We start from the raw sequence: 59,131 nt of genomic DNA on the forward strand, positions 1-59,131 counted from the left end.
GCTCGGGTGATGCACCGAAACGTGACCCTTTGACTGACGGGTCCCACGTCACCCAGGGGGTCACCGAGGGGGCCTCAGAAGGACAGCGTTCCAGGAGAGCAGAACGTCACTGTTTCTTTGCTGTCAAACCCTTGGTGACTCGCCCAGGGCCAAGCTGCTCCAACCAGAGGAAGTTTCAGGGCTCGGAGTCGGAAGGGCCGGAGCGTGTGGAGTGGAGGGTGGGGGCTCATCGGCGCTCCTGCCTCACCGGGGTCGGAGGTCACCAGGAAACCAGGCGGGAGATGCAGCACAGTCTGACTTCCCTGATCGTGTCCCCGAGAGGTCACGCTGAGGCCGAGGGAATTCGGATCAGGCCCCAGGACGTGCGAGAACAGCGGAAACCTGTTCAGCGTGAAGACTGTACTTTCCATCTGACTGAGGGAAAAGCCCGTGTACCGAAGGATTCCCGGGGGCTGGCGGGAGAGGGCCCCAGCTGCTGAGACAGGCACGGGTGGGCCCTGCGGTCCACGGCACATCCGGCCCGGCTGGGTTTCTGTGGCTAACCGTCACTGTGTGCTTAGCACTTGTCATCAAGTGCTTTCACAGAAACCTTCCTCTGACCCCTCAGTGGGGCCGGTCAGCCTGGCACTGGCACCTGCTGCGAGCTAAGGGAGGCCCTCCTGGCAGGTGTGCGGTGAAGTCTGAAGATAAGGGAAGGCCTTCGGAGGTCCCAGGTCATGGCTCAGACAGGGAAGCCCCTCCAGAGTGATGGCCTCCTTCATACCTGTGCCCCCTCCCCCCGGCAGTGGGTGGATGGCTGCCCCCAGGGCCACAGCGGGGGAGCATCGCCAGACTGCTCTACGGAGCCCAGGGTCAGCGAGGCCCCGCCCTGCCTGCCGCCGCCCTCCCCCCCGGGCCCCAGCACCCGGTGTTGGGTCCTGCCGGGTAGTGGGGACAAAACGCACCACCCGGCAAACCGGAGCCGGACGCTGCGTCTCCTGCTTCCTGTCGGCTGCCTGACACCTCCCATTTGGAGACACATTTTAGATTTCGAGCGATTCAAACATCCCACAAATGCAAAGCACCCCCATGCTCAGCAGCAGGGTCTCACACAGGTCGCCACGCGGCCGAGCGGCCGAGCATCTCAGGCCGTGCACAGGAACAAGCCGGCCAGGACTCCAGCGAAAGCCCCACGCTCCACCCGCAGCCCCGGTCCTGAGGTCCGGACAGGTCCTCCCCTAGGTCTGCGTGCCATGGTCCCAGTGGACGGGCCCAGAGCACCCTGAGGCTCCATTTCCAGTCTGCAACTCCTGTCAGTGGCATCATTTTTGCAGGTTGCTCCTTCACCCAATGTGACGCCGAGGTGTGTGACAGTCACTGGCAGCAACTGGGCACAGGCCCGGGGCCACACATGTTCTGGGGTCTGGCGGTCCCTGCGGCCCGGCCCAAGAAGCTGCCCACCCAGCCGATGACCGGTGTTCAGGCCGCAAGCCCCAGCCCTCCCGTGCGCACGAGCGAGGGTCTGCCCATGCAGGCCACGCCACGTCCCTCCCAAGGGGCTGTGTGAGTTCCCTGCGGCTGCTGAGACACATCTCACAGATTTCGTGGCCAAACCAGACACAACGCGTCACTGAGCAGATCTGCAGGGCAGAGTCCGAAGCCGGCTCCCCGTGAGGGCCCGCTGTCTCGCAGAGGCCTGTTCCTGCCCCCTCCTCAGCTCCAGCCCCTCCCGCCCGACAGGGCAGGCCGAGTGCTTCCCTCGGGGTGTGTCCGGTCTCTCTCCCCTCCCGTTGCACTCACAGACACCCCCATGCTGACAGTGGGCCCCCCGACAACCCGGGACAACCCCTCCTCTCGGGTCAGCCTCCCACAGCTGTAACCCCTGTGCATGGGGGCCCAGGTCCACAGTTCCTGGGGTCAGGGCGTGGGCGGCTGCCGTCTGCAACCCCGAGGGGAGGTCAGGCTCCTCTCCCCTGTCCTCTCCCCAGACTGGGTGTCACCAGACTGCGTGCCTGCCCATCAGATGGCTGCACAGCCTGTTGGATGCTGACTTCAATGCGTTTCTCTGGTTACCGCTGGGCCGCTGCCCGGCCAGCTGGCCCTCTCTTCTGAGTGGCCTGCCCTGTGCGTGGGTGGGCGGGGCCGCACGGAGGAGAGAAAGGAACTTCACCTGATGTCCTGCTGGGGGGGGAAGGTTCGGGGCTGAACCGGAGACCAAGGCCCCCGAGAGAGAAGAGGCTTCTCCTGGACCAGCACCGACCACAGACTCCCGCCGGTTGCGGTGCGTTTCTCTAGGGTCAGGGCTCCGGCTCCGCGTCAGCGGCAACCAGAGAGCCACTGGTTGGGAAGTGGGTTCATGAGCGGTTTTTCTTGTTCCATTTTTTTAATTTTTAAAAGATTTTTTTTTAATTTTTAGAGAGGGGAAGGGAAAGAGAAGGAGAGGGAGGGAAACATCACTGTGTGGTTGCCTCTCACAGTGATGTTCCCACTACTGGGGAACCAGCCCACAACCCAGGCATGTGGCCCGACTGGGAATAGAACCTGTGACCCTTTGGTTTGCAGGCCGGCACTCAGTCCACTGAGCCACACCAGCCAGGGCTCTTGTTCCATTTTAAAGAAAAGTTCTTCCAATATCTCACAATTTCTGTGTCGTTTTTCCTAGATACGCTATATTGGGGTCAAGGGAAAGCCCACTCTTCTTTGCACACATGTCCTGCACGGAGTGTGCAAGCCCCACACCTGCAGCGACGCCCGTTCTCAGCTCGTCTGTCAGCAGGGTTGGTCACACGCGCACAGGCGAGCGACACTGGCTGTGAGGGTTTGCTCACACTTGCTCTGTGTTTTGCTGCCGAGCACTTTACCCACATGTGACCGTGAAGGGACTGAGCCTTCCCGATGGGCTCACGGGCGTGACCCTGTGACCCCCCCCCACGGCCCCGGCCCCGTCCCCGCCAGGCTGGGCTTCACCGAGAGTCTGCCTCGCGGTCCTGGCGCGCCCGGGACCGGCTGAAGCTCGGGAGGGCTGGTGCCCTGTGTCTGCCTGGAACCGTCTTCGTTTCGGCTTCGCTCCCCGGTGGTGGCCTTGCCGGCGTCGCCACCCAGGTGGGTGGGTGGGGCCGGCTCTGCAGTGAGTTCTCGCCACCCGCTCACAGTCCCGGCCTCATCAGTCAAAGTGCCTTCGCCCTCAGGCGGGACTTGGGGCCACATCTTCAATCAAAATCCCCTATAACCTCACGTGACGACAGATGCCTCGTGAATGAGATCCTCGGAGTAAATGGACTATGGCCTGAGTGATGGGCAGTCTGTGGCTGGTCTTTCTTTTTTCATGGGGCCTCTGTCTCTCTCTTTCCCCTCCCCCTCTCTCTTTAAAACCAATAAATAACATGTTCTTTAAAAAAAAGTAACAGAAAAGGCAGGTCCTGCGGCCTCTGCTCGGGGACCGCAGGCTCCCAGACCAAGGAGTGGACGGCGGTTCAGGGCGGCGAGCTCCGCAGCTCGGGGAGTGGAGGGAGGGCACGGAGAGACAGGGAAGAGGAAAACTCCACCTCCACCTGCTCTGACGAGAAGGGGGACAGTGGGGACCCTTCACCAGGGCCGTCCTTGGGGGCGATCGGCCAAGCCCTCCGTTTTGGAGGCCACCTCAGGGAGCTGCCCGACCCCCGGGCACCCCGGCTGTTTCCAGGAGGCTGCGCTAAGGCGGACACAGCAGGAGGGGCCTGCGTGCTCTGCGTGTGGGCAGAGCTGGAGGAGGGTCCGGGGAGGGAGGAACGACCGACGTGTTTACAGTCCCCGAGGACAGACCGGTCCACACCCTGCTGGGCGAGGTCACAGCTGCAGAAGCGGTTTGCAGGTCCCCCTCGGAGGACCCACCCTGGCGCCTGCCCACACCCCCCCCATCCTCGTCATTCCTTGGCACCGTCCAGCCCGGGTGGCCTCGCGGAGGCGCCCTGTGGGAAGGGCGGGGACTCTGGGTGCCATCTGCACTCAGCCGGCTGTGGACACGGGGCCAGAGTTGAACGCGCAGCAGGTCCTCGAGAGCAAACACCCCGCAGCCGGGAGGTCTCGGGGAAGGGAGGCAGGGGACTGGGCGCGGGCCCCTCGGTGGCCGGACCGCAGAGCCCGCCGTGGGACAGCACTGAACCACCCCAGGGACCCCTGGCAGCTACAGAAACACTTCTTGTTCAGCCAAACGACCAAAGTTTTGAGAGAAAAGCCTGTTGGCGGTCGCATCACACAGGCTCCCCCCAAACTCCCGGGCAGCAGCACCTCCAGCCGCAGGCGGCGCTTGGGGCTTCCAGTGGGGTTTCAGCAGCTGGCGCGCGGGGTCGGGGGTGGGGGTGCTGAGGCGTGTGTGGCCGTGGCGACGAGCAGCGGGCGACGGGGAGTCTGCCACTACACAGGGGACACACGCCGCGGGGCTTCCTCCTGGGCCCCGGGACGTCCCGCTCTGCCCCTGTGTGCAGGCCCCGCCCCTCCGGGCCTCGCAGAGATTGAAATTTCTGAAGTTACACGGCCCGTGAAACGGGGCCGGCCATTGACGTGAATGATTGAACCGGAGGAGAGGCAGGTGCACAGTGGAGGCCCCGCCCCTTAGGCCACGCCCCCCCGCCTCTCCCCGCGTTTCCTGCTGCAGGTGCCACTCGCCGCAGGCGGCTGCCCTGTGCCCTCCGGGAAGGGACGTGGACAGAGGCGTCTTACTCGTCCCGGACACCCGGAGGGGCGTGCGCTCTGACGGGAGCCTCCGTCAGAGGGCTCGGAGGGGCAGCCCCGCGGCGCACTGCCCGGGGCGTCACTCAGCAGCCGGAGCCGGGCGGCACGGGGTGGGGTGGCGCGCACGCCCCCAGGGGGCCGGACTCCAGCGCCGTCCCTGTGCCGTGAAGGAGAACGCCCCCAGCCACAGTGTGGGCCGCGCCTGGGGCGCCCGCCCGGGCCCCAGTGTGTGGGGGGGACCACGACACCCATCCCTTCTGCCTCCCAACTCTCGGAGCCGCGGAGTTGGGAGCAAAATACCAGAGAGTGGGGCCCCAGCCCGGGACACCTAGGAAGGGGCGGGGCCCGCAGCAAGGCCAGGCTCCGGGCACAGCTGTCCTCCGTTCCCGGTCGTGACCTCCTCGGCATCCTGACCCCCGACCCAGCCAGGGCTGAGGCCTGGGCAGGCAACCGGAGAGGCGGAGTGACCAAGGGGGGACCAGGGGAGACAACCCTTACTCCTTCCCGGCTGGAGGGAGACAGGGAAGAAGTACAGGCAGGAGCAGCTGCGGGGACCCCCCCCATCCAGGCACGGGGCCCCCACAGCCCTGGGGGTCCCCGAGAGCAGCTCTGCAGGGCAGGCCCCGGCCAGGGTCAGTGGGCAGAGATGAGCAGGACACTGGCGAGGTGGTGTGGGCAGAGAGCGAGAAGGCTCGTGGTTGTCTGCCTGGGCGGGGCTGCAGAACCAGAGGGGACACACGGGAAATGCCCCCTCCCCCTTAAGCCCCTGCTCGGAAGGGGTAATGTGACAGAAAAGCCGTCCTGGAGGCTTCCAGCGGAGTCACAGCTCTCGGGGACAGCCGCCGCCGAGTTTCTCGTCGCCACAGCCCACGGGGCACGGGGGATGCCCCTTACACCGCACAGAACAGTCTGAGCTAGAGTTTGTGCCCCCCAAGCCAGGCGCCCTGCCCACAGGCAAACCCGCCCCCGGGTCTGTGCCAGGCTTGGCTTCTTCTGCTAACGAGGCACCTGCACTTGCCGGGCCCCTGGGGAAGGGTGTAGAGAACAGCCGATACGCTAGGAGCAGTGGACGCCAACGTCTGCATCCGAAGTTCTCCCTACGCGGCAGGAACAAGAAAACCGTGATGCACTTGACTCGGAGCAGTTCCATGCTTGTGGGCCCAGCCTTTCACTCCGATGGGCAGCTGGGGACGTCAGAGAGCCTGCCTCAGGGAGCCCGCACGGTCCCTGCAGAGACCAACTGCCCGCCGTCGCTGTTACGAAAGGTTTGCCGCACAGTCTGGTGCCACTCACCTCCTCTCTGGCCAGGCCTGTCCCTCCCCGAGGCTGGCGTCTAGGCCCAGGCGCTGCCGCTGGTCAGCCGCTGTGTGCCTGGGCTGGCTATGGTGGCTGTTTCTCCCGGGCCAGAGGGTCCCAGCCCAGTCCAAGGAGGGGCTGTGCCGAGCTTTGCTGATGGAACTTAGCCAAAGCCCCTTCCTGATGGCAAAGGAGGGTCACCGTGGGTTCCTGCCTCTCCGCCCCGCGCCCTACCCTGGGCTCGGACACTGCGGAGCCTTTAGCTGTTTTCACACCATCTGGTCTGACCCCTGGGCCTCACTGCCTGGCCAGTTCAGCCAGAGAGCCGGGAGGGTGGGGGCATTGAAGGGGGAGGCTGCACTTCCCGCTTCACTGGGAAGCAGCGGCCTGTGCATTTCTCCTGAGCAGAGCCCTGTGACCTGCAAGGACGAGGTGGGAGACACCCGGAGCCCCACCCTGGGCGCACGGTCAGGGGGACCCAGAGGGCTGCAGAGGCCTGTTGACCCAGGCTCCTCTCCCACGAACGCGCCCATGCCTGAGGGTCACAGGCTCAGGGCCCCGCAGGCTGGCTCCCTCCGTGGGGCCCCAGGCGATCAGCCCGTGTGACCAGGCTCCAGGTCCGTCCTGCCTTCTCCACGTCCCCCATCACTGGGAGAAGGTGGGTGGGCCTTTGGGCCGTGAGGCAGGTGGGGCGCCGCTCTCTCTGTCCTCACACGGAGGCGTCCCTAAACAATGTGTCTGCACGGAGGGAGGACTCTGAGGGGACAAGCGCCCCCACCCGGGCCCACCCCTCTGGACCACGCCCTGGGCCCCCAGCACCCCCACCCCACCACGAAACTCCCTGGGCTTTGTCCTGGGTTTGTCACCAGCAGCTTCCTGGCAGCACAAAATGAGCTCTGTGTACAAAGGGGGACCCGCGGTCCAGGGCTGTGAGGTGTCCGCGAGTGTCAGAGAAAAGGACCCCCACAGCCCTCCCCCAGTCCAGACTCCGGACTGAGTGGCTCTGGCCCGGGACCCCAGCTGCGGAAGCCGGATCGGTGGGCACGCACGGCGGGTCTGGGCCGAGTTAATGTTTAAAACTTCTGTGAACCCCCAGAGTCTCCGGAGGCATGTACCCAGGCCCCTGGAGTCTGAACCACCCCACCCCCGCTGCCCGAGGGAGACAGCGTCCAGCAGGGTCAAGAGGAGTCGGAGAGGCCTTCTGGTGGCCCCGCTGGTGTTTGTTTTAAATACTTGCTTTGAAAGTCAAGGCCTGGGGCAGCCGCAGGCCTCCACGCGGAGGCCCGTCACTCTTGCTCATCGCGGGGTGTTCAGCACACACTGCTCCCCCCAGACTTTCTGCGAGACCACCAAGCAGCGGCTGACACCGCGTCTCAGACCCAGGGTCGGGGACGGACGTGGAGCCTGCGTGGGCCCTTCTGCGAGTGGGCTCCGTGAAGAACATGGGGAAGGACAGGTTTTAAGGTGGAAGTTTGATTTTCGCTTAAGTTGAGATGTTTTCCAGCCCAAGAAAAGACTCACAAAAACAGGAGCGTTTATTTAAACTTAGCCTCGCTTTTTCACGGTGCAATAAATTAATGTCATGTCTCAAATGCTCTGCTCGTTGAGAGCTAGTTTTTGAAAGGCCACAACACCCTTTCATTGCTTGCCTCACTCCATCTCCCCACGGGAGGCTCAGGCCTGGCCTGTCACGTCACTCAAGGGGCCGTGGGGGGGACTGGCTAGGGACCCTCACCTCCGTGAGGTGACCCGTCCACCGCCTCCTCCAGAACAAGGCACAGAGACCAGCAGGGCCACCTCCTGGTGCCCTGCCCTCTTCCACCTTCAGGGGGTCAGGGTGCTCCCGGGGGACAGAGCGCACCCCACGTCCATTTCCTCCATCGTGGAGCGTCCCCTCCTCGTCCTCACGGCAGCACACGCCCACTCCCACTCGAGAGCGCCCTGCCCCGGTGACGAGGCCTGACCCGCAGGGCCTGCTGGCTGCCGAGCGCCCCGTCCGCCCGGGCAACAGAGACTCGAGTCAGCAGCTCTCCCTGCCGCGCTCCCGGAGGTCCGAGCTGTCGTGGGTCCGAACTATCGGGGGTCTGAGCTCTCGGGGGTCCACGCTCTGCTGGTCGTGGGCCCTTCCCCGTGCAGAGCAAACTGATGTACGTAAGTGCCCCTGGGAACGGGGGGCTCCTGGGCTGTTTCCACTGTGAGGATGAGCAATGAAAGGCAGCTGCTAGTGAAGGACTCTCCAGGTCTCGCTTGGCTCTTGTGACTAGAGCCCTTGGACGACGACATGGGCCGTGTGTGCAGGAGCTCCCAGAGGACCAGGTGACGAGGTGCCTGATGACAAGAGGCAGGAAAAGGACGCAGACCCACACGCAGACAAGGAGCCACCACGATGGGCAAAGGCGCTGGCAAGTGGAGACCTGCAGCTATTCGGCAACGCCCGCTTGTCCTGCGGCAAGCAGGGACCCCGGGCACAGAGCTGACCAGGCTCCGGGACCCCCAAAGCACAGGGCCTGCTCCCGCTGCCTCCCTGTGTGTCCTTGGCCCCTGCCTGGGCACGGCCGCCTCGCTGATGGGACAGACCACCCAGGGGGGCGGGGTCCACTCCAGGAGGCCCGACCCGCAGGTGCCGGCATCTGCTCTGCCTGGAGGTCTCTGAGCTGCTCTAGAGGTGAAGGGGCAGGGGTGGCTCTGCGGAGTGAGGCCCAGGCAGGGGGTGGAAACCGTGGGGCAGGACCATTTGCGGGGGCTTCAGCCGGGGTGACAGCCACAGCACCAGGCACCAGAAGCCCGTGACGGGGCCACACGGCGCCATGCACGAGAGAAGGTCTACAGAGGGGAGGCCCCGACGGGCCCGGACTGCCCAGGGGTCCCCACCACTGAGTGCCCAGGTCGGCTCTTGCCGGCCTCGAAGTGAAAGCTGCCCCGGCTGCAACCCCGCACACGGCCCGGGCTGCCCTGCAGGCCACAGCAGGGGTGACGGTGTTGCCGAGGCCTGAGCCCTGTTCCCAGCCTCGTCCACGTTCATGCGGCTCCTGTTGACACTCTGCAGTGTCACCCGGGCGCTGTCCCAGGAATGCAGGGTCTCCCTCCCCGCTCCCAGGCCTCTAACAAGATGCCCCTCGGTTCATGGGCACCGTGAGGTCTGGGCAGCGCCACCTCAGGCCACAGCGAGGAGAAGCTTGGAGCCACTCCCGCTGCTCCGAGGACGGCCCAGGGCGAACACCCCCCATCTATTCCCACCTGCTGGCTCGCCATTTTGTAGACCAAAAACGAGAGGACAAGCCTGAGAACTCAGCTCACGCTGTGTTCCAAAGAGGGCCAAGGAGACCTGGAGTTTGACCGGGGTTTGTAGCTCAGTGGTCGTGTGAGAGCGAAACACTGAACGGTTATAATTGCGCTGCATTAACATGATCAACAGAAATGATGAAAGAAGGTCCATCATGGTGAAGCCGTGTGGCTCAGTGGGCTGAGCGCCGGCCTACAAACCAAAGGGTCGCTGGTTCGATTCCCAGTCAGGGCACATCCCTGGGTTGCAGGCCAGGTCCCCAGTAGGGGGCGCGTGAGAGGCAACCACACACTCATGTTTCTTTCCCTCTCTTTCTCTCTCCCTTCCCCTCTCGCTAAATAAATAAAATATTTTTTAAAAAAGGAAAGAAAGAAAATGCACGGTTAGAAAAAAAGGGAGGGAGCCATCTTTATCTAAAGGCCAGACTGTCCTGTGTGTTTGGATTCTCTTCTCTTCCAAGTCAGAGGGGACGTGATTTTGCTTCCATTGTCCCATCATTTCAAAGGCACGGGTAGCCATGGTGGAAGGTCCAGAAAGTCCCTAAGCAAAGAGCGAGGAGGGGGTGGGGGCGGGCCCCGGAGGACCCTTCTGCGCAGCCGCTGCTCAGACGTGGGGGGCACCTTCCTGACTGCGAACGAGGCTCCTCCGGAAGAGAAGCTGGTTTAGAACAAGTCGTTCGAGCCAGAAGCAGACCCAGGCCGCCCCCCCCCAAACTCTGACTCCTGAGCTGGTGGTGTGGAAGCAGAGCTCTTGGTCCGGTCGCCAGGAGTGAGGCCAGGACACGTTTTAAGGGAGTGAGGGGAGGTGGGGGGTTTTCCTCGGACACTTCCCGAAGGACAGGGCCATTCTGGGAAGCACTTTCAGAAGTGTTTATGGGCGGCCATTAGCTCGTTTACAGCGCGTTGGAGCGATCAGGTGTCCTGCAAACGGGAGAGGGACAGACAGTTCTCCCAACAAAACACCATTCCCAGGGGCAGGCACCCCCCCCAGCTTTGGGGGTGAGGTTAGTGGCGGCTCCGGTCAGGAATTCCCGAAGGGCCGCCCCCCATGGCCGGGCAGGAGCAAGTAGTCTGGGTTGGTCGAAGTCGGAGGTCGGAGGTCAGAGGTCGGAGGCTGCCCAGGCAGCGGGGCTGGGGCATGGAGCTGTGTTTCTCAGCATCCCACAGACTCACGCAGAGGGGGTGGCCCGTTTGTGCCGCATCTGGGCCACCGGTGCTCCGTGACCCGCCCTGCATCTCGTCACTGCCCTGCAAGGAGCCGGTGAGCTGTTGCACGGTCCCTTCCTCTAAGTTCAACTCCCCCCCAGGGCTGCGTGTCCCCGTGTTCTGGCCACGAAACCTGCAGGGCTCCTGTCTGGACTCACGGGTCTTCGCCTCTAACAGGGGCCGTGCTGGCCACCCGCAGGGAGTCGACGGGACCCTCACACCACAGACAGCGGGCCGCTCTGTCCCCGGTCCCCTGCTCCTGTCCCCTGCTCCTGTCCGGGGTCTAGCAGTGCGGGCAGGTTCCGGTCACCGGGGGTTTGCTGCCTGCCTGCCCCCAGCTGGGTGCGGGAGGAGCTCGGGAGCATTTGCTGGGTGAAGCCAAACCGGGGACCGGACTCCAGAGCAGCCGGGTCCTGCTGGTCCCGCCCCGTGGCCTCCGGGAGGGCAGCCAGCCCCAGGCCGTCCTCACTCCGTCCCGCACCTGCCTGGTCCTCGAGCCCTGCGCTTCTGCGGAGAACGTTCCGGAGCCTCACAGAGTGTGTGGCGGTCCTGCCCCGTCAGCTGGGCCGCCCTGGAGTGGAAGGGGCCGGTCCCGCAGCAGAGGGAGGGTGCCGGGGTTCCCGCCCGCCTCCCCCCCACAGACGCCCACGCCCGGTTCCTAGGGGCTCCGGGTGCACGTCCCTGGGGACACAGGGGGCGGGACCGGCCTCCCCTTCCCAGAAGAGCCTGGCCCTTCAAACCTCCACCACCGCAGCCCCTCCCTGCCACGGCCCAGACCGGAGCCCAGTCCCTCACCCGCACCTCGGAGAACATCGGACTTGCTGTTTTCAGAAGGTTCTGTTCACGCACACACACAATCACATCTTACTGCAGAGGCACCTTTGCACGGCGGGTCATTTAATTCTTCATCGAGTCGTGAAGGCCATGTCCCCTCCCCACCCCCTCCAAGCACAGTGGGCCCCACACCGGTCAGGGCAGACCCGTGGTGGGGGCGTGAGGGGGCACAGGTGCACAGAAGCCTGCATCCACCGTGACAGGGGACTCCCCGGCGGAACCTGACCGGACGGGGCCTGGGACCCCACACGGCCTTCGTCCCACCTGGAGGGGGCGAGCTCCTCATGGCCCAACCATGTCCTTGGCCACAGAGCTCCTCCCTCGCAGCTGCCCACCGGTGTCGCCGAGCACGTGAATCACGATGAAATTATGCACGGACGGTGCAGTAAACCCGAGACCAGCAGGTCCGGGCCCTGAATGGCAATGCGCTTCCTTCCAGGAAGGAGGCTCTCTACGTTCTTCTCTGCACACGGAGTCAGCCGGAGCAGGGACTCGGCTGCAAGCCCTCCCCCAGCCCAAGAACGGTCCCTGCACCAAGGCCCGGCTGCCTCTCACCACCCCGCTGGGTGGGCGTCCCTGCAGGTGAGGGAGGGGTGGGCCCCGGGGCCTCGAGTTTGATCCTGAAACAGTGTCAACAAGGTGGCCGCTGGGTGGGCGCCCCCCCTCGCGGCCTAACATCCCCAGTTCCCACACCGGGGGACGCCCCCCGCGAAGCTCCCCTTTCCTGGGTGAGTTTCAGGGCCCTCTTGTCCTTAGACGCCTTGGGCGGCTCCACGGCATGTCTTTTGGGTCACGTCCCGCACAAACTCAGGGTGCTGGCTGGGCCTGGGCTTGCTCACGTTCGTCATCCGCACTCTGTGGGCCACGGCCACGGGGCAGCGGAGAGCCGTGGCTGCCACGGGATGAAGGGTCCAAGTGGCATTTTAAAACTTTACATTTTTAACACAAAAGATGCTCAAAGAACTCTATTTGTGACATTTATTTACCTGTCTATGCACATGCTAGATGCACGCCTGGTATTTCCACAGACGGGCAAATAAGCAAAGGAAGGAAGGAGGCCTATTTTTCACCCAGTCTTTGCAGGGTTTAGGGTTGGGGTCCCTGCACCCGCCAACCGGAAGGCGCCACCCAGGATGGCCCAGGTTGGCTCTGGGTGGCCAGGCCCTGGGCACAGCGGGTGCAGCACCGGCCTCTGAGCAGGAAGCAGGCTCCCAGCCAAGGTGGGCTAGTGGCAGTCACCGGCGTGTGTCTGCCTGCTCACAGGGTGGGGGACAAATCGGCAGCACCCACCTCTCCAGTGTCCAAAACACAGGCCGCTCCTCTCGGCCCCGGCCCTCTCCCCACTTCCCCACGGAGCTCTCCAAACCTGGCTTTGACTAAGCCATTTTCACTGGCTAATCCAGCCCAGGAATGTGACCTCAGCCGAAGCAGAAACACAAAGCAGTGGCGCAGGCCCTGTCTGTGCTGGTGGTAGAAGAAATGGAGAAAAGCCTTTTGCAAAACTGTGTCTGCGGAAGTGGCGGAGCAGGTCTCGGAGGGGCGGGTGGGGGGGCCAGCTTCTCTGTTGGGAACGACCGACCGAAGGCCACAGAGGCTGGCTCAGCTCTCAGCCAGGGGACAGGCGCCCGGCCGCGGGGCTGGGATTTAGGTGAAATATCCAAACGCCCCTTTCAGTGAAAATGCGGGGGCTGGGAAAAGGGGTGGGATATTGTGAAATCTTTTATAATTTGTCATCTTTCCTGAGGGTCGCTGGTTTTCCCCAGTTTGCGTTTTGTAAACTGGGGTGGCCGGTGCGGCAGGGCGGAGGGGGGGACCAGCAGCCCCCCAGGGTGCTGGGCGTGGCCAGGGGAGGTGGAGCCGCCGGATTGGCCGGCCGGGTCCTCCGCCTTGTTCTCAGTTTGCATATTCGTTCCTCTTGAGCTCAGTTTTTCAGTGGCTCTCCTGTGTTTCCTGTGATTTGCATTTGCCAGGGCTGGTGCGAGGGGGCCAACAGGTGCGGGGCAGATGGTGGGCACCTGGGCAGGACAGCCCCCCCACACCTGCTGGCCACCCCCGGGAAGTCGACCTGCAGCAACTCCACACTGTGACCCCAGGAGAGGCGATCATTCACCCAGGTGTTGATTCTGCCGAGCTAAAAGTAAAAGGCTTTCAAAGTGAGGCAACTTGAGATGAATCAGAGCAGCCGTTCGGGAATCGCTGATCCAGGCAGAAGCCCAAACAGGGTCCCCATCAGGAGACAGAGGCAGGGCGTTTGTGAGTCGGGGGGGCGGGGGGGGGGCCCAGGTCCGTCCCAGCAGGGAGGGGTTTCTACCGGTGCGGATGCCAGGACCCAGCGACGCCGACTCTACTCAGAGACTTTAATGTCCAGACCAGAAATCGCTCTCTTGTCATCTCCGAGAACAGCCGTTGGGGACACGAGGTCGCTCCGGCCCCGTGCAGAGGTCACCGTGCCACTTTAACTTCCGGGGGCCGGGGATCTGAGGATCAGAGGAACAGGGACAGCGGCTCCCTTTCGATGCGGCTGCATTTTCATTACCGTTTACGTTTCCCTAATCACTCCTTCCGTGGTTGTCCCCGAGCCGACCACACTCCATGGCTCCTTCCCAGCGGCCAAGCGGCTCCAGGCTGCCAGGGGCGCAAAGACCAGGGGTAAGTCTCAGAAAATAATGACCAGAAAGGAGAGAGGCCGGCCTGCCAGGCAGGGGCTGGCAGGAGGGGAAGCCGCTGCAGCAGTGAGCACCGGCCTCGGAGCAGCACCGGCCGCACCTGGCAGGGGTCGTTTTAACAGGGTCCCCGACCGTCACCACGAGGGCACGGTTCTTGTGAAGAAAACACCTGGGCTCTCCCTGTCCAGTGAGCATGGAATTGGAGGAATCCCCGGCTGGCCTTCGGATCACCTAGTGTGCGGTCACCGTGGGTCTGTGGGGCCCTGCTTCTCATAGAGCCTTGGAGGCCCCCCTGGTCGCCCCAGGAGCAAACGTCCCCCACCGGCCATGCAGCATGAGCTGGGCCCCGAGTCAAGGCCCATTAGCAGAGGCCCATTGCCCATCCTCACTGACAGCTGGAGGGCAGGGGCTCGGTGGCAAGGACTCGGGAACGTCACAGAACCCACCCTCCTCCCAGCACCATGCTCTGGGGTCCCCCTCTGACAGCCCCCTGTGGGCAAGGAGTGGCCACCCAGCCCCATGCAAGGACTGGAAATTCCTGCCCAGATGGCCGGGGATTGGGCCAGCTTCTCCCGAGGGACTGCCAGGTCCCAAGGGGACCACAGGGGAGTGTCCATGGGGGACTTGAAAGTGAGAGCTGGGCCTCAGCATGCGTGCACCAGCCACACACATCAGTGTCAGCCGAAGGGGATGACAGACCGGACGTGCGGACTGGCTGCATTTCTATCACTGTTTACGTTTCCCTAATCACTCCTTCCGTGGTTGCAGGGTCACAGCGGAAACCAGTCCCGAGGAAGCTCACTGGACGAGGGCTTGGCACCAGCTGTCCTCAATGTGCTGGAAGCGCTGAGGGGGTCACAGACAGAGAGCAAAAGGGGACCGGGATGACCCACCAACAGGGAGAGCCGGTCAGTAAACTCATCAGCCAGACCTAACAGACATCCGTGGAACACGCCGCCCAACACGACTGCAGGACCAGCTCCTCCGGGCTGGAGGTGGGACGCCCTCAGGCAGCCCGCCTGTCGGGCCACCGAACAGGTCTCCGTAAACCTGGAAGATTAAAATCACAAAAGACCATCTCTGATCACAAGGGGTGAAGCTAGAAACCAACAGCGGAAGAAAAACCGGAAAATTCACAAATATCTGAGCGCTTAAACTATGCATTCTTAAACAACCAGGGGACCAAAAAGAAATCACACAGGAAAAGTTTAAAATATATAAATAAATGAAAACATGACATCTTAAACCTTGAAGAATGTAGTCAAAGCAGCAGACAGAGGGAAATTCATAGCAATAAAAACCGACATTGGGGAAAAAAAGCTTCCTCTGCTGAAGAAACTATTCTCTTTCCCTTGGACGGTCTTCGCACCCTGGTCAAAAGCTAAGGCCACAGCTGCACAGGCTCATTTCTGGGCTCTCAGTCCCACCCCACAGTCTGCACGGCCACCGCGTGCCGGGACCACACAGCGTTGAGTAGTGAGGCTTTGCCGTGGATTTCGAACCTGGGGAGTGAGACTGTTTGGTTATTCTGGGCCCCTTGCATTTTCATAGAGGCCTGAGGGCCGGCTTCTCCACGTCTGCAGAGGGTTTCTGCAACCCTGACAGAGACCGCGGTGAATCTGCGGTTCACCTGGGGCTCGTACTGACACCCCAACACTAGTGACTGCGCCTTCCACCCCAGGAAGGCAGAAGGCCCTATGCTGCATGCGTTCATTTGCAGGATCATCCGTCACAGACAAACCAGGACAGACAGGACACACAGACATGGTTGCCAGGGTCTCCTCTGAGAGGGTGGGCACATTTGGGGGCTCGCCATCTCGAAGTTCTCGGCAATTTGTGGACAGGACACCTCAAATTTTCACTCCACACGGGGCCCCCAAGTTACATGCTTGGTCCTATTCGTGTTTTAAAAGGGTTTGCAAGTGTCCTCCATGAACCGTATGGGCCTGACCAGGTGTAGGCTGCCCCCCACCTGCGACCTGACCCCACGACCACGTCACTGACGACTGGTTTACAGTCTGTTTCCCTGAAATGGGCCCCAGGAGCGGGAGTGGGGCCACTGTGGGAGGGTGGACAGCCAGCGTCCCCAGGAGAGTGGACAGGGTGCTTCGGGGTGACCGCTGGGGGTCGGACGGGGCCCGGCCTCTGCCCACAGCCAGGGCAGCCTCCTCAGTGTCACATCGCCCTCGCGGTGCATGGACGCAGGAGGTTTCATTTATCTCTGTTAATGTGAAAATCGAGGGATCCGCAGCACAATTTCAAGCGCGTTTTCTGGCCTGTCGTCCTCCCGTCCTTCTGTCCCCGTCCCGGCCCCACCCAGCAGGGTGGGGGGACCTCTGCAGGGACCGAGTCGTAAACAGAGAAAACACTGGCACGGTGGGAGGCCCGGCTCGGCGAACCGCGTTCCGGCTGCGCCGCTCTGAGCCCTCCCTTGGGCTCTGCGCCTGCCCCCACGTGCAGTACGGCAGCCACCCACGTAGGGACTCGAACAGCCCGAACCCCGTCAGCACTCGGTGGCCAGACCGCTCGCTCACGGTCACCCCGCCTGAGCGGGCACCCACGTTCCCCCGGCCTCCCGAGCTCGGGCTTCGCGGAGGCTCCAGGAGACTTCATTCCTTCTCGGTGCCGCACGGGAGGGACGGGGAGGCCCGGGCGGGCGGGGTGGGGGCTGCCCGGAGACTGTCCTCAGCAGACTCTGCTCACCTAATCACTGTTGTGCAGAGAGGTCACAGGGCGTATCTGTCACAGGCAGCCAGCGCCAGAGACAAAACAAACCCGGGCAAAGTGACCAAACTCCAGTGAGGGAGCCTGGTGTGACAGCCACACATGTTGCCTCTTTCGGTCCTCGCTGGCACCAGACGTGCTCAGAGACGTGTTATGAGTCACAAAGGGCCGCATTTCATTCACATGAAAGACCGGAAAAGGCCAGCCCGCTCCCTGACCAAGCAGACACCCCCGAGACTGTGACTGTGTCCCTGTCCCAGCCCACGGGTGCTGAGGCCCAGCCTCTTGGGTCCTCCTTCCTGGAATGCCCCAGGGGGAGGGGCAGTCTGCTGGGGCGGGGCAGAAGTCCAGCGGTGAGGTCAGGGCTCCACCCAGGATGAGGTCACACTCGGGCCCTTGCCCGGGCGTGGCAGGGGAGTGCAGCCCCGCGGTGACAGAGGGAACCTCCTGCATGATGTAAGGGTGAGATAATGCGATGACGGGGTCCCAGTGGCCCGCTCTGAATTCTTAGTCACTCCTGTCTTTCAAAATCCTCCTTTTAATTAAGCCTCCTTGCGCTGAGGCCTTTAGCCCACGTGACGTGGCGGGAAGTGGGAAGGTGGTCAGCAGAAAGCCCGTGCGTCCAGCAGTGAGCAGGTGTTTCTGGGAAAAAGCCACTGACGCGGGCTCTGAAAAAGGAGGGAGCAATGCTTAGCAACAGCCCCAAAAACGGGTGCGAGGTCCAGGCGAGGAAACCAGAACCGGTGAAGAGACCAGCATCTGCAGAAGCGGAGAGGGGTTCTGCCCTCAGAGGGGAGCCAGCCCTTCCGGGGGCCGCGAGGGGACTGTGTCGTGGAGGGCTGGCCCGTGTCCTCTCTCCGTGTGCCCCCCTTCCCACCCCCACAGAAGTCGGGCGGACACGGAGCCAGTACGTGGAGGTCCTGCGCAGGGCCAGGCCCGGTTCAGCCGCCCGCAGACGGGCAGCTGCTCCAGGCTGCTCCGGCAGCTGCTCAGGCCACACGGCCCTGCAGAGAGAACTCGAGAGCGCACAGGGCGAGTGGGGTCACGGCATGAGACGGGGCAGGGGCAGAGACAGAGCGAGAGGGAGCTTCTTCGTGCCCCTGGGGTGGGAACCAGCAGCTTCCCCTCGGGAACCAGTCAACAGCCCACGCTTCCCGGGGCTTTAGCCCGGCCCACCCCTAGTGGGACCAACAGGCCTCTGTGGTCAAGGTCCTCCCCCTGCGGTGTCCCCAGCAGTCCAGGACCAGAGGGCGGATGGGGCCCCCCGGCGGTGTCTGGCACTCTCAGGGTTCCATGCCCTCGGCGCGCCCCCTGCAGTGTGGGCACGAGTCTGTAAACAGGGCAGCTTCCCGGCTAAGCCAGCAGGCCCCTGCCCCCAGTGCACTGAGCTCAGCGGCTGAGTCCCTTTGCTCCTCACCAACAGGAGGAGGCTGTGTTGCCGGACCCACAGCCAAGCCTGCGCTGTGTCATCAGAGAGGGCCACTCGACCTCCAAGAAAGGGGGCCGGTCGGGCCCCCTGAAGCCTCCGAGGGGTCTGCACGCGCCCTCCCCAGCGCAGCCCAGGCCTCCACCGACGCACAGCGGCTGGCGTGACCTGCTCCAACCGGCGGACCTGCATCACGTCGGGCCAGGCACCGTCTCTGCCAGTGGCCACAGGAACCCTCCCCGAGAGGAAGCACATCTCCCCGCCTCCCGCGTGCTCGGCGACGTCTCGTCCCTCCTGTCGAGTCTGTGCGGCAGCACCAGGGGGTGCTGTCGCCTGTCAGAAGCGCCTCCTGCACGGGGGACCACCTGCGCTGCTTCCTGGCCAGGACGGCTTCGTCCTCGCCGGGCGGCGCTGCCAGGCTGCCAGCTTTCGTCTGTGTCCTCGGAGGTGTGGCTCCTCTCCCCCTTCCCCCTTGCAGCGCTGCGTGGGTTCCTCGCTCAGAGTTAGCCTGTGCGCCGGCCACACTTAATTTCGCTGCGAGGCCCGAAGTGTGTGCGCCGAGGCATTTTCAAGCCCGTGTGTGAGCTTCGCTCTCTGCAGCGGTCAGGCTGCCAAGAGGCATTTGAATTTTGAAACAACGAAGCGATGGATCTTCCGCTATTAAGGCCGTTCTCTTCCAAGGAACTTAGTGAACAGTTTCCTTCTGACGCAGGAAGCGCCCCACACAGGGACAGGACCGCCCAGCACCTCACGGGGCACGGCCACGCCCCACACACGGTGGCCACGCCCCGCGCACAGTGGCCACGCCCCACACACGGTGGCCTCGCCATACACACGGAACCCACCCCAAACACAGCGGCCAGAAATCCTCTGAAGCCCAGTTATTCGTGGGCTTAGACCGCCACCTGCTGGACATAGGGGCAAACACCAAAAAACAAACAAAAAACCAGGCTTTGCCCGCAGAACCTTTCGCTATAGACAGAAATAATAATTACCCTTGGTTTGGGGACCCCTACAGGGTCCCTGGCACTATGGTCAAAACTCTCCACCCAGCACAGCCGCTGCGGGGCCAGGTGCGTCACATGAGGGCCCGAGGTGGGGGGGGGGGTTCGGACGCCGCACGACCCTGCGATGCAGCAGGTCTCTGTCACAGGACCTGGGGCTACCCGAATAGTTATGCTCCCCACGATTCCGCATTAAATGGAGGTCTTTTTCTCACTACTGGTAAGACTGAGGTATTTTAAGTACCCTTAGAGGTAGGTCCCCAAACCCATAATTTACAAAATTCCCAGCAACCTGCCCCCAAAAGTTTCCTAAGTCTCCCCACAGTTCTCAGTGGGCGTCAAATGCTGTTTATTTACATCTTGGGTGGGAAGGAGATCAGGTTAACCTCCTCTGATATTTTCACTTAACCTACAAAGCAATCCCACTCTGAGGGAGTTTCCAAGCCCCTGGTTGGCCGCTGCACTTAATCCAAGCAGCCTGGTTAATTGAAGGGTTCAGGAGGGTCCACGGGGCTGCTGGGAGCCCCATGACTCAATCAGCAGATGAACGGTGGCTCACGGCCCCTCGGGGGCCATGCTGTGGGAACACCCCCTCTTCCCATTTCCAGAGCAGGGCCTTTAAATCCGGTTTAGGTGGTAAACCAGACAGGTGTCTGCCATCCAGTGGACTTTTTTTTGTATTTAAAATCAAAACAAAACAAAACAAACCCTTGAGAACCACTGGGCGGCCAGATGGGAAGAGGGGAGAACAGAATCAAGCCACCGAGCCGGCGCAGCGCACTGGGCTACCTGCCCGCGGAGGGCGGGCCACCGGGGGCGGGTCCAGCTGGCTCCCGCAGCTCCAGAGGCCACTGTGTCCCTCCCCCAACGATAGCTCTCCGGTGTCTCTGGGTCCCTTGCAACAGTGACTTATGTCACAGGACATCCCTCACTGACTGCAGGCCAGCGCTGGAGAGTGTGGGGACCCGGAGCTGCTGTGCCAGCTGCCAGTCCTCACACTGTCCACTGTCTCCGGGGGACCCGTGGTCTTGTGCAGCCAACACTTCCTGCGGGCCCACTGCGTGCTCCAACCCCATGGGCGCACCGACGGGCCATGCAGACCATGGTTCGCGCCCACGTGGAGCTCACACGCTAGCCAGGAATATAGAGAATGAGTATAAGCGAACAGGAGCATTCCCGGAATCAGACAGCAGAGGAGCAGGAATGAAGCGATTTCCCCGTCTTCCCTGTGCAGAGCGCACTCTGTGGTGACCAGACAACTACAGCTGATGAGAGGGAACTTTCAAAACTTTCCTTCTGGGAAATTAATTTCAGCACATTATTTTGAAGGAACGTCCAAAACAAGAAAATGCAGCTCCTAATCTTTTTTTAAAAGGGTGGTCAACCGTCCAAGTGGTTGGGTGGTGGGGGATGATGGGTGGACGGCGGCGGCCACGGGAGCCCAGCACCAGCCTCAGCATCGCGGGCGACGGCAGAGGCGCCAGGGTCAGTAGCAGGGTGCAGCCCGGGAGCTGTCCCGCTGAGCTGTGACTGGGGCCAGAGGCAGAGCCAGCTCAGGACGCAGGCCTCCTGATCCCTGGGCCAGCCTCGTTCTGTTCCTCGGTCCTCACCTGTCTCCATGCAGATGAGCAAAATCTGCCAATACGTGAACTCATGTAGCAAATAAAAGTTCGAAATGTGAACAGGCACTCAGCTCTGCCCACGTCACACTGTTTCATAGGGGGTTGCCACACTCGGCACGGCGGCCCACGCACGGCGACACTCGGCACACTTCACAGGCCTGGTGCTGCTTCATCGGCCCAGAGAGCTCCCTGGGGAGGTGCTGTCGCTCCTGCCACCTCAGGGCGAAGAGACCCGGGTAGACGCAGTGTGCGCGCAAGAGCCACTGCCGGACTCAGACTCCGCCCCCCACGCAAGAGCCATCTGGTGAGAGCGGTTGATGTGACAGGGATGACTGATGACAAGCGTGACGGTGGTGACAGTGGTGGTGAAGGTGGTGATGATGGTGATGGTGATGATGATGATGGTGGTGAAGGTGGTGACAGTGTCTAAGTGCAAGCTGGGGGCTCCCTGCTACTAAGCAAACGGACCACAGAGGAAAGAACGTTGCCGAGGCTTTCAAACAAAACTAGACACTTGGAGAGGAAACCGCCTGAACCGAGAAGCCGAGCTCTGACAGCTGGAACGTAAACTTACCTGCGCGGTGGTGGGCACGGCGAACAAAAGACGGAACTCCCGCGGAAGGCGCCCGGGGATCCCGAACTCCTGGCACTGCGGTGAAGACAGGCCGGGCAGACAGGCGCAGCGGTGTGTTCGTCCGCACTCTCGGTCGGAGCCGGCCGGCTGGGGGCACCTGAAGGGCCGCTCTCATTCCGAAGGACAAACACCACATACCCGGCCCTTCTCGGTGGGCTTCCGAGGGTGGGAGGAGCGAAGTCAGAGCCGGGCCGGAAGCCCGAGGCCGCGCAGCGGGACGAAAGGAGCGGCCTCCTGGCCCCGGAGGTCAGGCGACCGGAGAGAAGCCGGGAAAACACCTGCGATGGCTCCCGGTGCTGCCACCAGAGGGCGCCGTGACCTCCCCGAGCGGGTCGCAGGTGATCTGCAAAATTAAAAACAATTCTTCTGTGACAAGCCGGGTGTTCGCAACGCAGCTGGTCTCAGTTCAGAGCAATACGACCTGGCACGACAGTCCCACAGTCCTTAAGGCAGTGCTGGTCCTTAAAACGCACCATTTGTCACCCTAAATCAAAATCTACCCGATCTTGTTGGGTTTAGTCGTTGCGATCAGGGTTTTATTTCTGGTCTCTCTCAGACTCCCAGCCGACCCTGTTCAACATCAGCAACAAGTGTGTCTGTGCTCCCGCTTGGCCCTTGGAAGCGGGCGTCTGTGCCGAGGGCTTGTCCACTCCTCACGGCCCCCGGTGGTGAAAAGCAGGCTTGGGGGCTGGGTCCGGGCACCCTCGGCCCCCGCTCAGAACAAGGACGTCTATCCCGTGGAGGTGGCAGGGGGCCTGGCCTTCCGTGTACAGCACCTCACCTCAGACGGACACAGCCCCTCGGGAAGCGAGGTCCAAGGCTGGCAGGCACAGCCGGGCCAGGCGGGGACCCAGGCCACCGGATGTGCTGCTGGGAGCCAGTGCAGGACATGTGGGGGAGGTTGTCCTCATCGGCTGAAATCAGAGTATTTTCACACGACAGATGTGCAGCCCCCTCCTGCGCGACCTGCTGCAGAGAGCTGGCCTTAGACATGGCCTTGGGGGCGGCGCTGGCTCCCACGGTGCTCCCCCGGCCCGGGGTGGAGGGCCTGTGCACACCAGCAGCGGATGTGGGAATGACGACATCGTCCCCTTTGCAGGGCACAGCCACACTAACTGTGCTTTGTGGGGGATCAGGGGGGTGTGAGCACTCTCAGCCTGTGGGGTGCGGGGGACACTGCCGCCCACAGGGGAACAGGGCGCAGGAGTGCCCCAGGGCCGCCACCCCTCCCCCGTGGAGACCTCGGGGCAGCTGTCCCGGCCCCCCTGTCTCCTCTGGGCCCAGCTCGCTCCAGGGGCTCATCCCTTCTCTCTGGCTTTTGCCCCGTGGCCCCCAAACACTTCGCCAACTTTTCTGAAGGCTCCTTGGGGGCCCCCTAGGGCCTGGCACTGACAAGCTGCTAATTTGGCACCAGTTCTCCCCTCGCCGTCGTTACTTTTCTGTACACGTTTCAGTTCTTCACTTCTCCCTGTGGACTCGGGAAGATTCGCTCCGAGTCCCTACTTCATTAATCCGCCCTCTGCGCATCTGACTGTGGGTCTGTGATGCGTCACAAGAAATGCACCTGTTTGGTCTCCGTCCTGTTTCTGGCACAGAGCTGCTGAGTGACAAGCTGCGGGGGGGGACCCTGCAAAGCACCTGAGCCTGGGGCTCTTTGCCAAGGGAGATGGCAGGTGACCAAAGGCCTGAACCCCATCCCACGCCCCGACCCCTGGGAGGGGACACGGGCCAGAGGGTAAGATCAGTCAGCAGTAGCCAGCGACCCCATCAGTCGTGCCCATAATCGATGTCGCTCTGCCTCTCCCTCCCGTCCTCCACTCTCTAAAACCAACGCACGTGTCCTCGGTGAGGATGAAAAAGACGCAACTGAAAGAGCAGGTCGGGGGAGCTTCGGGGTTGGTGGGCGCTCGGAGGGCGGGGGGCATGGGGGGCAGGTGGCTCTGCCCCTCTTCCCCCAGCTGCTCCTGAGGGCGCCCCTCATAATGGGCCAGCAGTCCCCGGAGTGTCCTGAGTGTAAGTGGCAGAACCGGTCCAGCTGGTTCCCTGGAGGGGTCCTGGGGCCGCCCAGCCCCCGTCTGTGGGTTGGGAGCACAGGGCACAGCCACCTAGACTTGGGCTGGATTCTGAAGGGGGGGGTCAGGTTTCGGGGGGCGTGTCCGACAGGCCCTGCAGCCCCCTTGCTCGCGTCCACCGCGTCCTCCCAGCAGCCGCTGAAGCTTCCCGGGTCTGGAACCTGGGATCTCACCTGCCTCTCCACCGCCGCTTCTTCCTCTGCTCAGCTGTGGTTCCCGCGGTGGCTCCAAATTCTTGGCCAGGCCACTTGCAGAATTCTGACTCGGGTTACAGTGCCGTTCCTCTAGGGCAGTGAGGCGCCCGGGCTTAGCGTGAGTCTGAACAAGGCAAAGGCCTCCCTCGAACAAGCCGTGTGTACATGGTGTTGATACGCGATTTGTTCCACAGGAACCGCTATGACTCGTAGGCCGTCCTGGGTGGAGCGTACGAACTCTGTGACCAGGAAGCAACAGGAAATTTTAATTTCCCTCCCCATAACCAGAGACTCTGAGTCACTGGGGACAGTGTTCTGTTATAAAAGTACGTCTCGTTTCGCCGAGACACAAGTGTTTGAATTGCTTGTGGGCCGGGTATTTCCTGCAGGAAGGACCCAGGGAGGGAGGGGCGGTGCTGAGCTTCTCTGAAGGCGGCGTCCAGGGACTTACCTGTGGGTTTGTGTACAGAGCAGGCGAGATCCAAGAAGGGTCTGCCAGCCACTCTCCCTCCCAGGCCACGCAGGGCTCCGCCCCCACTGTGACCCTTTCTAACACAGGCCGGGCAGTCCCGCCTGTGCCTCCACCCCCATCCCCACTGGGCCGCAGGTGCGGGGGGAGGGCAGGGAGGGCCTGTGCTGGGGGCTCAGCTACTGTGGTGAACGGGATGAAGGAACCCTCCCCCGATGTGGGGTGTGAGTGGGAAGTGCCCCAAACCGCCCCAATCACATTCCCTTTCCCCTCCGTGTTGGTGGTGACATTTTAACGGCTTGTGACATCTGTCCTCAATGAGAGTCTGCTCCGTAGGGGCCTGCAGGACGCAGCAGCCGAGAGGTGACTGGCAGACAGAAAGGGTCTCTGTGAGGAGCCGTTTCCAAAAGCCTCACAGCTCGGCACTGGGCGGGCGGGTGGGTCCCGAGTCGCCAGTTTTCGGTTGGATCCCGGTTGGATCCCGGTTGGGGCACGTGCAGGAAGCCACCGCTGGGTGCAGGGGAAGGGGATCCACAAGTCAGCACTCTGTCTCTCTCTCTCTCTTTCAAAATCAATTTTTCAAACAGCATTGTGTGAATTCAACATTTACAGAAACACAGGGCCTCACGGTTCAAGAACCTGGTCACAGAGCAACAACTCACGGCCACTGACAGCCCGAGTTTGACCCTCTGCAGATCACAAATGGGGAGCTCAGGGGTGGGCGGAGGGGTCCCCACTCAGAGCCGACAGCCGACAGTGACGAGGCGAAGCTACAAGGGCCCGTCTTCAGTCGGGGGGGGGGCGCCCGGCCACCAGTGTGGGACGTCCCCACGAGGCACCTGCCACCCAGCAAGGGCATCGCAGTGGGGTGCAGAAGACCGGGGACCAGCAGCCTGGGTGACAGCGACACTGCTGGCACCTGGTGGCCCCTCTGCAGGTCAGCAGAAGGCTGCGACAGGCGTTCTGTGGAGACTCATCTGTGACAGGTGACACTCTGCAGGCCGGGCTGTGTGCCCGGGTCTCCCCGGGCCTTTGCCCCTGGGAGTTCCTGGTTTCCTGGGATGCGCCACCGCCGCACCCTTCCCCGCCCCGGGTGGGTGGGGAGAGGTGGGTCCCACCTGGTCGGCTGTCTGCCTTCCGTGACACTTCAGCCGTCCACCCAGGTAACGTTATTCCTGGCTCGGTGAGGAGGCAATAAAACCGGCCTCCCGGTCCTTTCTCCAAAGCCGGGCTTCATCGCCGCAAGGCGGTGCTTAAATTTCACTTTGAAGTCTTTCCACTTGAACGCTGGCACTTACCAGGGTCTGATGGCGGTGATAAGGTCACTCTGTTCTGAAGCTGGAAGCGGCACCCTGGGCTCCTGGCGCCGGGGGAGGAGAGGCACCCTCATCGCGATGCAGCCCTGGCAGCTCGTCTCCCGGCTCTGCGGGTCCGAAGCCAGACCCATTCCTAGAAAATATGGCCAAGAAGTCGACTGGCCCAGGAGAAACCGGCCACCCCAATCCTCGTGCTCCTGCCCCCACTCCTCCTTGAAGCCAAAAACTGGAGATGGAAGCCAGTCTCCGGGGAGAGCAGCCCCTTGTTTGTGCCCCTGCGTTCTGCCCTGCCTCACCTTTGACCCTTGTCCTGGTGAGCCCCCCCCCCCATCAGGAGAAACAAGGAGTTAAAGAGGGGATGTGTTAGGTTAATGTTTGGGATTGAATTGTGTTCCTCCCCCAAGGAAGACATGTTGACCTCTGAACCCCCAGGGCCTCAGAATGCGCCCTTCACTGCAGCTGTGAGTGGACAGGATGGGGTCACACTGGAGGGGACGCAAGGGGACTGGTATCCTTATCAGTGGTGGCAGAGAGACAGGCACAAAGGAGACAGCCTGGTGGCGACAGGCGGAGATTGGAGTGGGCGTCAAGCCAAAGGCACCGAGAGCAGCAACGGGTGCAGGCCAGGCGCCAGCTGGGGGAGGGAGCGGCCCTGCCCACCCGAGCACTCCCGGTGGGCAGTCCCGCTCAGAGCGGCTCCGGAAGGCACACACAGGGCGACCCCGGCTGCACTGAGCGTCTTTCCCGGTGAAAAGCCATGCTGTCCACACGCAGGCCGGCTCTCTGGAAGAACCACAGAAGGAGCAGGGCGCAGGTCGGAGGGGGGCGGCCGTCCACCCGGGTCAGGCCACGCCCAACCGTGTCTTTCAGAGTCTCCTTCCTCCATAAAATCCAGACAATGTGATGAGTTCGTTCTCCTGGCGTCGACTGGCAAACGTCCTGAGGCAGCTCTGAGCTGTTGACTCCTGATGCCAGTCACGCATAGAGAGGCTACCAGTCCGTTCAGGCCTGGTCCACCCTCAGCCAGACCAGGCCACATAGCCCAGCGCTGGCCGGAGGGTGTCTGTGTTAGCCACCGGGGCCACCGTACAGAGGACAACAGACCGCACAGCTTCAGACAACCACATCCCTTCCCTCCTCACAGTTGTAGTGACCACAAGGCCAAGGTCAGGGCCGGGCAGGACCATGCTCCCTCTGCAGGCTCAGGGGGACAATAGTCCCTGCCTCTGCGTAGCTCCGAGGGACCAGCAGTCTCCGCTTGTAGACCCATCGCCCCAAGGTCTGGCTCCGTCTCTTCTCCTCTTGGGAGACCGCAGCCCTGATGGGTTGGGGCTCGTCCTACCCGAGGCTGAGCCCATCTTAACCAATCACATCTGCAAAGTCCCCATTTCCAAATAAAGTCACGTCATTCATGGGTAGCGAGCACCAGGACTTCAATAACATCTCTTTTTGGAGGACACGACAGTGTCCTTTGTGATCGCTATCCAAGGCTCCAAGTGTCCCCACCAGCCCATTGCCACCCCCTTACCAGCGGGAAGCCCCCCCAGCTGCTGCCACTGTGCGTCCTGCGGTTCCCAGAGCACCCCGAGTCTCCTGTGAGTGCTCACACCCCAAGAAGTGCTCCAGAGCCTGACCCCTGGCTCCTCCCACTGCCCACACACAGTGCACGACCTTCTGACACACTGACACCGCCACACAAACGTCGCTGTCCCTTGCAGCGACGAGGGAAAGCTCAGGCTCTGGTCTGAGCGCTGTGGAGAGCTGGTGGGAGACGGTGAGAGGAGCGCTCAGCCCTGGGACAGGTGCCTAAAATCCTCCGCACTCTGTCTAGTCATGCCTCCCGCCCCCCACAACCCCTGATGCCTGCACTGTCTCCACAGGTCGGCCTCGTCCGCAGTGTCACGGAGTCGGGCCCCTAGAGCAGCCACCACAGACCGGCTTCCCCCCCTTAGTCACATGCACGCCAGGCTCCTCCGCGTCTCTTCCTGACTCGGTGGCCCGTTTCTTTCCGTTGCTCCATAATCCCTGCTCCCCCCACCCCCCACCCCGTCTGGACGGAGGGCAGGGTGCTCGTCCAAGTCTTGGTGACTGTGAACAAAACTGTTCTGAACTGGAATCGCAGCGGGTGAAAACCTCCACTTCTCAGTGCAGGTTTTTCTGCGTGGCTGTGAGTTTTCAGCATCTTTGAGTAAATACCAAGGAACGAGACTGCCGGACCTTGTGGTCAGAGGGCATTTGGTTTTGGAAGGACCCGCCTACCCTGGCTTCCAGACTGGCTGCTCCATGTTGCACCCCAGCAGCGGCGGGTGAGGGTCCCAGAGCCTGGGCGAGGCTCACTGAGGAGGCCCGTCCTGGCGGGGGCGCTGTGCGGGCAGGTCACCCAGGGAATGTCTAGGAAGGCAGAAGGGAAAGTGAGTCGGGACCGGGCCCAGCTAGAGGCGGGCATCCATACACAATTCTCCTTGTTTCTTGGAACGACAGCACTGGTTCCTCTGCAAACTGAGTGTCTTCTTCTTCCTCTTTGTTAGTTCTTGTTATTCGAACAACTGGTCACTTAAAAAACGACACGCCGAAGCAAGCAACAACCCTGATCTCTTCCTGTGCCATGCATGTTAATGTCGTTCCCAAAAATGCATTTACATTCTTGTCTGTGAGCAAGTCAGTTTTGGAAACGACCCCCGTCTTCCTCCTCCTCTTCTTCTCTGGCTGGGAATTTCGCACTTTTTTCCAGGGAGAGAGCGCCGTGAAACCCCCAGCTAGAAAGGTTAAGGGCCATTCGCTGTATTATCGCAAAGCTGGCAGGTTCATTGCCTCGCGTGGAATAAACATCACACAGGACGTGGGGACAAAGAACAGCGTGTGCGGTGGCGGCCCGTTAAAGTAGCAGAGCTTCCGAGCAGCGCCGACGTCCGCTGCCGGCGCGCCTCCCAGTAAACGGGGGCCGACGCACTGCACCTCACCAGTCAGACCGCGGCCATCCGTCCCCTGCTGCCCGGGAGCTGCGGGTCCCGGAGTAACGGTAATACGAACTAACCTGCCCCGCGCAGTGACGACTCACACACACTAACCTCCGCCCTGGCGTCGAGGCCGCCCTTCACCAAAGGGCCCCGCGGGGATGGCGCCAGCCTCCTTGGCCTCCAGGCTCCCAGGGCCCCAGGGGCGGGGCGGGGCAGGGCTGGAGGGGTGTGGCTGGTGGGGCGGGGCGTCGGCGCCGGCCAATCCCGAGCCGGAGCGCCTCCCCCGCCCGTCCCGGGGTCCCCTATAATCGCCGTGCCCCGCGGGGCTCCTGCGGGACCCCGGCAGCTCCCCGATTCCCACGCGGAGCCAGCCCGCACTGATCCTGGACCCCGAGCCCGAGCCCGAGTCAGAGCCCGATTCGGATCTGGACCCTGACCCCAACCCTGACTCCGACTCTGCTCCTGACCTGAACCCCGACCCAGACCCCGCGACCCGCATCTGGAACCGTGAGCCTAGTCCGGACCCCAGTGGAGATTCCCGCGGGTGAGTGCGTCGGTCCGGGCGTCCGGCACCCGAACGGGGGTCCCGAGGTGAGGGGCGGCACTGGGTGGACCCGCAGCCCCCTGGCCGCTGTCCCGGTTTGTGCCCCTCTGTGGCCCCCAGAGAGTTCAGGAGCCTCCTCCCGGCCCTCGCCTCCCCTGCTGTGCCTGTCCCGCCCCGCGGCCCCTGCGCCCTGAGGACAGTGCCGGCCCTCCCTCCTCTGGCCCTGGACGCAGGTGCAGCCTGTTTCCGGAGCGCGGCTCTGGAAGTGGCCTGAGACTCAGCGGGGACCTGGAGGTGGGCCTCCCCCCCCCCCCAGGCCTCCTTTGCCCGTTTCCTGCGCTGTTGGGTTGCGCTGGGGAAACCTCAGGATGGGGGAGGGGCTGCCCCTGCGGGGCAGCAATGCCCAGAAGGGCTGGAGCCCCCACTGAAGTATGGGGGTGCTGGTGTGGGACCCGTTTGTGGGGGAGGTTGACATAGGTGACAAATGATATCTGAACATTCGAGCACAAAGTTGGTGTTTCCTCTGCTGTGAGGCCGGTCAAAGGTCCCTTTTCCTCTCGGAAAATAAGGCTGCCGCACAAAACCGGGGAGCCTCTGTGCAAGGGGGGGGGGAGTGTTGAGTGCTGCCAAGGCTTTCCCAGGGGACTGTCTGCGCGGCCGGGCCTTTCAGGCACTGCCAAGGGACAGCTGGGAGGCCTGGACGCAGGCCCCTTGCTGTGGAGCCTCTGCCAGAAAAGTGACAGGAGACGAAAAGTGACCAAAGGCAGCGGAGGTGGGGAGCAGACCAGGCCAGTCCTTCTAGAAGAGGCGGCCAGGTCAGGGCAGGGCAGCCCCACCCTGGGGGTGTCCTACTGGAGGGGCAGGTATGTGCGCGCTGGCTGGGCCACCGCCTGACAAAAGTTCACTTGAAGCCGCACACACCCTCCCCTCTGCCAGTCCAGTCCTCTCGGACTTCACAGGGATTTCCCGGTGGCTTAGGCGCCTGGGGACTCGAGGACACAAGAGGCCCCAGCCACTGGCAGAGCTGGGTTTGGTAAGCAAAGTCAGGTCTCAGACTCTGGCTGGTGGGCAGGTGTGAGATCCAGGACAGGGACCCCAGAGGCGGGGCCCTGGGTCAGGAGGCACCGTGCCAGGGCTCCTGTGTGGCCCCAGAGTGGAGAGCGGCTTCTCAGAGGAAGCTGCCTGCCCAGGACCCTTCCCCTGGCCTCTGGCCTGGCGCCTGCTCTGCTCCCGAAGGGGATGAGAGACATGGGCCTGAATCTCCAGAGGTGCGAGGCCCCAGAGACCAGGGCGGGGCTGGGTGGCTGGTCTGCCTGCCAAGGCCAGGAGGGGCCTGCTCCCCTGTGGCCCTCCCCACTTTAGCCCTGACTCTCTCTGGGGCATCTTTCTAGCCACGCACGCCACCCAGACAAGCCCCGGGGAGGGTCTGTGTTTCCTTTCTCCTGGAAACTCAGTGCCGGTGTGGAGACACTCGCTGCCAGCTTGGAAGAGCACAGACCGCCCAGTGCCCAGGGTGGTCAGTGGTTCTGCTCCTGTGGCTGGGAGAGCTCCGTGGTCAGGGCTCAGGCTGGGAAGCGTGGCTGCCCATTCTCACACACGCGTGTGTTTGGTCTGCACCCAGAGGTCTGTCGAAAGGCCTTGGGGGTGTTTTCCTGCCAGTGGGTGCACCAGAGTAACCCGGCAGAAACCCTGGAGGGGTGGCGGGGGTACAACACAGACGTTGTCTGTCGCTGCCCAAACGCTCCCCTGGCGGCGAGCAGGGCTGACTGTCTACAGCACAAGGGGCCACGTCTGGCCGGAGTCTCCGAGCTCTCTGGGCGGTGGGTTCCCACCGGGAGCTGAGATTCAGCGCTTGTGTGACCCATCACCCTTCAGACGCCACCCGCCCGGCACTCTGCACCTGACAGGAGGTTGTAGTTGTCACTCACAAAAGTGCCATGGTCACCAGACTTAGCTCTCCTTCCATCCTGTTGCACGTGTGACATGGCCCTGGGCACCCAGTGGGGTTTTGGCCTGGGGAGCAAGGAGGGTCACACGTCTGCCCCTCCCAGGAACCACTGCCGCGCCCCACCCCTGGCTCAGCCCCCACCAGGCGCCACACCTGCCAATGTCGGCACCGGAAGCCTGGCCGCAGGCACGTGGGAGCTGGCCAGGCTGAGACAGGACGTGGTTCTGAGCCAGCAGAGAGTGTCAGTCGCAGCCACCACAGTCCATGGCCAGGCCCTGGAGTGGGGGCACTTGGGTAGCAGCCCTGCAAGGCTCACAGGACCCGCAAGTGGTTGTGACTGGACTTGACTGAACTGTCACCATCCTGCTGACGGCACCTCGTGAGGCCCTGCCGAGGTCCCTGACCTTGGGACAGCACACCAGCTGCACTGTACCCCTTCCCCGGGGGCCCAGCCCTGGTCCACGGAGGGCAGGTGTCCTCCTCCCACTGCCCACCCGCCCGCACCCCTCCCAGAGGCTGTGCCTGGTGCCAGTCACAGGGTAGACCAGTCCCCAGTGAGAGGTGCTCCACCTGCCACCCGCCCCCTGGGCCTCCCGTCCCTCCCTCCTCAGGCCTGGGTGGACCCTCACTGCCACCTGCCACCGAGGTGGCAGATCCTTCATCCAGATGTGCCTGGTAAGGGGACCTCAGCCTCCCAAGAGTTTGCTCGCTGCTCGCCCCTGGGGCTCTTCCTGTAAGAGGGGCCGCCAGCCTGAAGATGGGTGCCTGGTCCCATCTCCGCGGGACCAGGACACGTGCTGGATCTGCAACCAGGAAGCAGGGTCAGGCAGGGGACACGGGACGACTGGTCACCACGCTGCCACCTCCTCCCCCGTGACCGGCTTTGTTGTCACTGGCACTAGTGAAATGTCATGAATGGTGGTGTGTATGTGCTTTTAAAAGTTGAACCCGATAGCGCTGGCCTGAAGTTCAAATGCGTTTTAAGTCATTCTTGAGTCCTTGCCATGAGCACCGACTTGGTCCGGTCATCTCTCTGAGGCTGCCGGGAAGGCAGAGGGCTCCCGCGAGGCTCTCCTCCTCGTTTGCAGAGGGACCGGTCCCCGCTCATGTGTGGCCGCACTGTGGGCCGCACAGCTGCTCCCGGGGGGTGCTCTGAGTGGAGAGCCGGTGTCCAGGGCTTGCTGAGTGAGGCTCACACACACTTAGCAGAGGAAGGATAGCGGGGGGTTGGGGTGTCAGAGCCAGGACACCCGTGGGTGCTGGGTGGGTGCAGACTGAGCTCAGGAAGTAGAAGTGGGCCGGACAGGGCAGTGTGGCCCCAAAACTCAGCATGCCCTCCCCACGGAGCTCCCCGCTCTGTGCCCCTGACGCCTAGAAAGCCACGTCCAGGCTTTCATTTCACAGACTGAGGATGGACCCCACAGGCAGGGGTCCATCCCAGCGCCCAGCTGGGAGCTGGCTCTTCAGCTGGCGGCAAAGGGCCAGCTGGGCAGGAGCTGGGATGTCCCTTCTGGGCATCAGTGGGGAAGGAGCTGCCTCAGGCCTGGGCCCTGCTGGCTGTGTTGACACCTGTCCGGTGGGGGCTGTACTGTGCATTCTTCTGGCTGCTCAGACGCAGCCCCCCCTTCGGCACAGTTCAGGCTGCACGTTCCCAGTGTAAGTCCAGAAAGCCAGGCTGGCCCCTTCTGCCAGATGGTCCCCCATCAGTTCTCTGTGGCCCCAGCTGCTGCCGGCTGGGGACACCCCTGCCCTGCACACCCCCTGGAGGGGCACACCCAGAACCCCTCCTGTCTGGAGCCTGCAAGGCCCCTGAGGACCCAGGACCTGGAGAAGCTAACTGACCCACCCAAGTTCAACTGCTTATGAGTGGCCGGTTGGGACGCAGGTCACCGTAGAATGCAGACCTGTCTTAAGAGTGTCCCACACGGAACACCAAGCACTGAGGGGCACTGTCCAGGTCACAGCACAACACCACACTGCATGGCACAGTGAAACAGAGAAACTCGGGTTCGTTCTACCCTCCAGCAAGAGGGGTCCCGCCCCCAGAGCCTGCCGGTGCCAGAGCCGGCTCCCTGGAAGCGGAGAGGACGGGCAGTCACGGAGAGCAGCTCTCCGTCCGGCTGGCAGTTCGGAGAGCTCCTCCGAAGGTCTAGGTTAGGCTTGCTCCACTGCAGACAGACCTGCAGCTCACGGTCTCCAGAGAGTCCAAGGCTTCAGGGGCCTCCGGCCCCATGGTTTTCTCACTGCAAATATCTAAGAACCCATTGGAGTTTCTGCAGAGATGAAGTCGGTCCTGGTCAACATCTCTAGGGTACTGCTGTGACCTTAACCAAATACATATTTTGGTCCAGGAAACCTGAGTCACCTTGTAAAAGTTAGACAAATGAGTAAACTTGGCAGGATCCGTGACGTGCTTCCCAGTGATGTCACCAGATGGAGTTGGCCGTGGCCACATGTAATGCCAAATGTATTGGCTCACTGCCATTGTGCTTCTCTGCAGGCTGGGAGGAGGGGAGCTACCTGTGATGGCCATGACCTTGAGCTCTGACCACTGCGGGCCTTAGGAACCTGACTGGATATTGGGGTGTCTGTCCAAGTCAAGTCTGCCTTTGTCCACCTTTCCTTTGGCCACGTCTGCCTCACTGAGAGGCGCTGTGGGGGTCGCCCTAGTGGTGGCCTCTAACTGGGCCAGGTATCTATCCATCTGTTGGGTCTTTATCAAGAACTTGCTTCGGCCAAAGTGCTTATCACAGCCGTGGGGGACGCAAGCACGGGATGGAGAAGCTGGCTGTGGGTGTGCTTCCATCTGTCTCGTGACGGGTCGTGGTCAAGAGACTGGAGAGGCCACTCGGCCCAGCTGCGTGTCGCTGGAGAGGGGCCACGGAGTGCCGTTTGGGCTTGAGACAAAAGCGGACGGCTGGCCACCCTGATCCGCACTAGCGGCAGCCCTGGCGGAGAGCTGGCCCGTGGGAGGTGCCAAGGCAGGTCTGCGTGGCTGGTGAGGGCACCGCAGCGGCGACTGGGGCGCAGCTGCCGGCATTCCCGTCCGGCAGGGCAGGGGAGGGAGGCGTGGGGTTTTCTGGTTCGCTCTGCTCCCAGTACGGCCCGTGACCCCAGTTCAGCACTTCCACTCCGTGGGCACCCGCGGGGCCCACGTGTCTGGCTGCAGCGCTGGGCCCTGAGGTGTGGTCCCTGGGCAGTGATGGTAGAGCCACCAGAAGGTCCTTGGAAGTTCAGACTTGGGCCACTCAGAGCCGCTGGGCCCACCCTGAGTCACTGTGTCACTGTGAGCCCTCAGGTGACAAAGGTGCACTCAGTGTAGGGGACACCTCGCTGGGGTGGGGCTGCTGAAGAGGCCAGATGTGGGCCATGCTGCCTGCCCAGAGAGGACCACGAGGTGCTGAGAAGTCCCCTGGAGGCAGAGCAGGGACATGTGGGGGCTGGGGTCCCCGGGGAGCCCCTGGAGGAGCCCCAAGGGGACAGAGAAGCTGTAGACGGGAGGCAGAGAGGGGGGCATCTGGGGAGAGCAGCCGAGCTGCACTGCTGGGCTCAGCGAGCACGGTCTGGGGGTGCTCACTCCCGCCTGTCCCTGCGTCAGGGGCACCGCCCCCCCGCAGCAGGCCCCAGCCTCGCAGTTCCAAGGGGGCTCACCGTAAGGCAGCGGCCTCGAAGAGAACCTTGGTCGCCGAGAGGTTCTGTCAGTGACCAGGAAGAGAACCAGGGTCGTGCCTGCCTTTTTCCACCGAGTCCTGAGCAGTCCGCCGCACACGGCCCTGACGACCACCCTTTGTGGTTCGCAGAGCCCCTTCCCCACGGAACCCGGCAGAGAGGCGCAGGCGCACTGACACCAGCCGGGCCTCCCGACTCGGCTCGGGAGGGCAGGTGCGGGCTTCCCAAGGACCCAGGTTCCAGCAAACGGGAGTAGGCCTGGTAGAGCCTTGGGTGGAAGCCGGGAGACCTGTGTTCCGGGGTCAGCTCTGAGCCTGTTTTAAGTCTGTAAGGACAGCCCTCCCAGCGAGTGGCTGAGAACCATGCTGGCCAATGTTCCAGCCGTGGGGCGGACACTTTTAACTCTGCCGGGCACATACCGTAGGCCCGGACCTGCCAGGTCGGTGGGGAAGCAGCCGTGAGACGCCATGAAACCTCCTTCCAGTGGAGGGAGGCAGAAAACGGGGAAACGTGTCCAGCTGCACTCGGCACTGGGGAGGCGGAAGGGACCGAGCGTCAGGGCAGGCTGGTTTCCGGAGGTAGCCAGCGGCCAAGCCCGGCAGAGGTGCCAGAGGGAGCTCCGGTGCAGCCCAGCACATGCAGAGGTCCTGGGGCCGCAGCAGGCGCGAGGTGATCGCCCCGGGGAAGCAAGGCAGTGGCGGAGGAGGTGGAACCTCTGGGAGCCCGCTGCAGAAGTCCAGGCTGGACAGCGGCGGGCCGAGCCGGGTCGGGGAGGCAGGAACAGGGCGGACCGGTGCCGGCGTGTGGGGATGAGCAAGCTGCCTGGACTTGGGCGGGAGAGGAGGAGAGACAAGGGGCTTGTGCGATTGTGTCCTGAGCGGAGGGCAGGGTGGACCGTCTTTGCTGAGGGGCTGTTTTGGTTTCCACTTACTACAACAGCACCCACAGCCTGTCACTGGGCTCAGAAACATCTCCTGGATGGAGCAAGCGGTGCCCCCTGCTGAGTCCCGGCTGGCCTGGAGGACCAGCTCAGCTGACCCCGGTGCCCCTGTCCTCTCCCTCCCAGTCCCCTGTCAGTCGGAGCCTGGGCCCCACTTCCACCTGAAACAGCCCCAAGTGGCCGCAGCTGCAGGGGGCCTCCCCTCAAGGGGCCCGGGCGGGTGGGAGGCCCTGTGTGTAGAGCACTTAAAAGTAGGAATAAAGTGCACCAAAGGCCAGTCTGCTCCGTGCGGTGGCCGTAGCGATCGCGAGCCCTGGGGACGATGGGACAGCACCCCAGCCGGACGGGTCCCCCAGGCTGGGAGACCCTGTCTCAGCCTCGTTCCTGAAGGCAGCTCTGCTGGAGCTCATGGGGGCCAGGGGTGCTGTGCCACATGCCGCCACCCAACCCACGAGGCAGCGGTCACGGCCTCCCTCCACAGCCCAGGCCACCCAGCTGCCAGGGCCGCAGCCTCTTTTGCCAAAACCCACTTTACTTCCCAAAGTGGGTCTTTGCCCTAAGCTCCGGGCCCCTGTGAGTCGGGGTAGCAGAACGGCGCCGGGCCCCGAGGGGTGTTCACGGTCTGTGTGTGCTGAGAAGAGAGACTGTCACATGCCCTGTTTTGAGGGCCGGTGGCACTGAGGGCAGGTAAGCTCTCCTGCAGCTGAGGTGTGAGAGGGGCGGGATCTCGGGGGATTTGTCCGTCTGTCCTTCCCACAGTTAACTGCCTCCTTCTGGGCGGGCACCTTGAAACCCTAATTAACAGGGTGGTGGTGAGGCCAGTGTTCACGCGGGGCGGAGGCGTGCAGGCAGGAATCCCAAGAATCTGCTGAGCAGCGGAGCTGAGAGGGGAAGGAGCCGAGAGGGCCGGGAGGCGGGGGCGGCTGCCCTGCTGTACCGACCGGCTCCCCCCTTCCCTTTGCCCACAACCCCCTCCTGCGGTCCAGCAACCAAGAGGCCGGTCCCGACACGGCCGGATCTGGGGTGCTCTGCCATCCCAGCCACCAGAGCTGGCACCAGGCCGGGGGTGCGCCCCGAGTCACCCCACCCTGAGCAGTGGTGTCCTTCAGACAGGGGCCCGGCTGCCAAGCCTCAGCGTCTCGTGCCAGCTGTGCGGGAGAGGACACGGCCCAGTCCACTGGCATCGAGGTGGCGCCAGCCACAGACACGCACAGCGAGGTCTGCACTGGAGCCGCTTCGCTGGGGGAGGAGCCACGCGCTGCCCCGCTCGCCTCGGTCAGCGGCTGAGCAGCGAGCGGCCGTGCCCGCGGGCCGTTCCCTTGGCCCCGAAACAGACGCCACGCCCTGTGCGCCGTCCGCTGCAGCCCGGGCCGCCGCTCTGCCTGTGGGCGCTGCCTTTTCTGGACGTTTCGTGGCCCACAGGAAACGCGCAGGGTGGCCGGCCCCTCCCTGGTGGGCGCCCTGCTCCGTCTGTCCCTCCGCTGAGCGGCGCCCCTGCTTGTCCTGTGAGCCCAGACGTAGCCGGCTGGCGTTTCCACAGCTTCAGTTCGAGACATCCCGCCACTCTGTCCTCACCGTAAGGAGCGGTCACTGTGGTCCTTCTAACAGGAGCACTGGCGACCCTCAGTCAGCGGGCCACAGGCCGCCGAGCCAGTGAGTCGGGCAACTGGGAGCCCGGGGGCTGGGACACCACCAGCCCTGGGGTCTGTCCACTGGGCTGCTTTGCCTTTGCCAGAGTTGTGGCATTGCCGGCTAAGGGGCCACAGGTGCATCCTGAGAAGAGTAGCTTGGTGTTCTCTCTGGAGAGGTGGGGACGGGGCTGCAGCCCAGGAGGATCCCCAAATCCAAGCGGGGCAGGGGCAGGTGGTGTGGGCAGACAGGGCCGGGGAGGTTTGCGCCCCTTCTAACCCACAGGTCAGACAGCAGGGGCACCCCACGTGTCCCCGGGAGTGTCCATGCTCAGCCTCTGGCAGCCAGCTCTCAGGGCCGGGCGGGTGGGGCCATAACAGGGTCGTCCTTAGTTCCTATTGCTGAGGGGACTCAGCAGCCTGTGAGGGCCTGTGTTTGGGCACCGGTGTGGCCTGTGCTGTGACGTGTTTGCTGTGACCATGCCCAGGAGGCTGAGTGTGGGCTGGGGGTTCTCCCACCCCCTTTCATCTCCTCGGGGAGCCTCAGCAGTGCCCCTGGTCCTGGCACCCTTATCCAGGGCTTCAGCGTGGCCCCTTGTCCTGGTCCCCGGAGAGAGGGAGGTGGCTCTCCCGCGAGGGAGTGACTCCGCGGCAGGTGGAAGGCCCGTCCCCGACGCTGTTTATCTGCATTCCGGTCGCCCTGCTTGGTCCCAGCCTGTCCCAGCCCCGGACCTGGTCCTGGCGCAGGGCGGGAGGGAGCCTGGCCACCACTGCTGCCTCCTTCCCAGGCCAAGAGCTCCCCAAGGTGCCCCTCCAAGGGGAGCCTGCAGCCGGGTGAGTCTGGGGTGCAGTGCGCCCCAGCTGTGGTGGGTGGAGGGGTGGGCCTGGCGTGTGCCCGCTCACGGGGCCCCGCCCTCTGGGTGGTGAGCCGGTGGGGGCCCCTCCCTGGCCGCCCTGACCATTCTCTCCTGCAGGAGACCCATCCCGAGGACACCGGGAACTGCCATGACCGTGGAGCACAGGGACGTCCTGGTGCTGCTGCCCACACGGGAGCAGCTGCGGCTGGTCGTGGGGGTGAGTGCCAAGGAGAGCGGGGTGACCGCGAGGGGAGCGGGGTGGGTGGAGGACAGCAGGAGCTGTGGGGACCGCCGCCCTTCCCCTCCCACAGGACCGACATGTCCCTTGCCGGCACTGCTGGCCACCTTGTACGGCGTTTGCTCCCCTCTCGCTCTGCAGCCGCAGCTGTGGCCGGGCCCACCAGTCCCCACAGTGTCCGGTGTCCTGGGGCTGAGCGCCGACCGGTCCCCACAGAGCTGGGCATCTTCCTGGGTTAATTTTGCTCCAAGGGACCCACCCCGTCTGGGCCCTCGTCCTGTGGTCGGTCTGGGGGTGGGGCGGGCCCGAGGGCGGCTGTGTCCCTCCTGGAGGCAAAGGTGAGGGGCACCTGACAGTCAGATTCTCGGGGACTGAGGGCCGCCGAGCCTCCTGCCGGAGAGACAGGGCACGGACCCGCCCTCCGCCGAAGGAGCTCTGGGAACTGAGCGGCTGCACGCGCCCCCGCCGCCTGCGTCCTTCTCTCTCATTCCCCACCATCCACTTTCGGCTCCTCCAGTGGCCGAGTTTTCCCTCCAGGTGTCAGAAACCTCAGCCGCACCTGAGTCTTCCAGGAGGCGACTTTCACCAACCCACCACCCCTCCCCCTCCCCCACCGGGCACGCGCACGCACACACACACACACACACACACACACAGAGCGCCTGCCCTCTGAGGCCACTGGCGGGCTGGGCCCCTGGACGGCTGGGGGAGGGGCCTGCCACGTGGCTCAGGCCGTCCTTTCAGGAGGGACGTGAATCAGTAACTCATCGGCTCCTGGACTCAGCACCCGCGGGAGACACCCCACCGGCAACCCCCCAGGCATCCGGCTGCCGAAGTTAACGTCTGCGATCAGTAACCCGGAGGCCGCTGCCTGTCTGAGGACCCTGTCCAGGCACAGCGCCCTACAGACCTGGCCTCTCCCGCTGAGCTCACCCTCACGTGCCCCCCCAGCTACTGCCTCCCTGCCCCCAGGGGTGGATCGGCTCCCCAGCCCAACAGTCTTGTTCGGGGGACCCGTTCTCCCTCCCACCACCACCACTGGTGAAGTGCCTCTAACCTGCCAGGCTCCGGCTTGGCCCAAAGTCCTCCGGGACGAGGCGCGGAGCCCATGGGGCGCAGACGCCACTGCGCCAGCTGTCCTCTTGGGGGCCTGCTGGGCGGGCCTCTCGAGTCGCCCAAAGGACCAGTGGGTCCCAGCTGGCGTTCCTTTGGTCGGGGAGCGTGGTCCTTTCCACTTTTATAGGTCATCTCAGTGGAAGGCGCAGTAGCTTTCCGTTCACGCGACCTGCCGATCTTGGCGCTTCGCAGCACCCCCCCCTCAGCTGCGGACGGGCTGGCCGCGCCCCGTAGATGGTCCTGTCTGCACCGTCCGCCACCCAGGGCGGCTCCTTCCTCACTCGGAGGTGCCCACACTCCACCTCAGGCTCAGCCTGGTCCCGAGGCCTGTGTTCTCCGCTCCCCAGTGGCTGGACGGGCCCCTGCGGGGGGCTGGGAGGGCCACGCAGGTGTGTGTCTGGGCCCGGGGGTGGCCTGCGGGCCCGTCCCGTGCACCACCTGCAGCACCGGCCGGGGTCTGCACAGGAGGTGGGGACAGGGGCCCACTGCAGCGGGAAAGGGGAGTCCCCGAGGGACCCCCGACGTGAGACGTCTGTTCCGTGCTCAGCACCCCCCTCCCGGGGACTCCGAGAGGAGGGGCAAGGGAGCCGAGTCCCGAGCAGAAACTCCACACACTGTTTGTTTGTCTCGAGCAGCTGCTCGTCCGCAGTTCAGGGAGGATGGACCCGCTCTGTCTGCTTGTTTCAGTTGAGCTGGGAGGAGGAGGAGACCCCAAAAGCTAGCCGGCCCTAGGAGACAGCACTGTCAGTTCAGGGACCAGGGGGTCCATGGAAAGCTTTGGTCAGGGCTGGCCCTGCTCTGAAACGAGGTGCCGCTGTGCCTGGTGGGATTTGTGTGGGTCCCCGGCATCTCCTGTCTGCTCGGGGACACATTTATACCAGCAGCATCCCGTCACCAGGCCGGCCATGCAACTGACGCGGGAGCCGAGGGGCGGGTTCCCAGGTTCCTGGGTCCCCACAGGCGCTGCGAGGCCCTGGAGGGACGGGAAGACGGGGGTCAAGCAGCTCCACCCGGTGCAGAAACAAACTCGGGGAGGCAGCCACGCTGCAGGGAAGAGAAACACGGCCCGCGTGAGAGAGCAGACCGGGACCCAAGAAGGCACTAAGCGAACAGATCAGAAGCCCGTCAGAGGCAGGGTTCAAACGCCGGTGGTCAGGGTGCTCGGGGGGCTCCCTGGTGCAGCAGCAGCAGGAAGGACGACAGACAGGACAGCCACACTCAGTGAAGTCACGAGAAACCCGCCGGGAACCAACAGTGAGGGGAAGGAACCTGGGATGAAAATCATCAGTTTGGAACAAAAGGGGAGAGATAAACCTTCAGCCAGAACAGAAAGAAGAAACAAGAATTTGAAAAAATGAGGAGAGTATAGGAAGATGCTGGGACATCTCCAAGTGCACCACGTTTGGGATCGTAGAGGGGCCAGAGGAAGACAGGAAGAGCAAGACACGGAAAACTTAACAACTTCCCTCATTTGGTGAAGAAAATAGACATACAAGTCCAGGAAGCTCAGAGAGTCCCAAACAAGTTGGACCCAAAGAGGGTCACACCAAGACACTTTGTAATTAAAATGCCAAAGGTTAAAGATAAAATATTTTATTGTAGATTGTATTTATTTATTTATAGAGAGAGGGGAAAGGAAGGAAAAAGGGAGAGAAACATCAATGTGTGGGGATCTGACCCACAACTTAGGCTTGTGCCCTGACTGGGAATCGAACCAGCAGCCCTTAAGTTCACAGGCCTGCACTTAATCCACTGAGCTACATCAGCCAGGGTGATACAGAGAGAATCTTAAAAGCAGCAAGAGCAAAGGAGACAGTTACCCACAAAGGACTTCCCATGGAACTCTAAGATGATTTCTCAAAAGAAACCTTGCAGGAAAGAAGGGGCTGGTAAAAAGTATCGAAAGTCATGAAAGGCAAGGGCCCACATCCAAGATGACTCTACCCAGCAAAGCTAACATTTATGATCGAAGGGCAGATAAAGTGCTTCCCAGACAAGGTCAAGTTCAAGGAGTTCATCATCACCAAGCCCTTAATATATGAAATGTTAAAGGGACTTATCTAAGAAAAAGAAGATAAAAAATATGAATGAACGGTAAAATGTCAACAAACTCATAACCATCAACAACCAAACTTTAAAAAAAAAAACCCAAAACATAAACGAACAAAGCAAACTACTAGAACAGGAACAGAATGACAGAAATGGAGATCACGGGGGGGTTATCAGTGGGGAGGGGTGGGGAGGACGGGGGGGAAAGGTACAGGGAATAAGAAGCACAAATGTTAGGTACAAAATAGACAGGAGCAGGTTAAGAATAGTATGGAAAATGGAGAAGCCAAAGAACTTTTGTGTATGACCCATGGACATGAACTAAGGTGGGGGAATGCTGGTGGGAGGGGGGTCACAGGGCAGAGGGGAGTAAAGGGGAGAAAAAATGGGACAACCATAATAGCATAATCAATAAAATGTACTTTAAAAAAGTTGATATTCGAGACAGCTAAATTTGAACTCAGCATGTTTGATATTAAGAAATGGTTACTTCTGAGTCATTGTGAAACATCGGTGAGCTGATATAACCCGGGGTGGATGATAGATTTACAGGGAGAGAGAGCAGCCCTGCCTGTGCACCCCCACCTGTGCGGAGGGGCTGGGGGGGGCCTGTGGGAGGAAAGCTGGGAGGGGTGGAGGCAGGAAGGCCTGGTGGGAGCGGGGCGGGGGCTTCGCACACCCGCAGGCGGCTGGCTTTCCTCCTGCCTCTGGGAAGCCCTGCCGGGGGCCCACCGGCCCAGCCACAGCCCTAGCTCTCTGGGCCCAGCAGGGCACCACGGTTACCCACTGAGTCTCAGAGGCCGCCCTGCCTCGGCCGGGGAGGGGGAGGCAGGCCTGCCCTGAGGTCCGGCCCCTCGCAGGCTGCCTGCCGGGTTGGGGCCTCCTGGTCTGCAGCAAGGGCAGTCTCCGCGGACCCTGAGCGCTGACTCCTGGGAGGGGTGGCCTGAGCCAGGCCCCGACTCCGTGGTGCCACCCCTCATGGTCCCCACTGTGGGGGCCACAGCGGCAGCTGCACCTGGAGCCGCCCCCGCTCCCTGGCAGGTGCGGGCCACCGCGCGTGAGCTGTTCCAGCTGGTGTGCGACAGGACTGGTGTCAGAGACGCCCACTTCTTTGGCCTCAGTGTGGTCAGAGGTAAGCAAACTCTGCCCCGGGACCCTCAGCCAGGCTCGGCCTCCTCGGGGGGCCGAGTGTGGGGGGTGGGCCGCACAGCCCCAAGCCTCACACCCACTGGCACCAGCCCCAGCCTCTGAGCCCTGCGTGCTGGCCCCGGGCGGCCCTGGCAGTCCCCTGTCCTCCTGCCTGCAGGCAGCCTGGGGCTCTGTGTGTGCACGTGCCACCTCCCAGTGCTGGACACCGAGCTGCCCACCGTGTCCAGGGGCAGGGCTGAGGGAGGCGTCTTAGAAAGAACACACTTTTCCGCACTCCTGAGACTCCGACCCTGAGGCGCAGTGTTGGGGGTGGGCCCGTCTGTCCGACGCAGGCGCGGTTCCCGCTGTGGCGAGCCAGACACCGAGCAGCTCCCAAGTTTGTATTTTGGGAGGACTTGCCCAGTAGCCGAGAGGGGCTGCAGGAAGGGGGGACCACAGGGAGGGCGTCCCCGCAGGTGGTGGCAGCCGCAGGCGTCCGAGTCAGTCTCTGGTCTCTCTGGGCCCTGGCAGCCACCCGGCAGAGCCCACAGCCGCCACCAGACGTCCCGCAGCTCCCGGCTGCCAGGGTGGACCGCACCCCTGCCCCCAGCTCGCCACGTCTCCGCCACCCCCCTTCTCTTTTCAGACAACGAGTATATGTTTATGGATTTGGAGCGGAAGCTCAGCAAATACTTCTCGAAGGACTGGGGCAGAGAGCAGCAGAACGTAAGTCCCAGCCCGCGGTGCGGCGGTCCTGGACCAGCGCAGGGGGGTGCCCTGCTGCCACGCGGGGCCCCCCGTGCCAGGCAGCCCTGGCCAAGGCCCTCGGCCCTTCCTCCTACAGCAGCCGGCCACGCCCCCGAGCTGCCCTACTGCGTGGCCCTGCGCTGCACATGGGGCCAGCTGGGCAGTCGTGGCCGGGGACCCTGGTGCTGCTCACCTGTCGCCATCCCACGGCCCCTCCTCTGCCCACATCCCCACAGGGCGGCGTGAGACCCGGGGCCGCCTTCGTGACCTTCCTGCGGGTGCAGCACTACGTGGAGGACGGGCGGCTGATGCGGTACAGGGCCCGCTGCTGGCAGGCCCGGGGGGCAGTGCCCTGACGGGGGGGGGGGCGGCGTGGGGGGAGGTTTGCAGAGGCAGCTGCACCTGTTCTCCGGGGCGGGGTTTGGGGCAGGAACGGGTGGGCTCCAGGGCCCTGCTTAGCCTGGGGGCTCACTCGCCCTCAGCAGTGGACTTGCAGGTCTCAGCCGGGCAGGAAATGCCCCGCAGCACCTGGGGCTTCCTGCTGAGTTGGGGGGGGGGCGTCAGCAGCTTGTAGGGTGACAGAGCCCCCCAGAGCGATCCGGAGCAGGGGCCGTGGGGGCTGCCAGGCCTTCTGAGATGAAGGGGAGAGGGAGGGCCGGCAGGTTCTGGAGAGGTCCCACAGGGATGGCGGGGGGCCGTGGGGTGCAGACCCCGGGGCTGAGAGGCCAGCCACAGTCAACTGGCTCTTCCCTGAGCCGAGCGTCTCCGCCCCTTACATCAGAAAATACACAGAGGCAGGGTCCGCCTTCAGGAAAGAGCCCCCGTGAGGGGCCATGGGGTGGGCGAAGTCACTGGGAGTGGGGACAGGTGTGTCAGGAGGCAGCGGCCAACAGCACCTGCCCCTGCACCCCCCACCCGGGCAGGTGGCCTGAGGCTTGCCACCAGCACTCCAACACCCGGAGGGCGGGAGGACCAAGAGCGGGGGGAGGGCCAGGGGGACAAGACTGCCCCTCCCTTCCAGGGACCAGGTGGCCAGGCACCTGTACTACTGCCACCTGAAGGAGCGGGTGCTGAGGTCGCAGTGCACCCACCGTGAGGAGGCCTACTTCCTGCTGGCCGCCTACGGGCTGCAGGCCGACCTGGGCAACCACCGGGCCCTGGCCCACGCGGGGCGGTACTTCGAGCCACAGGCTTACTTCCCACCCTGGGTAAGGCCGTGGGGCAGAGCTGGGGGGGCAGCTGGGCGGCAGGAGGGCCTGACCGGCCCGTGCTCGGCTCCCAGGTCATCGCCAAGAGGGGCAGCGCCTACCTGCTCAGGCACGTGCCCGCCCTGCACCGGGAGCAGCGGGGCCTAAGCCCCAAGGAGGCCCTGCTGCGCTTCATCCGGGAGGCCTGCCGGCTGGAGGACGTGCCCATCCACCTCTTCCGGCTGCTCAAGGTCACGCCCAGGGCCAGCAGGGGAGATCGGAGCTCAGGCTGCCTCGGGGTGGCCCCGGGGCCGGCGGGGGGGGGCACCCAATGCCCAGATGAGTGGCCATGGCCCCAGAACTGACCGCAGCCAGAAGCTGAGCGTGGTTTGGAGGGCCGTGCCCTCTGCGTGGCGCTGCTGTGGTCCCCAGCAGGTACCGTCACTCCCTGTGCTGGTGGTGACGAAGGTGGACCCTCCCCCACACTGCAGGGGAGGGACTGCGAGGGGCGGAGCCTGCTGTTACCCTGTGGTGTGGGGTCCTGGGGTTAGGATGTGGCTGGTCAGTGGGGAGTTGGGTCAGAGAAAGGGCAGGAGGCAGGCACGGGGACCGTCTGTCCTCCAGCATCAGAGCGGGAGTGGGAGGGGCCTGGGGGCCCTGCTTGTCCCCGGGACCCCCTCCCCCAGGCCCAAGGCTCCAACCTCTGACATGGGCATCCTTCTAGGACAAGAAGGAAGACAGACCAACCGTCATCCTGGGACTGACCCTCGGAGGGGTGCGCATCTACCAGGTAGCCCCCCCCAAGGGCGGGGCCCCATCCCCAAGGCCGGCCCTGGTGGACGCCCCCTCTGCTGTCCTGCAGGAGGTGGGCCGAGCTCCCCGGCTGCTCTACGACTTCCCCTGGGCCCGCATCGGGAAGCTGGCGTTCCTGGTGGGTGTCTGGGGGTCCCGGTGGGGCAGGGTCTCCACGCCCAGGGGCCTGGCAGGTGCTTGTCCTTCAGGACATCTGCAGGGCACCGGGTCCCCCACTGACCAGCACCCGGGGGTCCCCCGGGGCCAGCTCGTTGTCGCAGGGCGGGGTGTCCTGCTGGCACCCGCAGGCCTGCTGGCTTCTGTGTGGACGCAGTGGAGGGTGCCCAGGGGAATGGCACAGGGGTGCAGCGTGGCATCCGCCCGCCTGCACTGCCACCCCAGGCCAGGCCTGGCCTCGGGGCTGAAGGGTGGGGCGGCCAGGCCAGGCCCCGGCTCTTTCTCTGCCCACAACCCAGGGGAAGAGTCTGCACTTCCCGGAACTGTGCGGTGTGCACCCCACTCTGCTGCACCCCAAACACCCGCCTGCGTGTGGGGTTAGACTTGTGCAGGGCAGCCATGGCCGCTGCCCTGGGTGGGGTGGTGAACGGGTCGAACACGGCCCCCCGTCACCACTCGGTAAAACCGCGTCTTCTCTGCCTCATCCAGGGGAGGAGGTTCCAGATCCGGCCGGACGGGCCGCCCTCGGCCCGGAAGCTGGTGTACTACACGGGCTGCGCCGCCCACGCCCGCCACCTGCTGCGGCTGCTCCGAGCCAGCCACCAGCTGCACCTGGCCCTGCAGCCTGCGGTGGGGCGGCTGCGGCAGCTGGAGCGGGCCCAGGGTGGGCACCGCCTGAGCCCCCGCCCCGTTCTCGCTCTGGACACTGCGGCCGTCGCGCCTCATCATCTTCCAGTTGTGGGGTGCAGCGTCTTGGCTCCAGGGGCCTTTCTGTTGCAGGGCTGCAGTAGCCCCACTCCTCCAGCCCCCCGCAGCCCAGTTGTGAAGGCAGGGCCTGTGGGTTCTGGGGGAGAACGGTGCCCACCAGAGGGCCCAGGGTGTGTGTGTGTGAGCGTGTGCACACATGTGCGTGCCCACGCTCTCCTGCTTGTGTGGGTGACTGCTCGGCAGTCCTTCCTGTTGAGAATGACATGAGTGCCTTGGGGGACCATCACGAGGCCCCTTGTGGGCTTACTGGCCACAGTGACAGGCCCTGCCCGGCTGGCCCTGGCGGTCATCATGGCCAGGCGGAGCCCCGACCTCTGGGTGACACTTCCCCCCCACACGCTGCTTCTCCCAGGGCCACCGGTAGCCACACGTGGCAACTTCGGTCCCCAGCTCTCTCACTCTGACTCTCCTTCCTGTCTGCACAGAGGAGAAGTGCTGCCGGGAGACGTACATCGGCGACGCACCGGAGCTGGACCTGTCCCCTGCTGGCGGCGGCGGCCAGCACCCCTCCTGCCTCTCGCTCCTGTCCGCCGGCAGCCGCGGCAGCTCCCACGGGCTGGGCGTGGAACCCGGGGAGATGTCGGTGGACCCACCCTCGGGGGCCGAGGCACTCCGCGAGAACAGGGCGTCCCGCAGCCTCAGCCTGAGCAGTGGGGACACCCGGGACTCGGGGAACGGTGAGTGCAGCCACCCGCCCCATCACCAAGGTCCAGGTGCCACCCCAAGGGAGGCAGCCTGACCCGGGGCTCAAAGATGGGGGCCCGCGGGCGGTGGGCAGGGCCTCCCCGCAGCTGACCCCGGGAGCCTCCAGCCCTGTCTCAGGGTCCCTGGGGCAGAGTTGCAGCCTGGGGTGCGCGGCCGTCCCAGGGTGCTGACGCTGCCCCCCACGCCCTCTCCCTTCCTTTCAGCCTCTCGCCCCCAGGAGCCCTGGGCGGTGGTGCAGGTCACACTGGTCAAGGTGAGGGGCCGGAGTGCTGAGGCTCTGCGCCAGGTACCCCCACTTCTCCCATCCCTTCCAGTTGGGGCCCAGCCTCCTCCTGGAGGATGGCAGTGGGCGGGCAGAGGAGGGCAGTGGGGGGACGGTGAGGCTCTCCCGACACCAGGTGGGTGCGGGCCAGTTCTCCTCGGCCTCAGACTCTGAGTGAGCCCCTGGCCTGCAGCTTGGGCATCCCTCCTGGCACGTACTCAGTGCTCACGGTGGGGCAGGCACTTGCCGAGCTATGCCGGGCCCCCCGGGCTGTGGGTGCACAGGATGCAGGGCTGGGGGGCAGCACCCCCAGGAGCAGGGAGGGGGCCAAAGCTTGTGGCTCTAGGGAGCCCAGCCAGAGGACAGAGGCCCCGGGCCCCGGCCGGGCTGGACGCCAACCCAGGAGCGATGCCTCTGGAGGAAGGAGGGTCGGGGCCCCTGTGGCTGGAGGCTCCCGGCCCAGGGTCTCTGCTCAGACGTCGCCATACTGAGTGGGGGGCCCCCCTGCGGCGGCCCCCCCTCGAGGGCCCTGCGGCTGGGACTCGTTCATTTAGGGGCACTTGGCAGAACCCTACCCTGGACACAAGCAAGGCCAGCTCAGTGCCGGGGCCTGGACACGTTTCCTCACGTGTGAGGCGGGGTCGTTCTTGATTTCTGAGAAGCTTCTAGATCTCGTTCCTAAAATCCATCAAATTTCTCTAGTAACAACCCAGGTCAAAGGAGTTTAAAAAAAACTCCAGCTGGGGCCTCGGCCCCTTGAACAGGGCTGGGTGGCAGGTTCCCCACAGAGACACGCACTCCCGCCTGTAGGGGTCCCTCAGTGACGGACATGGCCAAGAGGAGTGGGCGGGGCACGCAGGGAGCCCCGCCCAGCAGGGACGGGCCGTCTGGGGCAGGGGGGCGGCTCTGGCCTCCCTGCTGGGAGGCAGCAGGGCCAGCGGTGAGGGGACGATGCAGATGGCCACGCGGGCATCCCCAGCGGGGACAGCAAGCAAAGGGGGCCCGAGGCCAGGCGTGCAGGGGCTGCCGGGGGTCAGCATCAGACGCGGACGGGTCAGCGGAGGGCAGCCTGCGGGGCTCTGTTGTGACCGAGACAGCGCAGAGGAAGCGACTGCAGGACACACCTCGGTCTCTCCCCGCAGGTCCCTGAGGCGACCCCGGGCCGTGTGCACTCAGACCAGCACAGCGGCAGCCTGGGTGAGGTGCGTCCGCCCGATGCCGTGCGCCCCGTGCCGGCCCCACGCCGCCGCCCCCCTGGTGCGGGGCTGGACCCCGGGCCCTCAGCCCTCGACGAAAGCGGGTCCAGGCACCTCCTCTGCCCGGACCCTCCTGGGGAGGACCAGCCCCCGGAGGAGTTTGTGGTATAGGCCATCTCGGCTCGGTCCTCTGCGGGGTCCGTCCACACTGCACAGCTGTACACACACACGGGCCCCTCCCACAGGGTCCGTCCAGGCCCCGTAGCTCCACCCATGTGGGGCTCGGGCTCCGCCCCCTCTGCCCCAGGTACCTCTCCCAGCCTCACCTGTCAGAGGTGTGAAACTCCTAGGTCAGGGCCTGAGGTGAAGGGCAGGTCCCTCTCTCCTTGGGGACCCGGCCGGCTGAGGACAGAGACCCCTGAGTCCCGGCCACCCCGTCTGCGTGAATGGGCAGCAGGCACACAGGCCTCCTGGGAGGCCTCCCGGGCACAGTCCCTGCCCCGCCCCAGGCTTCCCTGGGCCGCCCTCTGTGGCTCCTGCTGCTCAGGGCCCTGGGCCTGCAGATGAAGCCCCCCTGTGACCGGTGGCCCTGCTCCATCACCCCAGGCCCCAGAGGCGGTCGTCCCGTTGACCATCCATTCCAGTGCCCTGCCACTCCACACTGTGGACACCTGGTCCCCACAGGGCCCCCGAGGTCCCCAGCGGGAAGCTGACACACACGTCAGATCCCCAAATGTGCTCAGCTCTGGGGAGACGGGATGGAGCTCTTCCCCCAACCCGGTGCCCATTCTGGCCCCAGGGCTGTGGGCTGCAGCGTCCACTGAGCTCCTGGCCCAGGTCGGCCCTGGCCCCCTCCAGGGCCACTGCCACTGGCTGAGCCCAGTTCCCATCAGCAGGTTGGGTCTCACCTGCCAGACCCAGCTCACCTGGCCCTCCAGGCTGGGGCCCGATGCCGGCCCACAGCTCCTGCACGTGGGATTCCCGGGAAGTATGTCTCTAAGGGGCCTAAGGGGCCGCTGGCCCTTGCTCAGGCCTCGCGAGCAGAGAGTGGGGCTGCAGGCTCAGCACTTGTGTGGTTCTCGCTGGGCCCGAGTGGTCAGTGGCCCCGTGACGGTGCCCACAGACCGAGAGTGCTGGCCGTGGTGAGGACTGCTGCCCTTCACAGTCAGGGTGGCTTGTCAGCTGAGGCCTGCCCCCCATCCCCCGACCTCCAAGGCCCTGCTTGCAGTGGCCTTCCTGGGAGCCCCCAGCCACCTGGATGCGCAGAGCTGCTGGGCTGGGTCCCACTGGTGGAGGGAGCCGACCTTAGCAGAGTGGCAGTCTGTGTCCCTGCACAGAAGGGTGGGACCAGTGCCCAGGTTCCCCCACCTCACAGGGCCCCTGGGCTCCAGCCAGCCTTCCAGAGGCTCCAGAGGGGCTGCTTGGTGACGGGCGGGGCTGATGGGGGGCACTCCTCCCAGCCCGAGGCCTGTCCCAGCACCAGGGCGTGGGGTGGCTTGATCCACCCACGGGCCCCTCAGGCCTCTCTCCACGCTCCGGGCCTGCACACGCACACCTGCCATCCTGCCTGCACCTGGCCGTCAGGTAGTCCCCGGTGTCCGCTAGTCACTGTTGACCCCGCTCCCACCCAGCCCTGCCCCGCGGTGCCTCGTCCCCCGGCTGCTGCCTGCTCTGTGCACCTCGGAGGTGGAGGGTGGGGCTCCAGGGCTTTCTGGGGAAGGACGCGAGTGTCCACGTCAGGTGTGCGTGCAGACAGCCCCGCAGACCTGGGGGTTTTCTCCAGCTGGTCGGTGAGAGTGATGGGGGGGCTCCCCCGCTTTTCATGGCTGCGGCTTTTCATGCGGAGAAGCGCAACTTACACGGCTGCTCTGGGTGGGAAAGTGCAGAATCGTACATGCCTTTTATGAAGAGAAGTGAATTTGCCACATTCAGTGAGGAGGTCACTGCTGACTTTCCCTTCCAAAGTGCAGTGTGCTCACCGATGCACAGAATTCACTTCCGACCCAGATGGCGGCTCTTTTCCAGACCGACAAAGTGGCTGAGCGTTTTCACCAAATGCAACTGAATCTGGGATTCTAGCACCTTGTCATGTGGGGGACTTTTATTTCACTTTGCTGCTTTAAAATTCAGTGCAGAGAAGTGACTGACTGTAGGGGAAGTGAAGTTAATTCACACCTTGAAGGAAAAAAGACCTGAGCGTGCGCACCTGCGTTCGCCGCCCCCCCCCCACCGCCAGCTGGTGCCCACCCCCGTGTCAGGGAAGGGCCTGGGCGGAGGATGCGGAGGGAGGTGGGCACCCGTGTCCACCGGGCCTCTCACAGGGACTGGAGGGCTCACCTTCCAGCCGCCCTGCGGCTTCTGGCCGTGCGTCCCACCTGCCACAAGAGGGCACTGGCGGCCCAATACGGTGCCCGGGGCCCGGCTGCTCAGGGCCGTGTGGCTGGTTCCCCACCGCCCCGTCCACAGGTCGGAGCTTTGCCTGCAGGCTGCTCCCCCACATGCCCCCGTCCCCACCACCCCTGGTCCAGCCCACCCCTGCCATGAAGTTGCCCAGCACCAGGGGCCGTGGGAGGCCAGGGTGGTGCCGTGTGCTCAGCAGGCAGGAGGAGCAGGGACCACTGGCCGACCCTGGGAAACAGCCGCGGGCCCCTATTCCCGTCCTTCCCCTGGGCCGTGACGATGCACCTGGGAAGCCGTGGCAAGTGTCCGCTCTCTGCTGGCGCCGTCTGGTGTTCAGGGGAATGCGAGACAGCTGGGCAAGGGGGGCCTTGGCTGTGGTCCCCAACCCTGCCGGTGTGGCCTCCCTGCTGTCCCCACCCAGCCAGGCTCCCAGGGAGGAGGGGCCACACCTTGGGGAAGTCAGAAGGACACTTTTCCTCCAGTGTCGGTGACACCAGAGGCCTGGGAGACACAGCAGGCATTTCCAGGAAACCAGGTCCAAGGTAAGGGCTGTGGGTGGCTGCTCCGTGACAAGGGCTGTGGCCCCAGCGGTGGGTGTTCTGGGCAGAGCCCCCCACGTCTCCCTCATACCGTCAGAGCAGCAGGAAGGCCACCCGGGTCCCTGTGGACCCAAGGAGCAGGCCATGGCTCAGGCAAGGGCAGGCCAAAACAGCCACCTGCCCCCCCCAAGCCTGCCTGGCCTGCGGTGGGCTGAGGTCAGAGGTCAAGCCACTGGGTCTAGAGCACAGGTGGAAGCTCAAGGCCCTCCAGCTGCACCCGGCCCTGCACCTGCTTCTACCCAGTGGCAGCGCTGAGCTCCTGGCCCCTGGTTAAGTAGTTACGTTTATACAGTCCAAATGTTCCATTCGGCCCCTTGAAGGCGCCATGAGGCTGAGGTGGCCCCGGGTGACAGTGAGTCTGACACCCACTCCTGGGCCCACCACCAGGCTTCCCGAGGCCTGGGGACACTGCTGTGGCCACTGTCCTGCTGGGACATGAGACTGAACGAGGGGGCCCAATGGGAGTTCTGTCGGGGAGGCTGCTGGGACGACCTGGTGGGAGGGCCTGTCACCCCCAGGACGCTCCCGGAGCCTCAGTCACGGGCCAGGGGGAGCAGAGTGTGCCTTGGACACGTCGCCTCCTTTTGAGAGCTCGCTGGGTCTGCAGCCGTCCTCCAGGGCCCCGGGGCAGACCTCGCCCCAGCCCCGCAGCTGGGGTGTCCCCTCGTCCCGCCAGGCAGGAGCAGAGTGACCAGAGACCCGGGAGGACTATGCTGGGGGCCACACCCCTGTGCACAGAGTGCCCGGCCGTCCCCCCCTGAAACCACCAGCTACGTGGGACCGAGCGGGTTCCTCTCCCGGCAGCAAGCGTTCTTTTGTTTGCTACACACTCAAGGACCCTCGATTTGAAAAGATTTTGTCAGGAAATCAAGTTTATAAAAGTTGATTTATTTCCCCAATTTAACGAATGAGCTGGGGCAGCGGACCGGAGCTTCTGACCTGCAGGAGACTGTGCACGTCTGGTGGCCTCTGTCCCCGGCCTGGGGCCCTCTGGGCTGTCGGACGCTACATGCAGCTGGCGAGTAGCCAGAACGCCCCTCCCCTCCCCGAGCCGGCCCCGCTCTGAGGGGCCCTGCCCCGAGGGTGCTGATGAGGGAGGGGCCCCCTCGCGGACCTCCGTCCGTGTGAGCCCACCGAGAGCGAACTGGACCTGGGGACGTGGGCTTCTGGAGCACATTTACCCGGCACGAGGGGCCTGCTCCCTCCCATGGCGACTCACCGCTGTGCTCTGGACGACAGACAGACGACGGACAGACAGACACAGCGGGAAACAGGTGCCCCGACAGGGCTCACCCAGTGGCCACCGGCCTGTGACTCACCCCTATTTTCCTGTGTCTAATGTGCACTTTTTCACCCAAGTTTTTGAGGGAAAAGCAAGGATACACATTATATACGTGGGTAGTACTAATTCCATATCTATATAAAGGTTTTTAGTTCTTTCTAAAAAAGGATTCTATTTATTTTGAGAGAAGGGGAGGGAGGAAGAAAAACATTGACGTGAGAGATACAGCAGTTGGTTGTCTCTTGCACGCCCCCAACTGGGGACCTGGCCATTACCCAGGCACATGCCCTGAGTGGGAATCGAACCAGCAACACTTTGGTTTGCAGGCCGGTGCTCAGTCCACTGAGCCATGCCAGCTGGGGCCATGTTTTTAATTCTTTTATTTATGCTTATATATTAAAAGTCTAACTCTAGAAAGCAGTAATATCTGTATGCAAAATAATAGCCTGGAATATATCATTGGATTTGTTTCTAAATGTAAATAAATAAGTAAACAAATAATGTAAATAAAATTAAAACCAGAGTGTTTTCCTGGCAGTCTGGGACAGAACCGTGGGTGTGCATCACACGCAACAAGACACGGTGACCTCTCCGCGGTCTGGTCCGCAGTGCGGGGGCCGCACCGTGCCGTCCACTCTCTCAGAGACGGACCCGGGGACTGCTTGCTGGTTTCCACTGTGGTTTTAAGAGACGATTCCAAAGCACCTTGAAGACGGTGCGACCCCTGCAAACACACGCGGGGCCGAGTCACTGAAGGAAGGGGCTGGTCCTGCGACTCGGGTCAGCGTGCGGCCTGGGCGCGGAGAGGCTGGTGAAGGACATGCAGGTGAGTGGGGACACCCCCTCCTCCCTCCACGGTGGTCGGCACCTCGTGCCTGACCCCGGGCGTCACTGCGCCACTGTCTTTGGCCAGAAGGTCAAAAATGTCGTCGTAAATTTTCCTGAGCGAAATACCAACCTCCTTTGAAATCAGCCTGGGGGTGGGGGGGGATCACCTGAGACCAAACCATCAGAGGACTGCACACACCGACTCAGAAGGCGGCAGACGGTCAGCTCCCCGTCCGACGGGCTCACTCGTGCCGCTGGGAAGCTCTCCGGGCCCACGAGCACCAGCCTGGTTACCACCACGCTCATGCAGGAGGAAGAGAAAAAGACCCTCGAACTGGCGGGCGAGGGCCGTCTTGGGAAGTCGCTGCACCTGAGCTGTACTGAGCCGGCTTGTGTATCCCCCACCCCAGCCTCCCCCGCAGCTCCCACCGCCCAGTCCACCCCGGGTCCTGACCACAGTGACTGGGAAGCTGGAGGACTCAGCCACCCCTCCCAAGGCCTGGGCACCGTGCCGCCGAAGCCGGGGCGGAGGCGGCAGGACGGCGGCAGGACGGCGGCACTCTGCCAGCCACACGGCGCTTCAGCAAGACTAGTCCCCAGCCCTTGACTCATCCCACCGAGGGCTCCACTCCGCCCCTGGCTCCTAAACCAGCCACGTCTCATTCTGGTTTGCCCCTTAACGAGCTCTGTGCTGACTGCGGAGTCTAAAAACAGGGAGACCACGCCCTTAGGGCGAACCTCAGAGCCCAAGCCCAGGGCAGGGCAACCACAACCAGCCTCCTGCCCCCTTCCTCCCCCTCCCGACTCTCCCTTTGACCCCCTCCCCCCGCACCTCCTGCCACCGTGCCCCTGGGGTAGCGTCGTGCCCACACCAGGGTCCCAGAAGCACAGGAAGCCCCTCGGCTGCAGTGTCATCTGTGCCTGAGGGAAGCAGCCTGGTGTGTCCCCCCTCAAGCGTGGATGGAGGTCGAGGCTCCAGGGTCACCAGAGCTAAGAACAAAAGCTGCGATTAACGTCCTCTTGTGACAAAGGACTAAGATGAAAGGAAAAATAAGTTAAAGTCTCCAGTAAAAGTAACTGTCATCAAGGACCTCGTGGTCCATGATCCTCAGTGTCGGGGCTGCAGGGAGTCCCCGAGGACAGCCACTCCCTGGCAGTGACCTCCGAGCACGCCGACCCTGGTGTCCAAGGCCCCTCCCCGCCGGCCCGCGGCCTCCAGCCCCAAGGAGCCGAGTGTCAGGGACTCATGCCAGGTGCTCTGCATCGCCGTCCGCTGGGCCCCAGAGGACAAGCAGGCAGGGACGCCAGTGTCACAGGGTGGGCGGGCTCCTCAGGTCCCCGCCCCCAGGCCCCGCACGGCGGGTCTCCTTGCCCCCCCACAGCCAGGCAGGCACCTGAAGAGTTCCTCCTGGGCTCTGAGATGCTTCAAAGAGGAGCCCTTCCCACTCCTGCGTTTCCCATCGCAGGCTCTTCCAGAAGGACAGCAGGGCCTGGGCCTCTAGGCAGACGCTCCTGGGGGTGGCAGTCGCTGAGCCGGCACCATGCTGACGGGGGCCCTGCTCATCGGCACCCCCATGCCCTGCCCGCTGTGACTGCGCCGCCGCCGTGCTGGGCCGGCCGGGCAGGAGCCGAGGCGGGCACGCAGGCCCATCTGCTCCCACCACACTGAGCCTCCAAAGCACCAAAGTCGGGCGCCCGGGCGCAGACCTGTTCAGGGTGCTGCTGAGGAGGAGGTGCTGGGCCTGCTGCCAGGACACCAGCAGGGCGCTCCCATCCCCAAAGGGACACGTCCCTCCGTGTGGTGCTCATGTCCTTAACAGACCCTCGGAAAGTTCTGGAACGTGAAAAGAATCCTGGAGAATTAAAAAGCAGCCAGCCCCCTTCTGCAACCAGCACGCAGGCAGCCACAGAGACGCCTGCAGCTCGTGCCCCTCTGCTGGGGGGGGACGCCCCCCGCCCCGGCCCCGTCCACGGGTTGGCGCTGGGCTCCGCGTCTGCGTGGGAGAAATGCTCAGGGGGGCACTCGTCTCTGAACTGCGCTCGCCGGGACCCCACCGGGCCGCACACTCGGGAGGCAAGGGGGGAACGAGGCACCGGCAGAGGAGACGAAGGTGGACTTCGCCGCCCCAGCGCAGCAACGTGCGCAGACGGCCCCCTCCAACTTCCGACAGTCAGTTCCCGTTTTCAGCGGTAAACGGGGAATTCTGTTACTTTTCGAGTTAGCAGAGGACGAGAGAGAGGACGCATTTCCTCTGCTGTGAGAATGTTAAGAAGCAGAAGCCAAGTTGTAAGTGTTTGCGAAGCAGAGAGAAAAGCCGCAGGCAAGAGAAAGGAAAGGCCACCGCGTGGTCACACCGGAGCCCCTCAGCCCGCTGCAGGGGCCCGACATCACCAGCGTCCGGCCTGCCCTCCCGGGGCCACGCAGGGTGGCGTTTCATTCCCACTCAGGCTCTGCGCGCGTCCCCTCCCCAGGCCCTGGTTGGCCCCGTGGAGCAGAACCGCTGAGGGACTGACTGGGCGGCAGCTCCGAGGGCCCAGTGGGCGGCCACGCAGGGACGAAGCTGAGGCGGAGGGGGCGCAGCTGTTCCAACCCCCAACCTCAGGACTGGGAGGTGACGGAGGATTGAGGCCAGACAACCAAGTGCACAAAATAAACACTCGGCAGACGAATGTGCTTGGACTTTAGACTGTTTCCTGAAATACAGGCTGCATGTGGCTGTACCAAGCTGACCCGAGTCACCGGGAGCAGCAGGAGGACCTGTGACCTCACAGCGCCCCCCACGGGCTGCCCTGTGCACCGAGGCGCCGAGGAGCAGCCCTCCCGTGCTTTAACTTCTCGCGCCGACCAATCAAAGTACGAAGCAGGAACAGGTGAGGAGCCCACGTGGCTCCCACGGAGGAGGGCCTGCCCTGTGCCACGGCCTGGGAAGCTGGCCTCTCATGCATGTCGCTGTCCTGTTTGGCGGCTGTTACACACCCCAACTGCCTCACTGTTGTCACACTTCAAAGTCACAGAAATTCCTTAACCTCGTCCCTGCCAAGGCCAAAGTCCACACCCCTCCGGTCCTCAAACAGCCGACCTGCCTTGTCAGCCATTCAAAACCACGACCCAGCCCAGCACGCACAGTCAGCCACTTGGACGTTTGGGCCTCCTGCAGCTCCAAACCCAGGGCGGACGGCAGCCTTTCCCCAAGAGTCTGTGAAAACATCCGAGTAAGAAACACCATGGTCTCCTAGCCGCGTTAGCAGGACACAGGCCTGCCCCCAACCCCCACTGCCTCCCGCCGGCTGCTCCACCTGCGTCCGGCCATTGTTCCCAGAGGAAGAGAGCAGCTGGGGGGGTGGGCGTGGGGGCGGCCAGGCGGCGCCCGGGGACAGGGAAACGCCGACTCAGTGACCAGCTGAGAGGGGCAGTTCCAACAGTTCCTGCTCCACACGCAACCACGCCGTCCACACAGACAACAGGGGCTGGACCAGGCGATGGGAGAGGGTCCCACACAGGGCGGGACACAGGGAAGCGAGAGCCCCGGCCACAACCTCAGGGGGCGTGTCCAAGCTCCCAAAGGCAGACCTTTTACAAGCAGGTGACGCAGACGTCGTTGTGCCCAGGGGCCCCCATGCCAGGTGCCAGTCAGGCCTGGTGCCTCGGAAGCCCGGGCATCCATCATGAAAGGCCTGAGCACAGCAGGCAGGGATGAGACCGGCCGGCCGGCTGTGACCCAGGCAGTGAGGCGACCCAGGTCAGCGAGCAGGCCCTGCTTCACCCCAGGGTGGCCACTGCCCCCTGAGCCCCGGAAAGACCTGCGTGTGCCCCGCTTTAGCTCGGCTTCCGAGGAACAAGTCTCATTCTCGGGGTGGGGGGGGCACTCACTGGGAGTCTATTTCCCCAGTGAGTGCAACTGAGCACCTACTGTGCTCCAGAGATGGCTTCCAGAGACACATGTCCTGGGCGACGGCAGCAGCGTCGTCCTCTACGGCAGAAACGGCTCCCACGCTCTTCACTCCCAAACTCTGAAGACGACACAGGACGCGGGCCCCACTCCCACAGGGGTGAGGGTGCTGACCCCATCACTGGGGCAGAAGCCCAGGTCGTGGTCTGGCCGCCAGCCTCCGGGCCTTGCTTGCTCCCTCCCGGTGGCAGGGCCTCGTGGCCCTCTGATGTCCTGCCAGAAGACGACCGAGGTGCCCCAGAGGAGCTGCGCAGAGACACACCCCTGAGTGTTTCTCCCACGTCTCCCAAGGCTGGGGCTTTAGCCGTAAAGACAAACAAACGGAAAATGCTAAGGTTCGCAATGTCTCACCCAAAAGCTCAAGGGACACCATATAAGGAGCCTAAAAAGCCACAAAAACAAGCCGGGACCCGACTGACCCCAGGGCCCTTCAGAAAGCCACCGCAGCCTCTGAGAGGACTCCAGGGGCCATGGCCAGTTTCTGCAAACGTGGCTTCTTTCCTGGCCGCCCCAGGCAAGGCCTCCTAGCGTGCTACAATTGCTTTTGCAGACCAATTCTGCAAAATTGGTCTGTTTGAGAAATGAAATCTTGATTCTAGAAAAGCCCCCTCAGTCCCAGAATCTGATCAGCCTTTCTCCCCCTCTCCCCGCCCCCCACACTGCCCGAGCCTCGGAACCTCCCTCTGTGGGGCCCTCACTCCGGGTCCTGGCCAGTGGGGGTGGGGGTGTGCTCTGACCTTGAACTCGAGCCTGGGTCCTCTTTCCTTCGGGAGGCAGGGCTCCACCTTCACCTGGGGGGGGGGGGCCGCCTCCTGTTTCTGAAAACCTGCTGCAGGCCAGGCCTGGTGCTCGGCTTTTGGAGCGGCTGTGGCCTCCGGGGACGTGGTGCTTGAGTCCCAGGGGGGAGGAGCAAGGCCGCCCAGGCCTGTCACTGCAGCCGCCACCAGCAAGGCTGCGGGACCTCACCGCCACCTCTAAGGAGCTGCTGGCAGTGGCCGAGAGGGCTTAGCCAAACCCTGGCAGGTGTGAGAACTGTCCGCTGAGCACAATCGAAACGAGCCAATGGTGCTTCAGGAGCACGTGGGACAGCAACCGATACGTACAAACAGCTCTTCCCGGAAACGCCGGACGCTTCTCCAGCATCGACTCACAGGCAATTTCTTCCGTGAATCCTTACAACTCCTCAAGAAAATCCAAAAGTCTCTGACCACAAGTCCGTACAAGTCACCCTCGGTGCGATGGTCATTTTTAATTCTGCAAAATTGGTCTGTTTGAGAAATGAAATCTTGATTCTAGAAAAGCCCCCTTGGTCCCAGAATCTGATCAGCAAAGAGCAAATCTCCCACAGGCCCGGGACTTGGTGTAACAGGACCGCAGCCGCCCGAGCCTGTGACTCTGAGTCCTGGCTTCTGTCGTGTTCTGTCCCAGCCCGGGTACGAGAGGCCTGCGTGTGGAATGAAGACGGGCGTGCATGTCATGTGTCCGCTCACTCATGTGACAAACTCGTGTGGAGAGGCAGCCGCCCGTGCCCTGGCGCTGGACACAGATGGGTTGCACGGAGAGCGAGGGGCTCAGAGGGAAACTGGGAACTCTGTCTCGGAGGGTCGGGTGTGAGATCCTGGAGCCGCCCGACACCCAGCAGGCAGCTGGACATTTGGACCCGAAAGGCGGGTGTGTCACTCACTCCTGGTCTGTGGGACAGCTGCCCCTTGTCCCATGAGGGTGGACCC

At 63.5% G+C, this 59,131-nt stretch overlaps 1 protein-coding gene across 6 annotated transcripts; it reads left to right on the forward strand.

Moving 5' to 3' along the window:
• The first annotated feature begins 28,697 nt into the window (after positions 1-28,697).
• On the forward strand, positions 28,698-53,104 carry FRMD1 (FERM domain containing 1). 6 transcript variants are annotated; one of them, XM_053668760.1, is made up of 14 exons: positions 28,698-28,935; positions 37,835-37,954; positions 38,095-38,194; positions 42,422-42,512; positions 43,155-43,234; positions 43,492-43,568; positions 44,277-44,463; positions 44,538-44,693; positions 45,167-45,232; positions 45,305-45,373; positions 45,901-46,075; positions 46,605-46,856; positions 47,088-47,170; positions 48,289-53,104. In XM_053668760.1, exons 3-14 carry the CDS (start codon positions 38,126-38,128, stop codon positions 48,511-48,513), a joined length of 1,530 nt encoding a protein of 509 aa, XP_053524735.1. In that variant the 5' UTR covers positions 28,698-28,935; positions 37,835-37,954; positions 38,095-38,125; the 3' UTR covers positions 48,514-53,104. The 6 variants fall into 6 exon arrangements, with proteins under 6 accessions (XP_053524735.1, XP_036982095.2, XP_053524739.1 ...); XM_053668761.1 differs by lacking the exon at positions 28,698-28,935 and adding an exon at positions 37,169-37,258; XM_037126200.2 differs by lacking the exon at positions 37,835-37,954.
• Positions 53,105-59,131: the final 6,027 nt, after the last annotated feature.

This window comes from Artibeus jamaicensis, unplaced genomic scaffold (genome assembly GCF_021234435.1).
Source record: "Artibeus jamaicensis isolate MK-2021 breed Jamaican fruit bat unplaced genomic scaffold, CSHL_Jam_final contig_497, whole genome shotgun sequence".
Taxonomy (NCBI): Eukaryota; Metazoa; Chordata; class Mammalia; order Chiroptera; family Phyllostomidae; genus Artibeus; species Artibeus jamaicensis.

Coding starts and splice junctions, on each gene's coding strand:
- FRMD1 (XM_053668760.1), top strand. CDS start 38,126: ATGACCGTGGAGCACAGGGACGTCCTGGTGCTGCTGCCCACACGGGAG. Junction 43,569..44,276: donor GAGGACGGGCGGCTGATGCG/GTACAGGGCCCG, acceptor CCTCCCTTCCAG/GGACCAGGTGGCCAGGCACC. Junction 44,694..45,166: donor ACCTCTTCCGGCTGCTCAAG/GTCACGCCCAGG, acceptor GCATCCTTCTAG/GACAAGAAGGAAGACAGACC.